This window comes from Apium graveolens, chromosome 5 (assembly GCF_009905375.1).
Source record: "Apium graveolens cultivar Ventura chromosome 5, ASM990537v1, whole genome shotgun sequence".
NCBI lineage: Eukaryota > Viridiplantae > Streptophyta > Magnoliopsida > Apiales > Apiaceae > Apium > Apium graveolens.
In genome coordinates, this window is record NC_133651.1 from 101,691,338 (window position 1) to 101,763,426 (window position 72,089).

Consider the following 72,089-nt stretch of genomic DNA (forward strand, 5'->3'; position numbering starts at 1 on the left):
CACACATTTTTGTGGAATCAATACATGTTGTGTTTGATGGTAAAAAGATTGAAGGACTTCAAGATGGAGATTTCCATGAGAGCCTAAAATTTGAAAATGTGGAGATGGTTAGTGATGACAGTGATGATGAAGTGCTCAAGAACTACACTAGGATAGTGCAGAAAAATCTACAACTATGAGAAAAACAATATCTCATCATCATCGAGTTACAAAATGCTTCATCTGTCGGGAGACAATCTGCATCATCCATCAAGAGACAATCATCTCATCCATCGGAACTCAAAGTGCTTCATCCGGGTCATTGAGAGAAGCTGAAAGTCAAGGTAGATCACTCACAGAAAGTTCCCCTTTCTCAAATCAAAGACTCACTAACTCAGGGGGAGTTTCTAATAATCAAAATTCAATCACACATCAAGATAACAATGAGGCCTCTTCATCTAGAGCTAATCTACCTCAACAAAAAAATGGACAAAGGATCACCCCTTTAAGCTCATCATTGGTGATGTATCTTCTAGAGTTTAAACAAGGAGAGCAACTCAAGAAGAATGTCTATATAGCAGCTTCCTATCTAAGGAAAAACCAAAGAAGGTAGAAGAAGCTTTGTTGGATCCTGATTGGATTTTAGCTATGCAGGAGGAGCTAAACCAATTTGAAAGGAATAAAGTATGGAAGATGGTACCCAAACCGAAAGGAAAGAATCCAATTGATACCAAATGGTATTCAGAAACAAGATGGATGAAAATGGCATAGTTATCAGGAACAAAGCTAGATTGGTTGCTAAGAGTTATTGTCAATAAGAAGGAATTGATTTTGATGAAACCTTTTCTCCTGTTGCAAGACTTGAAGCCATCAGAATTTTTAGCCTATGCAGCCCATGGCAATTTCAAGGTCTATCAAATGGATGTCAAGAGTGCTTTTCTAAACAGAGAATTGGAGGAGAAAGTCTATGTCAGTCAGTGAAAGGCATATGTCATAGCCTATTTGTTTATTCGAGGATTTAACTCAACTCAAATAAGAATGTAATAAGTAAATAGTGGTTCTATCATCAAAGAGATCTCTCAAAGTAACATATGTCGAAGGATTAAGGAACATTGTTCATCTACAGACTTGAGGAATTAATTCACTGGAAGAAGCTCAAGAAATTGATCAAGCCTCAGTGATATAAATCAAGATTGTGGATTTAATCAAGTGACAAAGATCTTGTCAGGGTATCAATTAATTACAGGGATTTAATCTGAAGAAACGTCACGGAAGTTAGTCATTCATGAACCAGACAGTACATCGAGTGTCAACATTGAAGTGGTGGAATTGATTCATAATTTTCAGTGATTTTCAGAAGATTGTCAGAAGAGTGGTTGTTGTTCAAGAATATTAATTCTCTATTAAATAATTAAGTCATATAATTTAATTTAGAAAATAAATTATATCTGTAAAGATTAATTATTGATTAATTGAATTAATTGGTTAATTAATTCTGAATTAATATTATGTATTTTCAGAATTAATTTTGAATTGATATTCAATATTAATTCAGCAAGACAAACATTTGAACTGGTATGACAATTCAATTGTCATACCGAAAGTCTTTCCAGTTCTTTTAAATTGTCATACCGAAAGTCTCTCCAGCTTAAAGAATTGTCTTGCCGATAGTCTTTCCAGTTCATTCAATAGTCTCACCGATTGTCTTGCTAGATCAAAGGATTGTCCTTGCCAGTATAATTAAATTGGATTGATTGATTACTCAAGTGGAGAGAAGCAGATCATTGTTTTTTTGGAACAACATTGAATATTCAACAACTCAAGAACACAGAAACAAAAAGGAAGCAGAGAACTTATTATCTTCAACTGCAATATTACAGGACATTAATTTCTAGTATTTATTGTTAAATCCAAACCACTAGAAATTCTTCTCTTGTTCTTGTGTAACTATCTAGCGGATCAAAATTCCTAGAACTTAATCTCAAATTGCCTTTAGCATTTGATCTTTTTATTTCAAAAATAGAAAAAGTTCATGTCGAATTTATTCTAGATTTGGAATAATATTTTTGAGATTAATCCCTTGTAAACGATACCGTTATTGTAACACCTTTCAAGTTTAATAATAATTTTATTTAACTTGAATTTCGTTTCATTTTTTTTATTCCGCATTATATCCGATTAAACGGTATAGTTTGTATTCAACCCCCCTTCTACAAACATATTGGGACCTAACAATTGGTATTAGAGCCTTCTGATTAACGAACAAATCAAGATCCTAGACTTTTGTGATTCTTCCACTCCTTGAATTTTTATTTTCTCAAAAATTCATAATGACAACACAAAAAGTTGGAACCGTTAAAATTCCACTGTTCGATAAAGAAAATTATATTATGTGGAAGAAGAAGATGCTCTTGTTTTTACAAGTTGCAAATCCCAAATATCTAGACGTGTTAAAGAAGGGTCCAAAAATTCCGATGGTTATTGAACCAGAGGTTATACAAGATGATGTTGTAATTACCAAAGCTAGAACCTATGTAAAAGATCCTGGGATTTTTCTCCTGCTGAAAAAGAAGAAGCCTCCTTGGATTCCAGCCTTCAATTAATTTTAGTTGATTCCCTTGATCCCTTGATGAATAGACATGTGATGAACTATAAAAATTCCAAACACATCTGGGAAACTATTGAGGTGATTAATGAAGGCACAGAGAAAGTTCGGGAGAACAAGTTAGAGATTCTAACCTCTGAGTATGAACATTTTAAATCCAATCCAGGAGAAGGAATTACTGAAGTGTTTGAGAGGTACAATGCATTGATCAACAACCTGAACATAAATGGAAAATATTATTCAATCAGGGAGGTCAACAAAAAGTTCCTTTTAACACTGCCAACTCATCTTGAACATAGAATCACTGCCATAAGAGAAGCGAGAGATCTGAATGAGATTTCTTTGTAAAGACTCTATGGTGTGCTAAAAACCTATGAGTTGGAGCAGATTCAGCAGAAGGAAGTCTATGGGAAAGGTAGAGTGGTCAGCACGTCTACTGCTCTAGTAGCTGAAGAACAACAATATTAACCACTAAAATAATAACAATCTCAACAGACAGAGAGAATGGTACAGTCTTCCAAGGCTGAAGAAAATGTGATAGTAGCAGAATTTGATCCTCCTACTACAAATCAATCAGGAGATGAGTTTTACTCCTTGGAAGAACTGGAGCAATTGGAAGATGAGTCAATGGCACTGATTGTCAAGAGATTCTCCAATGTCAGATTCAAGAGGAATCCCAAGTTCAAGTACAAGTCCAACTACAACAGATTCTAGAAAGGTGGATATTCATCCTCTAACACCAGCAGTGGTGGATACAAAACAGGGATGGTTGATCGGAGCACTATTTGATGCTTTAACTGCAATAAGTTGGGACACTTTGCCACAGAATACAGGAAGCCAAAGCAAGTAAGGAAGAACTCTTATGATTCTAATCAAAAGAGTAAATCTGAAAGGGCTTACCTGGCAAAGGGAGGGAGTTGGGATGATACTGACAGTGAAGATGAAGAAGTTGGGAATCTTGCTCTTATGGCTATTGATGGAAACACTTCATCGTCAAGAAAAGAGGTAAAATTTACTGATGCTGAATTAGTTTATCATCTAGGAGGCTCCTTAGATTGTGCTCGTCGTGATAATGAAATGGTAACTCAACAAATCAAAGACCTTGAGAAAGAGGTCAATGAATTAAGACTTGTGCACATTAATCAAGACAAATTAAAAAAACAAGTATCTTTCTAGAGAATAGAGTTGACTGTTATAGACAACTCGAAACTATTCTCAAAGACAAGATCACCAGTCTTGAGACTAAGGTTAAAGCTTACTTTAATTCTTGCTCTAAGGCTAAAGAGTTCTACAATAAGCAAGCTATTAATCAAACATCTGGAGTAGGTTATGATTACAATGTTGCTATTGGAGAATTAGGCATAAACTCCCCTCCTCATGTTTGTGCTAAAGGTAGGGAAGTACCACATGTGCTTAAGGGTGTTGATAAACCCCTCTATAAAGAATCAATTGTTGAACCATTTGATGAGACCTCCCTTATTATTTAAGAAGAAATACGTGCTGAAGATCTTGCTAATGAGAAGGTTATTTCCAAGTCAAGTGTGTCGAAAGTTCCAGTCAAAGTTGTGAAATTAACTAAGACTAACTCAGACACACCTGAGTTGGATAACAAAAATGCCATGTCTACCATGCATAATTTGCCTGTTGCTAATTCCTCTCATAAAGTATGTGGTGTTCCTAATTGCATGTCTTGTGCTTTTAATTTGATGTTTACTTACTTTAATGGTAAGCACGTTTCAAGTGATAAGACTACTCCTCGTCAGCATGTGAATAATAGGAAGCATAATAGGTCTAAGACTGCTAGTCCTCCTAAAGCTAGAAAGGAGACATTTGTGCCCAAGCCTAAACAGAAATTTGTCAAGGCGGTTTACAAGGTCAAATGTCCAGTCATTGAGAAAGTTGAGAACTTAAAAGTTAAGAATGTTGTTTTGCCTGATAAAGGCCAATTCTACAAGTATGCCGGACCCAACCAAGTTTGGGTTCCGAAGAAGGTCTAATTCATTTGTATTACAGGGCATTAAACAGGTGGAACCGGTAGTGTGGATTCTTGACAGCGGATCGTCAAGACATATGACTGGAGATAGAGCCCTGCTATCAAATGTGGTTGAGAAAGCTGGGCCAGTGGTTACCTTTGGAGATAACAGCAAAGGTTTAACTGAGGGATATGGTTGTTTGCAAGCTGGAAATGTTATCATTGAAAATGTGTATATTGTGCAAGGACTTGAACACAATCTGCTTAGTATCAGTCAGTTCTGTGACAAGGGCTACTATGTTTTATTCGACAAGCTAAAGTGTCAGATCCTGCACAAGAAAAGTGAAAAAACCCTCCTTGATGGGAATCCGGAAAGGAAATCTGTTCGTAGCTGACATGAACTCTGGAAGCAGTCCTGAAGTCAATTGTTTCTATGTAAAGGCATCGTCAAATGAGAGCTGGCTATAGCACAAGAGACTTTCCCATCTCAATTTCAAAGCAATGAATTCTCTTGTTAAGAGATAATTGGTCAGAGGTCTACCTCAACTGTAATTCTCCCCAGAAGGACTGTGTGAGGCATGCCAGAAAGGAAAGTCAAAGAAAGCAAGTCACAAAGGCACTGACACATCCTTCATAACTGGTATTCTTCAATTATTGCACATGGATTTGTTTGGACCAGTTAATGTTCTTTCGATGTCAAAGAAGTGTTACTGTCTTGTGATAGTTGATGACTATTCCAAGTATTCGTGGGTTTTATTCCTTCACTCTATGGATGAAACACCACAAGTTGTGATTGATCATATCAAGTTGATCGAGTTAGATTCTAATGTCCCTGTTAGAGCAATAAGGTCAGATAATGGAACAATATTCAAGAATTCACTTCTCAATGGATTTTGTACAGACAAAGGGATTACTAGAAAATATTCAGCTCCTAGAACCCCTCAGCATAATGGAGTGGTAGAAAGGAAGAATCGTACATTGACTGAAGCTGCAAGAACTATGTTGAGTGAATCAGGTCTTCCAATGTACTTTTGGGCTGAAGCTGTCAATACTGCATGTTATACTCAGAATCGAAATCTAATCAACAAGGACCTCATGAAGACTCCTTATGAGATTATGAATGAATAGAAACCTTCTATCAAATACTTTCATGTATTTGGTGCCAGATGCTTCGTGCTCAAGGATGGAGATGATCATCGTGGTAAATTCGAGGTAAAGGCATATGAGGGTATTTTTGCTAGTTTTGGAAGAAGATCATACAGGGTGTATATCATTGATCAACACAAAGTAACTGAGAGTTTCAATGTTACATTTGATGACACTAAACTCCCTAGTATCCAAACTGAAGATCCTTCTGAGAAACTGAAGTTTGATGATATGTCAGATTCAGAATCAGAAAATGATCAAGAACCTGAGGTTGTTTCTGGTGAAGAACCTATTAATCATGATGATACTCAAGGTAATGGTGATGGAAATATTGGCAACAATGGAGATACCACTGCTACTGACGAAGAATCATCAAGTCAACCTGGCAACAACTCAGGGGGAGATGCTGAAGGATCAACTAGTAGGACACAACATCCCAATGTATTTCAAGGCGAATCATCAAGATCAAATCTTTCAAGACAGACTATCTGGAATAAAGCTCATCCTTTTGAGTTGATTATTGGTGATCCAGATGTTGGAGTCAGAACTAGATGTGCTACTCAAAATGAATGTCTGTTCTCAGGATTTCTTTCTGAGATGGAACCTAAGAAGATTGAGGAAGCACTGACTGATCCAGATTGGGTGATTGTTATGCAAGATGAACTCAATCAGTTTGAACATCAACAAGTCTGGAAACTGGTACCTAGACCTACACACAAGAAAGCTGTTGGTACTCGGTGGGTATTCAGGAATAAACTAGATGAAGATGGTGTGGTTACAAGAAACAAAGCAAGACTGGTAGCTAAAGGGTTTTCTCAAGCTGAAGGCATTGATTATGATGAAACCTATGCTCCAGTGGTTAGACTAGAGGCCATCAGGATATTTCTGGCATTCGCAGCATTCTCGAACTTTAAAGTTTATCAAATGGATATCAAGAGTGCATTTCTGAATGGAAAGCTGGATGAAGAAGTGTATATAGAGCAACCTCCTGGTTTTGAAGATCCAGATCATTTGGACTATGTCTACTTTCTTTTCAAAGCTATTTATGGTCTCAAACAGTCTCCGAGAAAATGGTATGACACTCTTTCTGAATTTATTATTGAAAATAGTTTTATTAGAGGTGTCATAGACAAAACTCTCTTTTATAAAAAGCATAAGAATGATACTTTATTAGTCCAAGTCTATGTGGATGATATAATATTTGGGTCTACTAATGATAGTCTCTATAAGAGATTTGCTAAGTTAATGCATAGCAAATTTGAAATGAGCATAATGGGAGAGCTGAAGTTCTTTCTTGGATTACAAGTAAATCAAAGGTTAGATGGTATATTTATTTGTCAATCCAAGTATCTCAAGGAACTCCTCAAAAAGTACAATATAGAGGATTCTGCATCAGCAAGGACTCCGTCATCTACAGCTGTCAAGCTTGGACCATGTGAAAACTCCATTAAGGTAGATATCACAAGCTATAGAGGTATGATTGGCTCGTTACTCTATCTTACTGCAAGTAGACCGGATATTATGTATGCTACATGCTTATGTGCAAGGTTCCAAGCGGATCCTAGAGATATTCATCTCGTTGCTGTTAAACGAATCTTGAGATATCTTAAGGGAACACCAAAATTAGGTATTTGGTACCCTAAATAATCTGGTTTTAACTTTGTTGGATATACAGATTCAGATTACGCAGGAAGTGTTGTTGATAGGAAAAGCACCTCAGGGAGTTGCCAATTCCTAGGTAGCAGGCTAGTCTCATGGTACAGCAAGAAACAGCAAACAGTTTCCAACTCAACGGCCGAGGCTGAATATATTGCTGCTGGAAGATGCTGTGCTCAGATCTTGTGGATTAGGAACCAGCTACGGGACTATGGCTCTGTATTGAACAAAATCCCTATTTTATGTGACAATACAAGTGTAATAGCCACACCAACAACCCTGTGCAGCACACAAGGACCAAGCACATTGACATCAGGTATCATTTTATTAGAGAGCACGCCATGAATGGTACTGTTGAACTATTTTTTGTTCCAACAGAAGAACAAATAGCAGATATTTTCACTAAACCACTTGATGAATCCACATTTACCATATTAGTTGGTAAATTGGGTATGTTGAATAGTTTTAGTGATTAAACTAGTTAATATCTGAGATATATTCTTGAATGAATTTACAAATAAATTTTTCATCCATGAAAAATTCATTTGCAAATTTCTTTTATCATGTTTACCATTTTTCTTGCTTATTCCTATGTAATTTTTATTATCTTATCTTATTTATTTATTCAACTTGTTAATTTTAATATCTCTGAATATTTTATTTTCTCTAAAAAAATATTTTTCTATGAATTTTATTTGCTAAAATTCAACAGAAATCTATTTTTGGACTAAAATATAATTATTTCTGAATATTTTAACTTTTTAAATATTTTATGTATTTGTAAATTCTGTTTATATTTATTTTATAACTGCTATGACAATCGGCAAGACTTTTGCAATTGTCTTGCTGAAAGTCATTTCAGTGTAACTGTGTTTATTTTGATTATTCAGTACAGTTTTAAACTGGCATGACAATCAGTATGACAATCAATTGTCATACCAGTTATAAAACTTATATTATATTTTTCTCTATTTATTTTTTTGTACTAGAATGACAATCGGTATGATAATCCGATTGTCTTTCTGGTTTATTTGTTTTATATTCCTAGTTTTGCCCAGTATAACTATCGATATGACAATCGGTATGACAATCCCGGATTGTCATACCAGTTATACTACTTAATATTTTGTTGGTTTGTTAAGTCTTGTTTATTTATATATCTCTCCTGTTTTTTTTCTTTCTTCAAACTGTTGTCTCTCTCTCTTCTGTTCAAACAAATCAACCGCCATTGTTATTTCTTCCTTGCTCGAGTTTTTACTTAGCACACTTCACTCCTGTTACATATGCATACGTGTGTATTCATACAGAAGTGCTGCCCATTTTTTTTTCTCCTTATTATTTTTTTCCAGATCTGTCAATTGCAATTGGGTGTTTCTTTTTCACTTTGTTTTTATGTTCTAAAACCCAATTCAGTTTTTTTTCGGGTATTGTGTTTAGTGTTTGCTTCCTCTGTTATTACAGTGTGTTTGTGGGACTAAAAATCAACAAGACACAATTTTTTAAATTTTTTGGATTTAATTGAATTAATTCGAATTATTAATTAATTTTTAAATCGAATTTTCTTAATTTCATTCTTAAAATTCTGAAAGTGCGTGTTTTATTGAACCTTTTTAATGGCTCTCAATTTACAAATTGTCTCGCATAATTATGTTGGTTATTTTAATCTAGAAAAGTGTGATGTGGAAAAATTTAAGCCGTGGATTAGATTTTTAAATGACCATTCGATTGTTAGCTCTGCTATTAAATCAAATGTGCTATTAAATGTCGATCTGCTTAGACTGATTTGCACAACCTCTACTGTGGCCGCTGATTCTAAATCTTTTTCATTCACCGTGGCAAACACACAGTATGTAGTTGATGAAACAGTCATCAATCGGGCGTTAAATTTTCCAATGGACAATTTCTGTAATTTACCCTCTGAAAATGAGATTTCAAACTTTTTTCATGCCATTCACTATCAGGGGGTGATTAATTTAACCAAGCTGTCTAAATCCAATTTGGTTTCTGAATGGGATATTTTCTTTGATACACTTTCCAAAGTGTTTGCCAACTGCACTAAATCCAACTTTCACAACATCACTTCCACTCTGCAGTATATTGGTCTTGCGGTTATTTTCAATCAAAGGATCAATTTTTGCAAACTACTTTTACCCATTCTTCTGAGACGTCTCACTGCAGCTTTGCGTGATCATTCTACGAATCGTAGGGTTTCGTGCTACTACGCTCGTTTTCTTATGCTTATAGCAGAACATCTTCTCTCACCTGAGCATAAGGCTCTTTTTGCTAACTCATCTATAGCTAAACCCCCTCCGGTAAGCAAAAAGATCTGCACACGCCAAGACACTACCTTCAAATTCATGCAAGTTCCAGTACTTGTATCTGCTTTCATGGCCACTTTCATTCCTTTACCAATTTTCAATCTTCCCGGTCATGAACAGCAAGCTCAACCTCCAGTGGTTCAAGCCATCCAGGCACAAACATCTGATGCTCTTCCACTGCAGGTAATAATTCCTCACTCTCAAACTATTCCTACTTCTATTGAAAGACCCCCAGTGGTTGATAGGGCTGACCATAAAGTTGTAGAACCGCAGCTTCAATCCTAGGTCATAGAGCCAAACACAGAGTCACAACCTGTCTCAAACTCTCCCCCACTGTCAAAAATGTTACCGAGAAGGTTAGTAGGAAGTGGTGTGTTTTTGGATGTGATTGAACCCTCAGCTCTGCCTCCTCCCAAGAAAAGAAGAACATTTACTGAGGCATCTGAAAGCCCATCCTTGTTCTCCCAACATGACATGGACTTTGAAATGGCCAATGAACAGTTACTAGAGACATTCTCTCAACAGGATGAATCTATTGAAATTCGCCATAGGGCCATGGCATCTTGTACTGAGTCAAGCACACTTCCATTACTCACAATGGAAGCTTACATACCAATAGATGATACTCAGGACACACAGAGAGGAGTGCACATTGAGTCGGTTACAGTGCCTGCCATAGTTACGGCAGAAGAGCAGTCACATGCTTCAGAGGGAAAATCTGACTCTCAGCCACCTCTAATAGAATCATTTTCTCCCCTCCCAGATCCAACACCTCTGGCTCCCTCACGGGATTCTCCACTCGCATATTTATCTGGAGAAAGTGGAGGGCAACTCGGTCAATCTATCCCTGAAGCAATTCAGACATCTATTTCACATGAAAAGATAGATTTGATTGAGGATCGGGACTCGCGAATTCCCATTGCACCACCACTGACCTCTCTTGAAGAGGCTAGGGTGATTTCAATTACAGGTACAGAAGACCAGCAACAGGATGGCTCCTCACAAGCAATTATATTGAGAGAAACACAAGCACGTGAGTTCAGTGAACCAAACACGAGAGATATTCAGGTGAGCGCACACACAGACACAAACACTGAAAACCTGTTAGCTCAGATTGCTACTCTGAAAGAACAACTTGCTAAAAGTCAGGCTGAGGCTCAAACATTCAAAGCACAAGTGGTTGAACGGTCTTCTTCTTCCACCTCTGTTAACAATCAGCTGGCATTCATCAGGAATGATATCTCATATTTGAAGACCACTGTGATACCAAAGCTTAACTCCATTCAAGAATCTCCAACTTTATCAACCAAAGATATTGCAAACTTCTGCTCTCTCCATACTAGAATGAATTCTCTTGAAGACCTGGTTGAAATGAATCATTCACTGGACTCTTCCAGATTCGTGAAGATAGAAAAAGGCATGGAACATCTCAGTGAAGGGATGAATCACTTGTATTTCATGATAAAAAATTCTCACTGCCCTAATGAAGAGCAAAGGACTTTCTTTGAAGGGCCTTCTGGTGGAGGCTCGGGCTCTGGAGGTAATGGAGGTCATGAAGGGTCTAAAGGAAAATCTGTAGAGGAATCCTCAACTAAGGGGGAGAAGCAGGGGAGAAGTGCAAAAGGAAAAGAAAAAGATTCTTCTGCTGGAGAGACAAGGAAGGCTGATGATGTCTACTATAGTGGAGAACAAGATGACTTCGATATTTTTGATGTTCCCACTGAACCAGTCTTGGAAGATAAAGCTGGTTTCTTTGAAGCTGAGGAGGAAAGTAACTATGAAGAATGGGAAGAGGAAGCTCAAGTGGATCCTGTTTTTGAGAAAGAGTTCCAGCAACAGTAGTCAGAGTTAAAGAGAAAAGAAGCTGAACTTAAAAAGATATCTTAGATCATTGACAGGAGGAAAAACATCCAAGGTATCACTTCATCTGTTTGAGAATCGTTCTTTATCAGAGATTTGGGTTCTTCTCAACAAAGTCAAAAGAAGCTCAGAATTGAATGAAGTCCTTCGTGAAAGGCTAAAAGAGTTTGCTAATAGGGCTAGTCCTCAAGTGGTCAACTTGCCCTTTCAAGTAAGATTCTTTAAGTCGGACTGTCTTCAAATCTGCCAGCTCGATTCACAATCTCTTAAAGACTACTCTGCTAACCATCTTGTCTGGATGGAACATCACTTAAGAACTGCTGGATACTCATCTGAGTTGAAATCTAAAGATGCTGATCTGATTCAAGTTTACTGTGAAAAGAACATTAAAAGGTACAATCAGTTGAAGAATAAGCTAAAGTCAGTTGGAGTTCAACCAGTTAGACCAGACAATTTCACTTCAGAAAGGGATCGTGTCTTTGACAAGGAGTTGCTGCAAGAATTGGAAGAAGGTGAATTCGGAAGGGAAGACAACTGAATTCAATTAGCTCAAAACTTAATGTAATATGCTTAGAGCTTTATGAATCAAGATAGACAAATGTAGTCATATGTTCAGTCTAGAGGAACATCTATCTTGTATTCACTTGTAAATTTCTTTTGGAATCTGGAAAATGTAAAATATAATCCAGAACTTTTCTGCTATTTACTTTGCATTACTGTTTATACCTTTTTCTTATTTGTTAGTTGAGTTATCCTCTAGGTATTTGTTGTTATTGTCTAACAAACAAATAGGGGGAGATTGAAAGGCATATGTCATAGCCTATTTGTTTATTCGAGGATTTAACTCAACTCAAATAAGAATGTAACAAGTAAATAGTGGTTCTATCGTCAAAGAGATCTCTCAAAGTAACATATGTCAAAGGATTAAGGAACATTGTTCATCTACAGACTTGAGGAATTAATTCACTGGAAGAAGCTCAAGAAATTGATCAAGCCTAGGTGATATAAATCAAGATTGTAGATTTAATCAAGTGACAGAGATCTTGTCAGGGTATCAATTAATTACAGGGATTTAATCTGAAGAAAATCATGTTATCAAAGTCAAGACATGAAGAAACGTCACGGAAGTTAGTCATTCATGAACCAGACAGTACATCGAGTGTCAACATTGAAGTGGTGGAATTGATTCATAATTTTCAGTGATTTTCAGAAGATTGTCAGAAGAGTGGTTGTTGTTCAAGAATAGTATTAATTCTCTTTTAATAAATTAAGTCATATAATTTAATTAAGAAAATAAATTATATATGCAAAGATTAATTTATTGATTAATTGAATTAATTGGTTAATTAATTCTGAATTAATATTATGTATTTTCAGAATTAATTTTGAATTAATATTCAATATTAATTCAGCAAGACAAATATTTGAACTGGTATGACAATTCAATTGTCATACCGAAAGTCTTTCTAGTTCTTTTAAATTGTCATACCGAAAGTCTCTCCAGCTTAAAGAATTGTCTTGCCGATAGTCTTGTCAGTTCATTCAATAGTCTCACCGATTGTCTTGCTAGATCAAAGGATTGTCTTGCCAGTATAATTAAATTGGATTGGTTGATAACTTAAGTGGAGAGAATAAGATCATTGTTTTTTTGGAAGAACATTGAATATTCAACAACTCAAGAACACAGAAACAAAAAGGAAGCAGAGAACTTATTATCTTCAACTGCAATATTACAGGACATTAATTTCTAATATTTATTGTTAAATCCAAACCACTAGAAATCCTTCTCTTGTTCTTGTGTAACTATCTAGCAGATCAAAATCCCTAGAACTTAATCTCAAATTGCCTTTAACATTTGATCTTTTTATTTCAAAAATAGAAAAAGTTCATGTCAAATTTATTCTAGATTTGGAATAATTTATTTGAGATTAATCCCTTGTAAACGATACCGTTGTTGTAACACCTTTCAAGTTTAATAATAGTTTTATTTAACTTGAATTTTGTTTCACTTTTTTTATTCCGCATTATATGCAATTAAACGGTATAGTTTGTATTCAATACCCCCTTCTACAAATATATTGGGACCTAACAAATTTATATCACTATATTAATATATTATTAATGTATGAAAAGATTAAAAAATTATTAATTTATCGATTAATTAATATTTCGATAAATTACTAATTTTCTCTCATCCTGATAGTAATAATTTAAAAAGGTTTACCTGTAATATACATGTTTCATCTCTTTGTTCACAAATACAAAGTTTCAAATATATAATTTATTACAATAAGTCCAAAATATAGTAAAATAAGATATTTTTATGATAATATTTTATCTATTATTTCTTATATTTTAATATAATATTTTTCTTTTAAAAAGAATACCCCAAATATATATTATACAAAAATAAAGCTCACTTTAAATTTAAATTCGAAATAATATATCTTTTAAAAAAATATTATAAAAGTAATGCAATACCAACGTATACATGTTATCACATCTAAATGTAAACTAATCAAACAAGTTCGATAAAAAAAGTAACAAACAACTTCGAGTAAAGCGTAACAAACTTAACACGTTACACTCTTACTTTAATACGAGATAAAATAATTTTTTTTGATATGCTAACATTCATAAAACAAAATTTTAAAAATAAATAATCTTTACATATTTATAAAAATTATTTTGCGCGCGATACATGTTATTGACTAAATTCGGGCTTTTTTGCGAGTGAATAGTTATTGCCAATTTTTTTCAAGTATGCACGATACATGTTTTACATGATATTGTATAAGTAAAATATGGTATTAGGAATAAGTTTATATCAACTATTTGTGTTGAAGAAAGAAATAAAATTATGTATTAATTTTGGATACATTTTTAAATTAAAATAATTTTAAATGTGACGCAAAATTAGTACTTATATTTAATAATTCCAAACGATAAACATGTATCCAATTAGAATATAAATGCCTATATATGTATAAATCATCAATAAAATAATATAAATATATACAAATTAATATATTTATAGTTTTTTCCTCCAGACAAGAAAAATATATTAAACAAGAAAGATGACACGTTCACAGAGTTTTGTCCAAGACAAGTGCACGGTATAGTTGATAAGTGGATTTTATATCCACTTGGAATGCTTTATTACAAGCTTAAATTGGTGTTTTGGACTCAAGTTGTTGGTATTTTGATGTGTTTTTGTGTTATTGCATTTCAGGTATTAGTTAAATGAAGAAAAGAGCTTTTAAAGGAAATATGATGAAAAGTGATCATAATTGGAATCCAAGGCCATTGTCAAGTTGTAGAGAATCTCAATAGCTTCGCGTGGGCAGTTGAATCGCCTAATTCTGACGAGTAGAACTCAAGTTATGGTCAAAACAAGATTCATCAGAATATTTTTCCAGTCAGTAGCTGAGCGCCCGCTCAGCAGAGCTGAGCGCCCGCTCAGAGAGCTGAGCGCCCGCTCAGAGAGCTGAGCGCCCGCTCAGGAGAGCTGAGCGGCCGCTCAGGGCGCGGCTGGTCGCTGATTTCGCTGAAAAAGCTTTTTTTGAGTAGAATTTGACGATTTTAAGGGTCCAGGTCCACTAGGGGCGTATATATACTTAAAAAAAAGGGTTTTCATCATCCGGGAAGATTGGGATACCAAGGAGAAGACCTAGAAGCACAGAATAACTCCGAAAAAGAAGATCTTGTTTTCAACTTGTGATTCTTTGAATTAGTTGTAACTTTGGATGCTCGTTTTCGTTCTTGTTGAACCTAGATCTCGTTTATTCGTACTTTGATTATTATTTAGTTTATTAAGACCTTGTTTATACCATGCTTTCATTGGAACCCATGGTAACGATGAGTTCAATTATGGGCTAATCGTTGTCATGGGATTCTAGCGGATTTACTTATGGATTTCAATAGTTAATTATTTCGATATCTTGGTGTGTGGTGATTGATTGATATCCTAGTATGGTTGTGCTTATTCGTCTTATGTGCGTAGCTAACATATAAGATAGCGTGTTAATCTCTATTGAAGCGACAGTGAATATAGAGGTTTAGAACTTGCCATGCTAGCATAGGTTCATGTACGTGTATGCATGATTCGTAGGTAACTCTAACCGTTTTACTTGCCCTATGTAATCAAGATAGATAACTTGTTCTTAAACCGTTATGTTGTCAAATTCTATAGACATATAGGGTCTCAATATAATTGGTGCCTATTCAGCTTCTATCTCTTTTGTGGATGTCTGGTAGAATGGTACTCGTGCAATGAAAGTTGGCGTTTATCAGTTTCGTGTTATCTGATTAGTGTCATCACCATCACATGCTAAGGTTAAAAATAATAAGGCTATTGAATGAAGTATTTAATGAAGTTAGGATCTCATGTTTGTCATATATAGTAATTTAACTTCAATTCTCTTAGTTAATGTTATTTAGTATAATCTCTTAGTTTAATAAAAACCCAATTTGTTATTTGTCTTAGCATTGAGCAATAACCATACATTGTTGCATAGGTGCATAAATTGAACTTAACCTAAACCAGTCTCTGTGGGAACGAATCTGATTTATATCTTATACTACTTGCGAACGCGTATACTTGCGTGAATATTAGCGCGTATTTTCGCCCTAACAAGTTTTTGGCGCCGCTGCCGGGGACTCGGTGTTAATTTTTAGTTTATGTGCTTGTCATCAGTGGTCGTTAAAGTTCACTGACTCGGATTCTTTTACTTTCACGGTTTATTTGTTTGTGTTTCAGGTACTCATTACAATGGGAGATCCAGCAGCACGAACGAAAGCCTTGATGGATTTTTCTCAACCCAAGATCAATGACATTCAATCTAGCATTGTCCGGCCAGCTATCGCAGCTAATACCTTTGAGATCAAGCCTGGCATAATTCAATGGGTACAGACTTCAGTCCAGTTTGGGGGTTCTCCAACGGAAGATCCCAATACACACATTAGGGATTTCATTGAAATATGCGACACCTTCAAGTTCAACGGTGTTTCTGAAGATGCTGTGAAGCTGAGACGGTTCCCATTCTCTCTGAAGGGCAAGGCTAAGAGCTGGTTACACTCTCTACCAGCTGGTTCAATTACTACTTGGGAAGATCTTGCTCAGAAGTTTCTTACTAAATTCTTCCCTATGGCGAAGACAGCTGCACTCAGGAATGCTATTACTCAATTTGCGCAGCAAACGGGAGAATCGCTAAGTGAAGCTTGGGAGCGCTACAAGGAGATGCTTAGGAAGTGTCCTCATCATGGAATTCCTGATTGGATGATCATCACTTGTTTTTACAATGGGTTGGGAGCACAGTCCAGACCCATGCTCGATGCAGCATTAGGCGGAGCATTATGGGCAAAGAGCTATAAGGAAGCTTATGATCTAATTGAACTGATGGCTGCTAATGAATATCAGTATCCAACCCAGAGATATCCACAGTGCAAGGTAGCAGGAGTTCTTGAAGTGGATACAGCTACGGCTATCACTGCTCAACTAAAGGCGTTGTCTATGAAGATCGATTCTCTGGCTAACTATGGTGTTAAGCAGATAATTAGTGTTTGTGAGCTGTGTGCAGGTCCGCATGCGACAGAACAATGCGCTATATCTAGCGACTCAGCTCAGTTTGTGAGCAACTTTCAGAGATTGCAGCAACCAGTTCCAGACACTTATCATCCTGACAACTGGAATCATCCTAACTTCAGCTTGAGCAACAATCAGAATGTGATGCAACAGCCATTCCAGCAGTTTGCAAATAAGCTATTTAACCCTCCTGGTTTTTAGCAACAATTTACACCAAGACAACAACTCCAACTTCAACAACAAACTAATGATGCAGGTCTATCTTCGAATGAAAAATCTGAATTGGAGGAGTTGAGGCTTATGTGCAAAAACCAGGCTCTTATATGCCAAAGCCAGGCTGTTTCTATCCAGAATCTGGAGAACCAATTAGGGCAAATTGCTAATGCCTTATTGAATCGACCACCAGGAACGGTTCCTAGTGATACAGAAACAAATCCAGGCAAGAGGGAAGTTGAAGAACAGGTGAACGCCATCACCTTAAGGTCTGGAAAGGTCGCAAGCCCCCAAGTTCAGCAAGACGAAGAGCCAGAAAAATCTCAAGATTCAGAAAATGCAGTTGTGGCTGAAGAAGATGTGCAGAAGGAAGTAGAGGTGGAACCAAGGAAGACTACTGTGGAACACACTCCTCCTGAGGGTAATACAGGGGAGAAACAGATTTATCCTCCACCTCCTTTTCCTAAAAGGCTGCAGAAGAAAAAGCTGGATAAGCAGTTTGAGAAGTTTCTGGAGGTGTTCAAGAAACTTCATATCAACATACCTTTCGCTGAAGCTCTTGAACAGATGCCTAGCTATGCGAGGTTTATGAAAGGTATTCTCTCTCGGAAAGTGAAGCTCGATGACTTAGAGACCGTTGCTCTAACGGAGGAATGCAGTGCTGTGCTGCAACAGAAGTTGCCTCCGAAGCTTAAATATCCTGGAAGCTTCACTATTCCTTGCACCATCGGAAACTTGTCGTTCGACAAGTGTTTATGTGATTTAGGAGCTAGCATCAATCTGATGCCCTTATCTATCTTCAAGAAGCTTGGTCTGCCTGAGCCGAAACCAACATACATGTCATTGCAACTAGCTGGCCGTTCCATCGCTTATCCACGAGGTATAGTGGAGGATGTCTTGGTCAAGGTGGATAAACTCTTCTTCCCTGCTGACTTTGTAATTCTTGATTTCGAGGAAGATAAGAAGATTCCCATTATCTTGGGAAGACCATTCTTGGCTACAGGCCGAACTATGATCGATGTGCAAAAAGGAGAGCTTACGATGAAGGTTCATGATCAGAAGGTCACTTTCAATGTGTTCAAGGAAATAAAATTACCCACAGCTAAAGAGGAGTGCTTTAAAGTAGAGCAAATTCAGGTTTTGAATGCACCTCTGTGGAAGAGGAAGTTGGATGTGCCATTCGATTCTCTTGGGTTAGCAGAGCTGAAAATTTCTCAGGATCGTCTCGAGTCGTCTATTGAAGATGCTCCTACACTTGAGCTCAACCCACTACCAAATCACTTGAGTTATTCATTCTTAGGTGCACCCCCTGACAAGGGGTTGGGATATATCTTTGATGATGTAGAGGGTAGCCGAATGGATCCTCCAGTGCCTATAGAGGGTTCTTCTCATGTGCAACAGGTAGTTGATAGGACTGGTGTTGGTGATGAGCAGTACAGGCGAGTAATTAGGCGTATGGAGGCCATGCACGACATTCACCGTCATTTTGCTGAAGATTTGACACACGCTTTCGGTACTATTTTCCGAGACACTAGTGGCGAGATTGATTAGCCACCTGATCCTCCACCCGACGAGGGTGAATCTCCCGCTAATTAGGTATGCCTGAAATCCTTATTATTGCCTTCAATGAGGACATTGAAAATTTTAAGTTTGGGGGTGATAATGTAAGGATTAGTAGTGTGTGTCCATATAGATTCATATAGATTCATGTTGCATGTTTAGTTGTAGTTCATTCATATTTTTGTATGATTGTTCATTTAGGACATATTTGTTTATTTTTATGTAATTTCATATAGTTGCATTTGCATGCATATTTAGCATGATCCCTTAAGATGAACTATGATATTTGATAAGTTGATGTTGATTTCAGTGTGGTGATGACGAATAGAGGGATGTTTAAGTCCTAATGAATTGATTTGCATGCCAGAAACAAATATTTTCACAAAGTCTTATAGGGTTGCTTTTGATCTAGATCATGATCATACTTGTTTGTTGTTGAGATTTAATCACTTGGTTATATTTAGAATTTGTGATATTCTCGTAGTGACGTAAAAACACTGATTCTTTTTATCTGGAGAAAAACTTGGATTTCATTGCTAGTTGTTGTAAGGCTAGGTGTCAAATGGCTAGTAGCCGGCTCATATTTTTATGAGTAGTCTAGGGTTGAATGAGATGGAGCGAAACGCACTCATTCAGAAATTGTTGAAAAAAAAAGAGAGAAAAAAAAAAGAAAGAAAAAAAGTATGTGTTTATGCATAATTGATCAAGAGTGAGCTCTTTAATACTCGAGTTATTAAGTTCTAGGGGACTTTGTGCCTAGTGACCTAAGACTTTTATAGTCTGGGATCCGCTAACCTAACGCTCGCTACATGGGTATTATTGTATAAGTCTTTTGGGACCTCATTCATTGCACGATCAAATAAGCATCTTTGTTATGTGTTCAATAATAGTGTGAATCCATGTATAACTCTAGTCGAAAGGAGGTGTTGTGAGTCATAATGTGTTTATTGTCTATTCTGTTTATAAACTTTTGATTGTTTCGATGATAGATAAGTTATGGTTATTGATCTAGTATCGAGAGTATATCTGTTAAGCATCCACACCTGCACGTTTCTGGTTTGTGAGTTGGTTTGTGGGATTTATTTGAACTCTGTTTCAAGTTATTGCATTCTTAGAGGCATTGGTTTATTCACTTGGTTATGGTTATTCTGAGGGGATCGATTGCATTATCATTTAGTTGCATTCACGTAGTTGCATTCATGCATTAGGTTTATTTTCTAGTTTTGAGTCTGTTTATGCTTGAGGACAAGCATCGATTCAAGTTTGGGGGTGTGATAAGTGGATTTTATATCCACTTGGAATGCTTTATTACAAGCTTAAATTGGTGTTTTGGACTCAAGTTGTTGGTATTTTGATGTGTTTTTGTGTTATTGTATTTCAGGTATTAGTTAAATGAAGAAAAGAGCTTTTAAAGAAAATATGATGAAAAGTGATCATAATTGGAATCCAAGGCCATTGTCAAGTTGTAGAGAATCTCAATAGCTTCGCGTGGGCAGTTGAATCGCCTAATTCTGACGAGTAGAACTCAAGTTATGGTCAAAACAAGATTCATCAGAATATTTTTCCAGTCAGTAGCTGAGCGCCCGCTCAGCCCGCTCAGAGAGGTGAGCGCCCTCTCAGGAGAGCTGAGCGGCCGCTCAGGGCGCGGCTGGTCGCTGATTTGGCTGAAAAAGCTTTTTTTGAGTAGAATTTGACGATTTTAAGGGTCCAGGTCCACTAGGGGCGTATATATACTTAAAAAAAGGGTTTTCATCATCCGGGAAGATTGGGATACCAAGAAGAAGACCTAGAAGCACAGAATAACTCCGAAAAAGAAGATCTTGTTTTCAACTTGTGATTCTTTGAATTAGTTGTAACTTTGGATGCTCGTTTTCGTTCTTGTTGAACCTAGATCTCGTTTATTCATACTTTGATTATTATTTAGTTTATTAAGACCTTGTTTATACCATGCTTTCATTGGAACCCATGGTGACGATGAGTTCAATTATGGGCTAATCGTTGTCATGGGATTCTAGCGGATTTACTTATGGATTTCAATAGTTAATTATTTCGATATCTTGGTGTGTGGTGATTGATTGATATCCTAGTATGGTTGTGCTTATTCGTCTTATGTGCGTAGCTAACATATAAGATAGCGTGTTAATCTCTATTGAAGCGACAGTGAATATAGAGGTTTAGAACTTGCCATGCTAGCATAGGTTCATGTACGTGTATGCATGATTCGTAGGTAACTCTAACCGTTTTACTTGCCCTATATAATCAAGATAGATAACTTGTTCTTAAACCGTTATGTTGTCAAATTCTATAGACATATAGGGTCTCAATATAATTGGTGCCTATTCAGCTTATATCTCTTTTGTAAATGTCTGGTAGAATGGTACTCGTGCAATGAAAGTTGGCGTTTATCAGTTTCGTGTTATCTGATTAGTGTCATCACCATCACATGCTAAGGTTAAAAATAATAAGGCTATTGAATGAAGTATTTAATGAAGTTAGGATCTCATGTTTGTCATATATAGTAATTTAACTTCAATTCTCTTAGTTAATGTTATTTAGTATAATCTCTTAGTTTAATAAAAACCCAATTTGTTATTTGTCTTAGCATTGAGCAATAACCATACATTGTTGCATAGGTGCATAAATTGAACTTAACCTAAACCAGTCTCTGTGGGAACGAATCTGATTTATATCTTATACTACTTGCGAACGCGTATACTTGCGTGAATATTAGCGCGTATTTTTGCCCTAACAATAGTTTTCCATTAAATCTTTACGTATTCCCTTTCTTGAAATCTCAAAAGTACCAAGTGAACTCCATTTTTCACCGAAGTTTTCTCCGATTGGAAAATCAAACTGTTTTCAATGTTTCACTAGAGTTGATCATGCTTATTTTTTCTCACCTTATATTTCAGACAAAAAGCTTCAGTTTATTTGTGAAGCTTTTGTTAGTATGGGAGCGTAAACAACCAAAGAAACATTTCAAGTATGTCCTTGAATCTCTTAACTAGGATAAGCTATATTGTGACGGCCTCAACCCCGGGGTCAGGAGTTGACGTCATCAACAACAACCATAAGATAAACAATTCACTAATAGAATATAACTACGACCCATTTACCAAGATCTTTGCCAGGTTTAAGTATGATTTAGGTTACAACTAATATAACTCAACTTACAACAATCATTCTGACGCAGCTAGCCTAAAATAGCAACTCAACAACCACCCTTGATCCAATACAACCACCTCAGAGGAGCTTGACGCGAAAGGAACTGGAACTCTGCCCTGACTACCGTGCAAGAATCTCCTAAGCATCTGTAATACATATAAAATATTCTGCAAGGGTGAGCAATTGCTTGCTCAGCAGCACCACTATATGAATAACAAATAAAACAGTTTAAAGTAAAACAATTATAGGAACAAAATTCATACTTGCCAGAAACATGTGAAACAGATATAAACTGGATATCAAAACTAGCATGCTTTGTAAAACAAGATTAACAGTCGTGTGTTGTGCATAAATAAAACCATAGTTCAATTTTTAGCATACTATTTCCATTTTCAAACCTTTCGTTTCATTACAGGAACCATAAAAAACATCTGTCCCGTTACGGGGACCCAAAATCATTTGTTCCGTTACGGGAACCATAAAACTTGTCCCATCACAGGACCTATAAAACTTGTTCCTCTCCGGGAACCTCAAAATCACTTTGATTTATTAAACAATTTCAAAACTGAATCAATCAAATCTATTGAACGTTTAACGGGTGAAGATAGCTGATCAGTCTACCCTCACCGGAAAGCGACTAGCGGTCGTCCAGAAATAGAATGTGTTCCGAAACTTGGGAAAAGACTAGCTAGGTCTTTCCCCCACGCTGGACTAATCGGTTAAACAGAATGCACAACCCAATTAGCCACTTACGCAACCTCATGTTGGGCCGTTACTAAATAACGGGCCTCTTACGCAACTCCAATAGATCAACTGAATTCCCTTTTTGCCTTTTTCCAAAATTCCACGACATAGGTCGATCAAAACATTCTCTTTATCCAGTTTTCAAAATCACTGTCACCTATCTTTTTTCCAAAATCAATTCTGCCACAGCACAATATTCAAAACTCTTTTCATTTAAATCACGCTTAGAGATAGGTGTTTTCAGAAGTTACTTTTCCCCAAAAACATAATTTTTAAACAACATTTTCAAATACAGGGGATACGTAACTTAAAACATTTATGTTCCATTATGAGATTAAAACATTAGTTATTCACATATACTGAACCATAACAAGAATGGTCAGGGGTACTTTCCTTGCAGAGCTTTACCACTATTACTGATTGACCTTGGACTAACTTGGACACTCGGCTTTATCGCCTTACTATCAGACTATCCTGGATCCGATTTTAACGTTCAGGTCCTTCGTTTGGAACCTCGTTGCGCTCGTCGACAGATTACTAGGTTATCTTTAGTTCAATACCAATTTCCTGAGTCCTTCGACTAGAACCTACAGAGCCGAAATTCCCTACGTTAGACGTCTAGGTATGCTTGACATATCCTCGCTATAACCTACCCATTCGGTATCAAGTCCCGACTCGTAATTATACATATTAATTCGATACACATAGCAATCAAGTTTCACGTACTTAAACTTGGCTCGATATTTATTTTCAGAAATCACATATACTTGTCACTTTAGGAAATAGGGTTGTCAGCTATAACTTATAAAATATATTCTTACAACAACACGCAGATATGCTTCGTAAAAACAAGGTTATTAATCCTTAGTACAATATGCAGATAGGCACGTACAACATTTATTTATAGGTATATAACTATACACACTCAACGAATATCCCCCGATAATTTACAGGATATGCTCCCGAAATTTGGGCAGTGTCTCCTTTGTTTATCGGACTACCCGTCGAAACAATTCGACATCTCAACAATCAACAAATCCAACAATCCAATCATTACAACTTACCATCCAACATTTGAAATCCCAAACACCAATACAACTTATATCCCATTTCCATTTCAAATAAATTTTATAATGATTTTACGCTCGTAAAAAGTCATCGCGGACGGCGGCAAAATCTATTGGTGCCCGAAATCACTCGGGTGTCCAAATAAATTTCACCGATTAATTTGTAACTTTCGGAATATAATCCAAATAATTATGGAAATTTATTCGAAATGTTATACCAAATAGTTCGAGTAAATACTTTATGTATCTACTTCGAATTTTCAGAAATTAATCGAATAAATCACCAAAATAACACTCGAATTTCATCAGAGAACAGGAAAATAAAAAAAAATAAAAAAAATCTGCCATCACAAATGACACACGCACGCGCGTGCATCAGTAGCACAGGAAACCCAACAAGAACAGAAAGGAAATGAAGCAGCCGGCTGGAGGATAATCAAATCCGGAAACACAGGGCATCGCCGGAAAGATTAACAAGCAGCCACGACCCAGAGAATCATACACACATATAGATACATCAATATGTATATACAATCGAAGGAAACCACCAGCCTCACCGGGGTTTAGACGGCGGCGGCGGCCTCGAAACGCAGAGAAACAGCAGAGCAACAAGCGAGAAGCACAGGGGAGCAGAGAATAGGCGAGAGAAATGGATAGCCAAGAGAGAGTAGCACAATAAAGGGGAAAACAAGCTGCTTCATTTATTTACTTATTAAATTTTTTTACAACCATTGAACCATCAACACGTGTTACACAAAATTATAAGAGGATGACACGTATCAATTAACTAAATATTATCATCTAAGTGGCCCGGTTTCACCTCGCGGTTAGAGAGTAATCGAACAACTTATAGATATATATTAATCCAAAAATTCCCAAATTAGTTTTAAAATTTTATAAATATTCCGAAATTAATAAAACATAAATTTCAAAATTTTTAAAATAATTTTCAAGGTGCACTTTATACCCGCTTTTTAACAAATAACGAAACGACGCGCGGGTGAAACTAACTCCGAAAATTTCCAAAATAATTTTAAAATTCTCAAAATAATACAAACTTAATAATATATAAGTTTCATGATTTTTGAAGATTTCCATAATTAAATATGGATTTTACTATTGAACACACTCAGAAAATCATTTAAAAATAAATAATTAATGAAATATTGATTTCTAAATTTTATAAAGTCCCAAAAATAATTATTGTAATTATAAGATTATAAAACCAATTTTAGAGATCATCCAAATATTTATGAAAATAAATCTGCAATTAAATCCATTTTTTAAAGTGGAACATAACAATACCACTCACTATTTATTACACAAATAATCCCCATACAACCACAGTCACACATAAAAATAGTAACACACAATACACTGCTGACACTACCAATACACATATTTTATTTATTAATTATTTAACAATTACACATTTAAATAAAAAATATACGAGTCGTTATATATATGACGTTCATCAACATCAAATGTAAGTTACTCGTGACAAGTTCTATGCTTCATTTCTTATTGTGTTAGACACAATGTTCATCAGGCAAGTTTTTTTTAACTCATCTTTCAGACCGTTGCTGAGGGATAATGTGCAATTCAATCTTGACGTTTTATCAAATCTATCTTCTACATATTTCTCATCCAGATTTGCTTACATTTATCTTTAAGGCCTTATATAGACCAGCTGAAATAGATAGCACCGCTAATGAAATATATATGATGGTGACCAATACCGATACGAGAGGAAGAGTGAAAGAGATGATTACTCTGCTCCCAAACATGTACGATAACATTTCTGGAAATGAACTTCTGATCTCAGCCAAAAAAATTTGTCCAAATGCACGGAGTAATAGACCATTAGACTTGCTAGATGGACCTCCGTTTGAGGTATACATGTGGAATTCCCTTTGCACTAGAGCTGTTCAGGGAAATTATCAGGAAGAAGGTGAATTATGACTAGAGGGTTTGAAGATGTCACATCTTTGGAACTTAAAATGTCATAATACACTCTTTAACTGATATTTTTCAAGATTTTAGTTGCTACTATGAATTTATTAATCTATGCAATTGTATTATCTTCAATTAAACTTATGTATCTCGAATAGATATCTATCTATATTCCATGTTTTGTAACATGTTTTGGGTTTACGATAAAGTTAAATAACTTTAAACAATGCACATTCTTAGCTTATAGTGTTTGATGAAATCTTATAAATCTTTCACAAATGAATTTTTTTTAGGGAAACTAATGATTATGCTTTCTATCCGGGTGGTTATGCTATCGATGTGCACATTTTTAAAACTATATCACTTTCATCAATCTCAAATACAAGTTACGCGTGACCAGTTATATTGTTTTGTTCGTTACTGTTTTAGACACAATATTCATCAGGCAAGTTTTTTAAACTAATCTCTGCGATTGTTGATGAAGTACAATGTGCAATTCCATCTTCACATTTTATCAAATCTATCTAATAAGAAGAAATTTATAAAACATAGCATATTTATGGTCTTCATTCTCACTACCTATAGTCTGTTTGGGCTCTTTATAGACCAGTTGTTTCTTTCTCATACTGTACATTTGCTTAAATTTTCTTTAAGGCAATATATACACCAACTGAAATAGGTAGCACCACCAATGAAATGTATAGTATGGTCACCAATACTGATATAAGAGGAAGAGCGGAAGAGATGATTTATCTGCTTCCAAACATGTATGGTAATATTTGTGGAAATGATCTGCTACTACTAGCAAACAGAGTTTGTCCAAATTCAGGGAGTAAAAGACCATTACGCCTGGTATATGGACCTCCGTTTGAAGTAGACATGTGTATCTCCCTTTGCGCTGGAGCAAACCATGGAAATTAGCAGGAAAATGGTGAATTATGGCAGTTTTGATCCTGGCACATCTTTGGAACTCAGAGTGTCACAATTGCACTGTTCGACATACATTTTTGAAGATTTTACACCAATATTATGAATTATTAAGTTACGCGATGAAGTTATATAATCTTAGGTAGAACCTATGTATCTCAAGTATCTATCTATCTGTATGTATGTTTTATAAACTTCTACTTATTAGAAGATTCTTGACATGTATATTGCGCATAACATGTTTTTAGTTTACGGCAAAGTTAAAAACTTTAAAGAGTGCACATTCTTAGCTTATAGTGGTAGATTAAATCTTCTAAATCTTTCCAAAATGTAATTTTTTTTAGAAAACCGATGGATATGCTTCTTATCCGGGTGGTTATGCTATCGATGCGCGATAGTTTAATGTCAATGTTTGTGCATAATTTTAAAAATCTTTGAGATCTTAGTTAAAAGTCAATGGATGTGCTTTATAAATGCATACTACAATTACATGCTATTATTCGTATAACATAGTGTGATTTTATATTGTCACCAAGTCTTTGTTATAGACTATGTACAATAACTTATCCAATTCTTGACAATGTGTGCTACAATAGCCACGATAGTATTTTCAAATCTTCTATACCGGCTTAGAAACTCACCGGTCACAAATAATTGAAGAATTCATAGCGGTATGATATTTCTTTTAAATGAACGTAATATATATAGTCTCTGCTGCAACGTAGTAATTATTTCATTTTCACCTTTGTCGTGATTTTGATTTTTTTCTTTAATAAGTTTACTATTGGATTTCTTATTTGATATTTCAGTTTCATTCTAATGTTAAAGAGCGGATAACCATCCTCTTGATCACAGGTTTGAATCCCACGGGAGGAGAATTTATGATTATGCCTCGTGAGACAGATCATGTTGCTTAAATACGGTTTACCTTGGTTCACGTGGTTTGCAGGCTATTACGTGCCTAGTGCGCACCCGAAGGGTAGCGGCTTCGGGTTCCCTATGAAAAAAATTATGGTTGTGCTTTTTATGAATTTTTAATATTCTAAACTTGCAGTACATTTCCAATATGTATTGTATATAACGAGAAGTATTTATGATAAATCAAAAATCCCATACAATATGAACCAAAATGATAAATAGAATGTCAAAATAAGCACCCAAAGAAAGGTTAAATATAATGTCAGAATATTTAATCAAGGTCCATATTTTCTCAATATTAAAAAATATGTTCGTTATCCTTAACAATCAGCAAAATTTATAATATTTTTTATACTTTATTTTATTGTCCTTTGCAAATGCGTTCCACCCGACAGAAAATCTAGGCCTATCGTATGATGTCGCAATACTAACTGTCCATTCTCCAAGTTTTGTTCTCAAGGTGTGCAGCTCATTTGCATGCCATTGTCATTCATCAGGTGTCATGTCATCAGAAATACATTGCACATTCATAAAAGTAGAGAGACAAAATAAACAACTAGGGTTTTATTATAATACTTGATAATCAGGATACATGTCTCAATGTTTATATAATAAACCGTTACAAGCTAAATTACGAAAACACCCTTAATATAATATATCACTAATAATATATAATAAATATATATTCTAACATCCCCCCTCAAATTCACGATGTTGCACCATTAAGCATTGAGAGTCAGACAAGAACCGGAAGCGCGAAATCGAATGAGCTTTGGTAAAAATATCTGCAATCTGAAGTGAAGAAGAGACATAAGGTAAGGTGATAGTACCCTGCTGCAAGTGATGACGGGTAACATGAAAATCAATCTCAATATGTTTAGTGTGTTCATGAAAAACAGAATAACGAGTAATATAAAATGCACTCTTACTATCGCAATATAGCGAAGTATGATGAGTAAGCTTAATACCTATATCTGCAAGCAACCAACGTAACCAAACAACCTCACAAGTATTAGAAGTCATTGCATGATACTCAGCTTCCGAAGATGATCGAGAAACAACATCTTGTTTCTTACTTTTCCATGAAATTAGAGAATCACCAAGAAAAATACAAAAACCAGTAGTATACTTGCGATCCTCGGGATCTACAGCCCAATCAGCATCACTATAAGCACGCAACTCTAAAGATGAAGTAGAAGGAAATAATAGACTCTGAAACTGAGTCCATCGAAGGTATCTGAGAATATGAAGAACAGCTCCCCAATACACAGTAGTATGAAAAGTGACGAACTGACTAACAACATGAACATCATGCACAATATCTGGACGAGTAACAGTGAGATAAACAAGACTACCCACAATAGTACGATATAAAGTAGGATCCGCCAAAGGAAGACCATCAGATGACGAATATCGAACATTCATCTCAAGATGAGTATCCACAATCTTATTATTAGTAAGGTGAGCACGATCAAATAAATCAGCAATATATTTAGACTGTGATAAAAGATAACCCTGTGGTGAAGTAGCAATCTCAATCCCCAAAAAATAGCGAAGCAAACCTAAGTATTTCATAGCGAAATAACGAGCCAACTCCTGTTTTAATGACTCAACACCAGCACAATCATCACCAGTAATAATCATATCATCAACATACAAATCCAAGAGAATGCAACCTGCACTTGTACAACGAACAAATAAAGCTGAATCATGATGACTAGAATGAAAATTGAGTGAAATAAGTACCGTGGCAAATTTCTCAAACCAACAACGAGATGACTGTGGTAGACCATATAGTGACTTACGAAGTCGATAAACATAACCAGGCCGATGAGGAAAACCAGGAGGAGGTGTCATATAAGCTTCCTCATGTAAATCACCATACAAGAAAGCATTTTTAAAATCTAACTGAAATATGTTCCATTTAGAAACTGAAGCAACTGCAATTAGAGTACGAACCGTCGTCATCTTTGCAACAGGTGCAAAGGTCTCCTCATAATCCAAACCATACTCCTGAGAGTAGCCTTTAGCAACAAGCCGAGCTTTATAACGCTCAACAGAACCATCAGATTTGGTCTTAATTTTATAGACCCAACGACAACTAATAGAATGTTTTCCTGACGGTAAGGGAACCAAGTCCCACATATGTTTCTAATGTAAAGCAGTAAGTTCCTCAGCCATAGCTGCCTGCCAAAGAGGATCACGAACAACATCTCTATAGGAAACATGCTTAGATAAACCGTGAATAGATGTAACAAATGAGGCAAATGAAGGAGAATAAGATGAATAAGAAAAATTAGGAAGTCGAGTGGACTTACGAATACGAGTAGATCGACGAGTGGGAGGAGGAGGATCCAAAATCTCTAGAGAGGATTGAGTAGTCGTAGACGGGGGCGGAGATGGGGGAGTCTGAGATGTCTCAAGAGCTGAAGTACTAGAAGCCGTACGTAAAGTTTCCTCAACATCTGATTCAAAAGGATCAATAGGAATGAGATCTGCCTGTGTCATATTATGGGAACTAGCATGGACAGAAAAATATGGAATATGCTCAAGAAACATAACATGACGAGAAACATATAACTTTTGTCTAGCAGGATCAAAATAACGATATCCTTTCTGACTGATACCATAACCCAAGAAAACACACAAAGCAGATTTAAGAGTTAATTTTGTACGCTCTACATGTGGGAGAAGGACAAAATAAGTGGAACCAAAAATACGCAACGAAGGAGCGAGTGCACATCTTCATATAATTTCTGAAAGGGAGACAAACCTGAATTATGAGAAATAGGAATCATGTTAATCACATAGGTTGCAGTAAGAACTGTTTCCCCCCAAAACACACTAGGAACCTGACCGGACAACGAGAAGGAGCGAGTTGTTTCTACAATATGACAATGTTTTCTTTCAGCAATTCCATTTTGCTGAGGCGTGTCTATACAAGAGGTTTGACGTATAGTACCATCAGAAACAAGATACTGGCAAAATTCATTAGAAGTGTATTCACCCCCAAGTCACAACGAAAACATTTAATAATAGCAGAATGTTGAGTTTGTACAAGAGCACGAAATTCCTCATATATATCAAGAAAATTAGACTTACGTTTCATCATATAAACCCATGTTAAACGAGTATAATCACCAATAAAGGACACATAATATCTAGAATCCCCCTTTGTGGGTACAGGTGAAAGTCCCCACACATCAGAATGAAATATCAAAAGGTGCAACGGTAAAAGAAACACTTTTATAGAATGACAAAACAGCAAATTTAGCCAATTTACAGGCACTACAATCAGAAATATCATGAGTTTTTAAATGTCCCAAAATTCCTGTAGAAACCATATACTGTAAACGAGGGGCAGACACATGGCCCAAACGAGAATGCCAAAGATAAAAATCTAACGAAGAATTACTCAAAACAAAAAGATGATAAATCAACAGTAGAAGCTCCAACATTCGAGACTTTCAGTTCATCCAAAACATAGAGTTCCCCTTGCCTACGACATATCCCAATCACTTTCTGAGATTTTGGGTCTTGAACACAACAAGTGGAAGAAAAGAATGAGAGTAAGTATCCAGATGCATATAACTAACTCACAAAAATCAAATTCATCTTAAGACTGAGAACATAATATACATCAGATAGGGACACATTAGGTATGGCAATAGAACCAACACCTTCCAATAACATGGAAGAACCATCAGCAGTCATAATGGACAAATATGCGGCAAAATCAAAGATATAAAAGATGATAAAGTTGGAGACATATGATGAGAAGCACCTGAATCCAAAATCCATATGGAAGAAGATATACCTGATGAAGTGGAAGATGACAAACCTAATGAAGGAGATTCAGATATAGCAAAATTCAGCTGAACACTAATCGATTGAAAAGAATCATCTTTACCGAAAGTAATGACAATAAAACAAACAACCTCAAATAAAATAGAGCAATCAACTTTTTCCATAACCTAACTCTGATGCCATGTTAAAAGTAGAGAGACAAAATAAACAACTAGGATTTTATTATAATACTTAATAATCAGGATATATGTCTCAATATTTATATAATAAATTGTTACAAGCTAAATTACAAAAACACCCTTAATATAATATATCACTAATAATATATAATAAATATATATTCTAACACACATTACATGATTTAATTACATATTCCCTAAAAATAAATTCTTGCAATATATGTAAAAAAATATATTCGAGTAAAAACTTAAATTACATGTTGTAAGTGATTGTTATGAACCGAATAAAATGAACAATATAAGATGAAACAGGAAAACAAAATCAACACCTCTCTCGATATTTGAATAAAATTTAATAATTTAAATTATTTTTAAAAAATAAAAATAGTGAACACGTGTAACACGGGGAAAACTGTCTAGTTTATATAAATATATTAAAATAATATATGATTGGATAGATAAAATTGGCTGAAAGATTGAAATAGCCGATTTTGTAGAGAAGAATAACGAAAATAGACATGTTTAGTCGATTGGTTACGCATTTAACACTAATGTATAGGGGAATACGCATTCACCATCTATGTAACTTGTTTTTTTTAAAATTTATTAATTTGGTTACGCATTAAAAGTAGGAGTATTTTCATTTCCATTTTTTTTATTTTCTAAAATAAGTTACGTAGCTGGGTGGAGTATTCTAACAAATAATCATACTTAATATGCATTAGTCATTGATGTAACATGTAATTTTTTTAATTATATATTTTATTATAATTAAGGTCAATATATAAATTGTTATTCACATAAAATTCTAAATTGTTGTGTCTTCTATCAAATTTTGTAAAATTTCTAAAATTTAAAAGGGGATTATTGTATTCTAAAAAAATTAAACACTACTAAATATCGATCAAATATTTAAATTAGAGTTTGGTTACTAGGGTTTAGGCTCTCAGATTTACCTAAACCCTAAATCAGTGTATCTTTTATTCATTTATTTTTAAATATTTCTAAAACCCAAATGGAATTGGTGAACCCTAAAATGTTAAAAATTGTTAAATTAATTATATTTTTTATTCAACTTTTTAATATTACTAAAATTTAAAAAAATTTATTGAACCCTAAAAAATTTAAATTACAAATTAATACTAAATTCTAGTTAAGGATACACATTCTAAGATGGGGTAGTATAACAAAATAAAATTGAACACGTAATTTGCTAATGCATAACAACTAACGTGCAGCAGTATGGTCCCCGTTATATTGTATTAAACACTCAAATTTTTTCCTTCCAAGTTGGTGTGGGTTGACTAGCATATAAGCCAAGTTAGTATTAATTCGGCCATATTTGGCCAAGTTTTGTAGAGCAGCTAATTTAGTCAAAAAAAAATATATTCATTTTTATAATTATTTTGATAAAATTTAAAAATTATTTAAATATTAACGAAACCGAAATTTAAGGTATTTTAAAGTAAGAAGTCAATTGATAATAATATAGTTAAGTAAAAAAAATATTGTAAGAACTTAAATGAGACTGCTCACCTCACCACTTGTTAATCCTTGGAAATAAACAGTGGGGGGTTTAAGGACCAGAGACAGTCTAGAATTAAAACCCTAATAAAGAAATGGCAAGCTCAAGGTTGCTGCTCTCGAAAAACATATTAAAATCACTTGTTCAACCTCTTTGTCCATTCAATTCCTCACGTATAATCACAACAAGTATTCTCAATTCACAACCTCACACTCGGAGGCGCTTTACTTCTTCTGTTCCTGATTACGATTCCAGTGCGGCTGCGTTAAACCTCGATACTCGTGTCCCTGCTACTGTCATTACCGGCTTTCTCGGTTCCGGAAAGGTCTATCTCCTTCTCTATTTTTTTATATTTGTTTGTTTTATATGCTCGCATTTAGGTGAGAACAGTTTTAACGGATGACTGAACAAGTGTTGGCCATTTCTCGTAGAGATCGATCCTTTTAATTACCATAATTTCATTACTATGTCGAATCCTTTCGAAATGAAATTTGCAAAAATTGAGTTACACAAAAGGAGTCATATCAGAACCCTGTATCATAACTATTATTCAAAGTAGAACATAATCCCCTCTATATCTATATTTACACGACAATCACATATACCTTATTCTTCTACGGATTCTGCTTACTTGTCTCCTATATATATATTTTGTTTAATTGGATTATTTGCATCTTTTTCTTTCTTAGGTTTTTAATTATATATATGGTATTATGCTTGCAGACTACACTGTTGAATCATATCCTCACTGCTCAACATGGAAAACGGATTGCTGTCATTGAAAATGAGGTAACATGGTCTATCAATTGCACAATATATTGTTTTATGTTATACGTATTATTAAAATTCAAAGTTAGAATGCATGTTGAATTTTGCAGTCATTTTTTGATATGCCAGACTAAATATTTAATGTTTCAGGATGGATATATAACTGTAGGTGGTTATCCTGATTTCAATATATTTACTTTTACTTTAACGAATCATCATATTTTCAAGGTGTGATTGTAGAGATAAAATAATAATTCCGAGTGTTATCCCTGAAGGGAGAATTGTGTATCTTTTATCTATGCACCGTTCACATAAAAACAAGTCTGTAGGTATTAAAAATTTAAAGTGTGCCTATTTATTGCTTAAGCCCAAATTCCCCCTAAAACAGCAATGGATTTCCGCTTAGCATAAAATTACACAGTTGAAAAAGGTGGTGCTTAATAGCTCTTTTTGAGGGCGGTGGGCTTTATTCATGCCTATCTGAACTTTTAGAAATTAAATGTAATCTTATTATTCAATATAGGGTTTGACTCCTATTCAAGGATATTTAATCAATTTATATTCATCGGAGTTGAATATATGAAGTGATGAATATATGATAAATTTGAGGATAAATTTTTGTGTCTACCAATTCTTTGTGGAGATAGGGATTCTCCTCTATTTTCAACCCTTATCTGAACTTGTTCTGCATCAGTTGACTACTTGATTACTGTCCCTAAGCTTAAGTTTATATTTCATGTTCTTGTTTTAGTTGTTTGTACCTTTTGTTGGTTAATGGGAATTTCCTTCAATATAATGTATGCACTAAATCCCTAATGTAATTGTTGTATATAATGAAGAAGGATAAGAAAACACAGTAGGGAGAAGGAGAAGAAAATAAAGGAATAAAAGGATTACAGAGAAGAAAAAAAGGAAAAGATGGAAAGAAAGAATGGCTTAAAATATTTACCTTCCTGTTTAAAAATAAAGTTACCAATTATGCAGTTTAGCTAGTAGTTAGGACTTGGAATTCTGTTAAATGGCCGAAATAAAGTAACTTCTATAGATATTGTTGTGCACTAATATATTATGTAAAAACGTTTACATGTGATGATTGGAGCGAAGGTATGTCGTGTGTGTATTAGTTGAGTTTCTTAGTTGAAAACAATAAAACATACCCTTGTAACTATAGAATTTCACACACTCTTTACATGGATGGAAAAACAATATATTGAGAAGATAAGAGGACTGCTTAGAGCCTTAAAAGTGAAGATGAAGATACTTAAATCCGCTTTTTTTGTTCTTTTTCCTTAGAAGTGGGGGAATGCATTCTCTCTTTTCCTTCCCATTCATCTCAAGTAAAACTAGGTAACTGGACAGCACAAAAGTGAAACAAATTCTCACTTTTGTTTCCTTTCTGTCCTAAAATTAACTGAAAATTACAAATCAGGCAGTGATACCGTTGAGAGAAACATGTTAATTGATTTAGATCGGCAAAATCTTGCGGGTTAAATTTTCCCTCGAGCAGTAGGACTTTCTGTTTAGTTGGAAGAATAGATAGTAGGGCATGAACAAAACTTAGTCAATTGCTTGTCAGATAAAGGTGTTAGTTTAATACATAGTAAATCTCCTTGCTATATTTGCATTTATTTTCTTTTACTAATATATTTAGTTATCTTTTCTTGCAGTTCGGTGAGGTGGATATCGATAGTTCATTAGTTGCCAGTCATTCCTCTTCTAACGAGGACATCCTCATGGTTAATAATGGTTGTCTCTGTTGCACTGTTCGCGGGGATCTTGTTAAAATGCTTTTGGAATTGGTTAAGACCAGGAGAGACAAATTTGATCATATTGTTATAGAAACGACTGGTATGTAGCTTGATCGAGTTGAAAGAGTCTATTTTTTTATTCCATTTTGATGGGTACTTGCAACACTAAGGTATCTTTTTATTTCACATTTGGCACCATCTCAAACACCTAAATGAACTACCTTAGCATATGCAGTACGATCAAAATTGGAGCTGGTATAAATGATTATATTGTAGGGCTAGGAGTCTTAGAACTGCTCATTTTCTCATATATGTTTGTGAGTTCCTGTTAATTGGCTATAAATATATTAGGTGCCTTATGTATATGTCGTCATCTTTAAAAGACAGCATTTTCTTTTCTTTCCTGTACCAGAAACACTAGTGATAGTTAATTTAGATGGCATTTTCCTTTCTTTCCTGTACCAGAAACACTAGTGATAGTTAATTTCATCAGTTGGGGAAGTAGACACTTAGAAGTTGTATCATTCATCATGAGCATTTAGTTATCCAAGCCATGGAAGCCTGAGCCACTGATAAATGTAAGGCTTTTCTTTTTCTAGGTCTCGCAAAGCCTGGCCCGGTTATTGAAACGTTTTGTACTGATGACTTAGTTTCACGTCATGTGAAGCTTGATGGAGTTGTTACTTTGGTAGACTCTAAGCATGTACTGAAGCATTTGAATGAGGTAAAACCAAGATTTGTGGTAAATGAAGCTGAGGAGCAAATTGCCTATGCTGATCGCATTATAGTGAACAAGGTTAAATTTATTTACCTCTAAAGAAAAACAAAGCCCTTTTCTTTGTCTACTCTTTAGCTGTATTTCTTGTGTAAACTTTGACCTCTGTGTGCTGTTTTCCCTGGCTCCTCTTTATTATCTTCACAGACAGACTTGGTAACAGATAGTGAATTGGAAGTATTGACCAAGAGAATTAAGGTAAAGCCTCTTATATGTTCTTTTTTCTTCATGTTATAGTTTGTTTGTTGCTGTTACATGGGAAACTTCTTATCATATTAAATGTTAGAGAACAGCTCTTTATTGAGTATCAGTTCCCATCAGTGTTTAGTTACACACGGAGAATAAGTTAATGATTTTAATTTCTGTCAGATATATATCTGATTATTTGGAGCATTTAGTTTTTCCTTTTCTCCATTTGTACGTGTTTGACGTGTAATATAAGTTCCAGCCTGATTTTGATTTAATTAGGGGATAACGGTATCGGGTTGAGTTAAGCTTTGTCTTTGAAATACGGAAATTGTTTGCTTTCTCTAAAATCTAACAACAGTCAGAGATTAATATAGTACTTTATTGTTGCTTATCAGTAATAAATATACACAACCAAATTATTTTCTGCATTTTACGCCCTTCCAAAGAACATGTACTGTTTTGTTTTAGCAATAATTTGTCTGGGACAATATTTTAGCACTCAAACTCTAGATGAATTTATGCCAGCTTAATAACGACCCAAACTGGTATCAGTGTAGCTCCTTTCCATATCTGAACTTTAATTATTCATTTCTAAACTCTCTAACTGTTTGAAGTTGGTGTTTTTATTTCTACTGTAAGGAGGATACTGGATATACCAACTCAGGTTCATGTGCAATGTTTTGCAAACAAATCTAGAGGTGTAAAGTGTAACTTGACAAATCTATTTAAAAATATATAACCATTGTATTCGTTTAAACTATATGTAAATGTTTGATGTTTTACACATTATGATTGTATACCTGATAATGTAGTCTACTGTATATGCTATAATATTGGGTATTTCATAATAGGCTAGAAGTTATGGATTCAGGTTTCTGTCTACACATTATTTCCTACGTAAATGAGAAGGCATACTATTGGTACATGGTAAATTGTATAAGAATATCACCTTTTTTAGTACAAAATGAAACAGGTGATTATATTAAAGGAAAATTAGTAATCTAATGCTGGCATTCTAAAACAGATATTAACAAATAGAAATGCCCATAATTTATATCCGATTTCCATGGCTACTAATATGAATGGTAACCATTTTTATCAAAAATGAGGTAATACTTCTTGTAGTAAGATATTCTCGACTCCATACTAAAAAAAAAGTTTGAAGACATTGAAGTGTTGGAAATTTAAATTGACAGATAAGACACTGTGTGCAGTATAATTAAATTTTCTATAGTGATAGTTCCTGCATCACTTATTAGTTTCTGTGCTGTTTATGTCGACTGATTTCTTTTGATCTTCTTCTAATTTGTAAAGCACATCAATGGGATGGCAGAGATAAAGCTAGCTAAGTTCGGGTGTGTTGATATGGACTTTGTTCTTGGAGTCGGTGGTTATGATCTTGACAGGTGACATAAACTATATTTGTAAATTCTATGTAGAGATATTTGTATCACTATTTTGCTTTTGTCTAGAAAAGCTTAATTAAGTTGCATATGCATTTCCTAGCTTATAGATTTAATATTTAGTTCAGTTCTAAATCACAAATAATTTCTTGGTTTTTACTTTCGTGGAGCCAATGTTATGTTGAAACCGTTCTGAAGGTACCCCTTATTATATTACTGTTTCTTGGCTAGTAAGATTAATATGCACCTTGAAAATTGACAAAAATACTGTAAGGGCACCTTATATAGCCAGAAGGTTTGAATTTAGTGGTATAGTAAAAGCAACAGGTATGGGTCGTATGTCTTCATCCGTAATTTCTAATATCATAAACACTAGAGTTCAGCCATCAGGGGGACACATTTAAATGATGAGTGTGTTTATAAATATATATATATATATATATGATATTATATAATGTTTGTATTATGTGTGTTTTTACAGAATTAATTCTTTGGTTCAAGGAGATGATCATGCAACCCATCGACATGAAGCAGGTCATGGTAGTGTAACTAATTCTATTTCTCTTGTCATTCATTTGGTATCTTTTAAGAGTAAAAATAATTTATTTCAAATGAAAGCCAATTCAATTTTAATACAATTTAATTTTTTTTGTTATTAGTGTTAATCTTGCCCACAAGTTATTCAAATTTTCTTAGCGCACTGGGATCTTTTTAAATACATTACTTCTTTTTATATTCCTCCTCAAACGATTTTAAATACTCTATTCTGATTATTAAATTTTTCGATCGTCATGAAATTATTTGATTTTAAAAGTGAATGTCCAAGAGAAATGCTGCTATTGCTAACCTGAAGTTTGATCATTCCTAAACTGTATACAGTATACTTAATTGCCCTTATCTTGGATAATTAATGCTGTTCAGTGTATGAAACGAAAATATGTTTAAGATATCTTCTCTTTGCTGTCTGATATTTAGATAACATTGACTTCTTTAAAATTAATCTTGCAATTTTGTTATAGAACTTCAGAGCAACTTCATATTACATTTTGTTAATAAAATATAATAAAATAAATTGTATTCCACAGAGAGCCACTTGTATTCCACAGAGAGCCACGATGGACATCATCATCATCACCACCATGATCATGTCCATGATTCTACAGTATCCAGCGTTAGTATTGTATGCGAGGGAAACCTAGACCTTGACGAGGTATGTTATTTATTTTTCTACATGGTTCTATGTTGTCATCATTATTCCAGTAATAGTTACCAGGTGTTTCCATGTCGACAAAGAATAGCCATAGTGTTCCATTGGCTTGGATACATGTACAAGGCTTGCAATTTGGGTTAGACCCAAACCAAGCGCTCTTCTGTCCGAGCCAAAATATAGGGGGTAAAAGAAAACAAAATGTGATATCTTATTCTACGGGCCTGCCGTGATGAACCCCCCCCCCCCCCCACCTAATTTATATGGTCTTTGTCAAACAATAGGTAAGGGAGAGACTTGGAGCGAAGAGAAGAGAAGAGAGTGTCTGACATAGTTAATAGTCATAACGTTCTTTAATTTGTTAGTCTACTTCATATAGCTTTTTTAACTTTATGTAATGGTAGCAATAGAAAAATAACGTGGTTTATTGCGAATGACTTGTAGCGATATAGATGCCTCTGCAAGAGCCTTGTGGTCGTAGTATCGTAACAGTCTGCCAGAGTCTTGAGTCGTTGAGATACTAAAATCTTTTTCGAAGAAAATGGTCATAATCTCTTGCTTGGTTCAATCTCTGCCGCGTGTAGTAATTTGATTAATTAGTAATTACCCGTTCCTTGCCTTATTGAACCATATAATTAATAAACTCAGTTTTGCATGGCTTTTTCCGTAAACTCAGTTTTCCATGGCTTTTTCCGTAGTGTATAAGCGAGGCAGGCACATAATAAATATATTAAATATCTTATTGGGCTTTATAGGCAGAGGGGTTGAAGAGTGCCGACATTGCCTTAATTCTTCAGCATACCCATTAGCCATCCAGTAGCCATTATACATGATTGATTAAACACTAAATTTCAAATATTCTGATGCACAAAAGTCTTACTCCGCTGTCATGTATGATGTAGTTGGATGATTGGCTTGAGAGGCTGATTGAAGAGAAAGGAGAGGACTTGTACAGAATGAAGGGTGTCTTGTCGGTGAATGGCTCCTCGGAACGATATGTTTTTCAGGTATTGCCTTTTCTACAAGTTCTTCTTTTGCGATCTTTTTGTTTGCTTTCCTCCACCATAATGAATCTGTCACCATTCTTTAGGGGGTGCACTCGACTTTGGATGGCTGCCCAGGCAAAACATGGGAACCAGAAGAGAAGCGAGTAAACAAGATTGTTTTTATAGGAAGGCACTTGGATGAAACTGCTCTTAGGAAAGGATTCAAAGGTTGTTTAGTATGAGTTTCAGGATAGGTGTTCTCTTATGGGAAGTGCATAAATGTGGAACCTAGAAAAACGCCTGCAGGATAGTACATGTAGTACTTACATCTGTCTATATCCAAGACTTGAAGGGACATTATATCTATAACTATACACTTTATCTGCTTCATTTTTAAAGTAAAGAAATGATCTGCCCTTAATTAGCATGTTGTTCACAACTGTCTGGAAAACTAAATTGATGCAGCCAAGTGAAGTTTTGTCTACAAAACTTCCTATCGTTTCTATTCAGTTTCATGAAAAATCCAAAGGAAGGGTAAATTCGTAATCAGAATATCAGAATGTGTGTGAAAGGGCTCATTTGACTGGAACCGTACACATGTATATTTTTTTTTTTTTTTTTTTTTTTGAGAAACTTCGTAAATTCATTAAATCAAATCTCTTTCAAGTACATAAGAAATAAAATCCGGGGGGGCATTAACCCATTCCCCTACGCCTGACATAGAATAGGAAGCTTTTGCTAACGCATGTGCCACACTATTCGCAGAACGATACACAAACTTAACTAGCACCGGATTTATGTGCTTCAATAACTGATTACAATCATCAACTATTGTACCGAATATAGCTACTCCTGGCTTACCATTACACGCAGCCACAAGCACCTGAGCATCTGACTCAATAATACAGTGATGGTTCCTTCTTGCAATAACCCACGACAAAGCCTCCTTCATGCCAATCGCCTCAGCTTCCCTTGGAGACCATGCTCCCTGTAATCTGCAACACCTTGCCCCCAGAAACAGTCCTTGAGAATCACGCATGACACATCCCACTCCAATACTCCCATTTTGAAATACAGCAGCATCAGTATTCACTTTAACCCATCCATCCATTGGTTATATTTATTCTTTTAAATTCTTATCATCACCCAATTTGGATTTTTTCTACTAGAAAAGTAAATTTAAAATAGGATTTATAATTCTAATATACAGAATAGTTAGTTTTTAAATGTTTCGACTATAAATAGATTATTGTTCTTAACTATATTTTTACATATATTTAGCAATGCGATGCCTTTTTTCTAGTTATATGTGAACAAGGTTTAATATTAATCCAACATAATACAACTCTCACCATTTTCTTTATATTAAAGAAAATAAAAATAAGATAAAGCTCACTTCGAAAGAAAAAAGATATTTTACAACAGTATTTGAATGATAAACAATGTCTCACAAAAACAAATTTTAGTTAAAATATAAAAACTTAATATGAAGAAAACCATTTAAATATTTTCTTTAAGTACAGAAAAAAAGAAAATCAATATGCACAGTGTTTCCACATAATGTACTCTTAAAAAAGTGTGTATATTCACATGTGGCTTCAAAATGGTGTTATCTACTACAACTCCAACTGCTGCTTCCAGGTTTCCAGTGATGGCACTACCCTCCTCCTTCAAATTTCCTAAGGTACCCAACTAATTCCAACCCATTTTATATAATCATGGACTTATTTGGTTACTCACTTTAGATTGATTGAGATGCAGGGTTTTAACTTAAGAAGCTTTGAGACAGATCAAAATGTGAAGTATTTTCATGAAAAAGAGGCAACTCAAAGGAGTTTAAGAAAGATGGTTTCATGTTCTGTTTCTAAGGATAGTGGTGCCTCAGTTGACAAATATGATGTCCCATTTCCTAGTGACTATGATCAACTTCTTCAACAAGTGAGCTTCTACTCTGGTATCATCCACATTTGACTTCTACTTCTTTTTACCTGTATTCAATTTTTTGTTCATGATACTTATATGTTAATTTATAGCGGGTTATTATATTTGTCGAGGTTCTGCTGTAGGTAAAGCAGGTTATTCATATGGCTTCCATGGCTGTTATAATTAAGTAGGTTTCACCACATTTACCTTTTTAGCTATAGCCTAGTAACTGCCCTGGATAGTTTATTCAGCGATCAACAATGTTCGCTCAACAGCCAAGATGTTCAATTGGGTAATTCTCGTCAATTAAACGTGATGTTTAGAGGGTCTTTGTTTAAGTATAAATCTTAACAAAGCCGGGTTGGGTGAAAATCATGAAATGCAAGGTGAGAGGCTAAATTGTTTGGATGTACTGGCAGAGGCAGGTCAGAGTCTAAACTCCAAGATTTTACCACCATTAACCCTATGCTAGCCTTCTTTCTTTTGAAAGAGAACCGCCAAGTATTGCAAATTAATTTGGTACATTAATCAAAGGGCACTTGCTCCATCACCCCCTTTTATAGGAGGTTGAGGATAATAATTGAAAAAGAAATTGCATTCCCAACTACTCTGATAACTGACTAGGGTTGAGCAACATCTTTTTACTGATCAAACTAAATTTGCTTATACTCCAGACTGGGTTCTTCCATTTCCTTAACCTGAAGGCTTCAAACTAAATTTGCTTTGACGGTGTTCAGTTGTCAAGTCATTCGTTTTCTTCCTTTAGTGCTGATATTTTCTGAACTATGCAAGACCAAGACCTTTAGTTTTCATATCTCTCTTCTTCCTTGATTGGTATTGCTCTGCTAACTCAAGATTTTGTCCCGTATCGGCTTGCAGGCTAGAGAAGCAAGCGAATTGGCTTTGAAGGATAAAATACAATTGATGGTTTGTCTTCTTTGAATTCTTGATCTTATTTGAGAAGAAAGTTATAAATAGAAGAAGAATGTTCTATCTATAGTGTTGGTAAAACCTCGTGACGACAATAATCTGCAACAGGAGATTGAATTTCCTACAGCTGGACTGGATTCTGTACCAGGTTATATTACTACCAAGTATTCCAATTTCCCTCAACCTTTCTATTATCACTTCCTCTCTTTGTTGCAATTTTTATCTTTCTTGTTGCACACATGATTCTTTTACTAGTATTTACTACTATTATTTCTTCACTATCAGGTGACGGGGAAGGTGGTATAGAAATGACAGGAAGCATGCAATTAATTCGTGAGTTTTGTGACCTCTTCATAAAATCCGAGAAAGTTACACGCACCAGAATAGTATGTCCATGAATTTTTTAAACTTACTTAAGTTTATTTCTATGTAATTGAACTGTAAAAGGTGCTTCTAGGTTTGTCTTACTAATATTATATGATCCAATTGTGGGTTCAGAACCTTAAGATTTGGAAGATGTGGTATTTAACATGGTTCAAACCCTCCTATCCCTGATATATTTTAATCCAGTTTTTTTTTTGTTTCTAACTGTAACATCATGATCAAGCCGAAAAAACAAATGTCTACATGACTAAGCGCCCACCTCCATAGCCTGTAAATGTATTTTTTTTACCTCCCTTGTATCATCTGTTATGTCACTACGATATGATTCACTTGGATTTCAAAACACACTTTAGCAGTATTTGTGTCGACCACATACTAATACAACTTCTATATATACCTACAGTTTTTTCCAGAGGCTAATGAAGTGATTTTTGCAAGAGGCTCAGTATTCGAAGGAGCTTCTTTCAAATTAGACTATCTGACCAAGCCATCATTTTTTGAAGATTTTGGTTTCACCGAAAAAGTTAAGATGACAGATCGCGTGAAGGCAGAAGATGAGCTATTTGTAGTGGCGTATCCATATTTTAATGTCAATGGTAATCTCAGAATCCACCTCAGATTTCCTATACATGCGGTGAAGTGTAATTTATATTATTTAATGTTTAAACTTAGAAATGCTTGTGGTGGAAGAGTTGTACAGAGAAGCTGTGATGAACACTGATCGCCAGATGATCATATTTAATGGTGAACTTGATCGTATTAGATCTGGCTGTATCCTTGGTCTATCTAATATAAAATAAACATATGGCGTGAGTTTATTTTTTAAATATGTATGTTATTCTAAAGTTCAACTGAAACTACTAGGTACTCAATACAATTAGAATCTAAGCTAGTTCAAATAAGTATTCTTCTCGGTCTTATCCTTGTGACGTGCTATTGCATTGTGTACTAATAGCTCCCTCAGTGTTTGATAAGATGTAATTTTCAGGGTTGTTTGTACTGTTCTATGAGAATTAATACACTGACTGTAGAATTTTAGAAGTTAAATGTAAGGATTATGCAACAGTGTCATAAGCTTTGGTCCATTAAATAAATTTTTGGATTTAGTACCGTGGTGTTCTGGTTAGTAGGTAGAAAAAATAAGGTTTCTCTTTGTAAATAACCTGTACTGACTAATTAATGAGAAAATAGTTCATCCTTGATTGGTATAGATTATCCGGCATTCTTTTATCCAAAGCTTGCAGCACTCACAAAGACGCTGTTTCCGAAGATGGAAACTGTATATTATATCCACAATTTCAAAGGCCGCAATGGTGGAACCCTTTTCAGGTGTGCTATTGAGACACTTGGTAGATTCTTGATATATATAAATCAGTTTGTAATATAAGTGTAATATAAGTGCTATTTGCTTTCACTTTGAGGTAGAAATTTGGGTGTTAATAAACATCCAACTAAACAGATTCAACATAAATGTGGTTTTGTAATGGTTTGGTGTTGTGAAATTGGATCAGGTGTTACCCTGGTCCTTGGAAGGTGCTCAGAAGAGTTGGTAACAAATTTATAAGCTTGCATGAACAAGACAGCATGCCGTCCTTAAAGGAAGTTGCGTTGGATATTCTTCCATCAGCTTAAATTTTCAAAGGAGCTTTCACATTTTGTACAAATTCAGATAGAAAGGTCAGTAATCACTTGCAGCAGTTATTTGTATGTATCACAGTAAATATTCAGTACACTATATTCTGTTGTTCAACAACTCTGTATAGTGAGATACATTTTTCCTTTTAGTTTGTAAATTCGTCCATCCCAGTGAGAGATTTATGGCAAAGTTGAGGTCAGCTGGTTGAGATGAACTTTTGAGGCTTACGGTTCAATTTCGCGCTCAGTAGTCTGTCAGTCACTGCCTGGCTGTGGTGGCTAATCTATGCTATGTTGTGCTAACACTCTGGTAAATTACCAAGTCACTAAAGTGGAATGCTTTGCTAACCCTTCAACAAACAAAAAAGAATCTACACCTACACCTTAGGTATTATTATAAATACTAATATTTTTATATTTTTATTTAATATATATATATACATATTTATATAATTTAAACGAAAATCTAATGTAAATAATTAAATACATTTGGTTTTAATTTAATATAATTTCAAGTTAATCTTATTACTCCCTCCGTCCCACTAAATTGTTTACGTTATTTTTCGACCCGCTTTTTAATGCTCGTTTAAAGTATACTTCCATAATATAATTTTTTTTTAAAAAAAATTTGAAAAAAAGTTTATGTTTAAACTTTTATTCAAAAAAAAATTTAAGAAAAAATATTATGTAACTATACTTTATTGAAATCTCAAAATACGTGCAAACAGTGTAAGCGGGACGGAGGGAGTATAAAATACTAAATAATTGACATATTTAATCCATAACTTTATTTGTAACTTTATAAATAATAATTTTTTTTGTTATTGACGGGATTTGAAAGAATACCCATAATACATCACTTTTGGACTTCAACCTCCCAAAATACTCAGGTGCGCGAGTACCGCCCCAAGTACCCCCGAATACGCATTTAAGGAATAAATACACATTTAAACCGCTACCCTTCAAATACGCACCGGGTAAATCTCACAATCTCCTGCAGTAGCCTGTAAACTACGTGAATCAAGGTAAACCGCATTTAAGCAACATGTTCTTACTCACGAGGTATAATCATAAATTATCCTTTTATAGAATTAAAACATGTGATGAAGAATATAATTATTTCGTATTTAATCAAGTGAGCCAAGGACCACACAAACTAAATTTGAAGTCTTAATCACGACCATCTTATATGAGGTTACAAAAAATATCATGAGAGGCTCATTTTTACACAATCAGATTTCCGTCCGTCGTGATAAAATGACATTGCATTATAAAATGACAATAAAGCCAAGACTGCAGTCAACTTATGATAATTTTCTTTTCAACATTTAATTTAATTCTATAGGATGATAGCGAGATATTGAACATAATTAATTTATTTTATTATGTATGCGGCTGTTTTTGTGTCAAAAGTGCTCGAAATGGCATAAATATACTTTCTATATTAAAACATATGAAGTTTTTAATGGTTTCAATATGCCTCAAAAAATGTAATGATCTTTTATTTCTATAATCAATTGTGCCCGCTACGCTTTGACATCATTAAAATGAATTAATATTTAAAATATATAAATGAAATTTTAATATATGTATAAACATTAATTGTATAATTGTTATGAAGTTATATAAATAATTGGCATTAGTAATTAAAAATTTATGTGAAGCTGAAAAATCAAATTCTCCGTGTATCGTAATATATTGTTTTAAGAACTATTTTTCTGTAAATAAACTTATAATTACCTAATGAAATTACTTTTGTACGAAAGTTTTGGGCAAAGAAGCCAATTATGTTTTAATTAATTGGATGAGAGAATAATTTGTATATTACATTTTATTACATAATAAAAATAGAGAGATATGGGTAAGGCTGTTCACGAACCGAGTTGTTCGTGAACAAGCTCGATCTCGGCTCGTTAAGAGCTCATTCGGCTCGACTCGTTAACGAACTCGAGCTCGAATTCGAACAGAAAAATGTGTTCGTTAAGCAAATCCGAACAACCCAAAGCTCGGCTCGAGATCGGCTCGGCTCGGCTCGGCTCGAACTCGCTCGTTAAAATTCAAAAAAATTCTAATATATCATAAATATTTTTATATAGGTATGATTTTTTTTAAAAAAAAAACGACTTCACTGTATTTTTTTTTATCTTCCAACGATCATTTTGCATACCATATGTGATATATTTTGACGTGATTTAGAAATTTTATATTTTAGTTTCTAATTTTAAAAAAGTGGCTTCATAATTATATTTTAGTTAAGATTTTTTAAAAAATATTTTTTATCGATCCAACCGTATAGATGTCATAAAATGTATATTTTAATGATATAACCAAAGTTTCACATTAAAAACAATTTTATTTGATTTTCTATTTTATGGTCAAACATTAGTTTGACTATTAACGCTAACTAGTGTTTAGTCCGGATTTGTTGTTTCGATTATTTTAAAAATGCTTTATATCGATCCAACCGTATGGATGTCATAAAATATATATTTTATTGATATAACCAAAGTTTTAGATAAAAATAATTTTATTTGATTTGCTATTTTAATAGTCAAACATTAGTTTGACTAGTCTTGGTAACTAATGTTTAGTCTTGTATTGGTATCTCAATTTATTTAAAATTATTTTTAATTGATCCCACCGTATGGATGTCATAAAATATATATTTATTGATATTACCAAAGTTTTAGATCAAAATAATTTTATTTGGTTTGCTATTTTAATAGTCAAACATTAGTTTAGTCTTGGTAACTAATGTTTAGCCTTGTATTGGTGTCTCGATTTATTTAAAATTATTTCTAATTGATCCAACCGTATGGATGTCAAAATAAATATATTTTAATGATATAACCAAAGTTTCAAATCAAAATAATTTTATTTGATTTGTTATGTTAACAGTCAAGTATTAGTTTGACTATTACCGCTAACTAGTGTTTAGTCCTGATTTGTTGTTTTGATTATTTTAAAAATACTTTATATTGGTCCAACCGTATGGATGTCATAATATATATATATTTTATTAATATAACCAAAGTTACTGATCAAAATAATTTTATTTGGTTTGCTATTTTAACATTCAAACATTAGTTTGACTAGTACCGGTAACTAGTGTTTAGTCCTGTATTAGTATCTCGACTTGTTTAAAATTATTTCTAATTAATCCAACCATATGAATGTCAAAATAAATATATTTTAATGATATAACCAAATTTTCAGATCAAAATAATTTTATTTGGTTTGTTATTTTAACAGTCAAGTATTAGTTTAACTATTACCGTTAACTAGTGGTTAGTCCTGATTCGTTGTTTTGATTATTTTAAAAATACTTTATATTGATCCAACTGTATGGATGTCATAATATATACATTTTATTGATATAACCAAAGTTACAGATCAAAATAATTTTATTTGGTTTGCTATTTTAACAGTCAAATATTAGTTTGACTAGTACTAGTAACTAATGTTTAGTCCTGTATTAGTATCTCGACTTGTTTAAAATTATTTCTAATTAATCCAACCGTATGGATGTCAAAATAAATATATTTTAATGATATAACCAAATTTTCAGACCAAAATAATATTATTTGGTTTGTTATTTTAACAGTCAAGTAGTAGTTTGACTATTACCACTAACTAGTGTTTAGTCATTAATTGGTGTTTCGATTTTTTTTAAAAATATTTTCCCTCGATCCAACCGTATGGATGTCAAGATATATATATTTTAGTGAAATAACCAAATTTTCAAAAAAAATAAATGTTAGGTCACACTTTCACTGTAGAGGGGGTGAATACAGTGTTTATTACAATCAAATCAAACTTCAAGAACTTATGTAACAGAAAACAAACTTTATTTAAACAATAAACTCTGTTACAATCTGGAACTGTTATCTCTCAGTGATGAACAAAATATCACGAGAGCTGCTAGGGTTATAGTAAATAATATTCTCGATAATGATAACACTTATAGTGTAAACCCTATGTCTGTGTTTATATACTACACAGTTACAAGATAATCGCTAATTGATATGGAATATAATTCTGCTTCCTAAAATATATCAATCAGATATCTTCTATTCCAAGTATTCCATTCTTTACGGAATTCCTTCTTCATGCATATCTCTTCTTATGTTTATCTTGATCTTCTTAACTTTAATCAGCTACTTTCCTTATCTGATCGTCCTTCAGCACTTAAGTTCCGATATCTATCTCCTGATGCTTATCTCCTGATAACATAAGTACTGATATCCCTTAAGTTCTGACTTCCAGTATAAGTACTGATCAGTTAAGTACTGATTTGTCCTGTTCAAATAAGATCTGAAATCTAAACATAAAACATATTAGCCATGACATTATCAAATATATCTAACAATCTCCACCAACTTGTAAATTAGCAAAATATACAAGTTTAACAGATATTTGATGATGTCAAAAACATTAAGTACAAATGCATGAGAAATAGACAAGATAACTACAACTTACAGTCCTTAAAGCTTTTACCAATTCAACTTCTGATAACAACTTTGGTCTGTATACACATCAGAATTTAAGTAGTTGTAGATCTTTGACTTGGCTTCATCATTTTCTGATCTCTCTGATGTCAGGAGTTATTCTGAGATAATTCTTCAACAAACATTTCTCAGCATATCTGAGTTCATCAATCATTCTCCGTTTGACATCTTTAAGCTCTGCAGTATCTTCACCAGTTTGAAATATTGCAGCTCTGAGATCATTAATCTTTGCTTTTCTCAACTCCCGATCTAGTCTTATGACATAAGCTTTGTTAGACTCTAGATTGAATTCAAGCCCCTTAATACCAAGATATATTCTGATCTGTGCAGTATTAGGCTTCATATCAACAATATCACCATTGTGATTTTTGTACTTTGGAACATATCTGCTGTCAGACTTAACAGAATAAAGTCTTTTCTGTCTCTGAATCTGTTCCTTTAAGTAGTTTGCAGCAGTCTCTGTTATTCTGTCATCCACTTGAAGTAAGAAAAGTACATGCTCCAATTCTTCAAAATACTTCAAAGGAATGACATTTTGTCTTATATGATAAACCCTACCATCTTTCATGAAATACAACATGATGTATTCTTTCAAGTAGGTATGGTAAACCATCTGTACAGATTCTAGTTGATTCAATCTCTCAGGAGTTGCTCCAATACCTGGTTCACTCAAGGAAGTTGGATCATCAGTAGTGTTGTGTACTCTTCTTTCATCAGCACTTCCCAATCCAGTTTTATCTCTAGCTTCCTTTCCAGTAACTACTCTTGCTTCAAAACCACTTGGAGTAGTCTTCAAAGATTGAATCAGTTTTGCTTTAGTGAATCCTGGTAGGAGTGTTTTAGATTTATTTTCTGATATCAAGTTAACTTGAGCACTGTCAGAGGTTACTTGCTTCTTCTGAATATCAGAACTTACGATTTCTTGACTCTGAACAACTTGAGCCATGTCAGAGGTTGTTTTAAGAACTTTTCTTGAAGTCATAGCAAGATTATCTTTTCCATCAGTAATTTCTTCTTCCTCAGGAGGTACATAAGGCTTGATAGGTTCACCAACCTTTTCTTTACCCTTGGATCTTGGATCTTGGATCTATCTGTGGTTGTGATCTAGCCAAAGTTTCTTCAGTATGTATCCTTTCTTTGATCACAATGCCTTTAGGTTTTGGAAGTAACTTTTTACCAGAAGCTTCAGATTTAGATGTGACTTTCTCTGATTTAAGTCTGGCTTCTTCTTCCTTTAAACTTTCCAAGTCCATCCCTGGATTTTCTTGAAGAAATAACTGTCTTGACATTTCCTCATCAAGATCTAGAAGTTCATCAGAACTTATCCTTTTACCAGCAGCAGAACTTATTCTTTTCCCAGTATCAGAACTTGTTCTGTGACTAGCTTGTCTTGATGTAAACCTTCTACCTTGACTATGACCACTACCCATTCCAGAGTTTCCTTGGTCATCTTTTCCATCATCCTTTCCTTGCAGTGACTTGTTGGTTTTGCATTTGGACTTAATTACATTCTCCCCCTTTTTGGCATCAGCAGGTAATAAAAGAGAGATAAGTAGTTCCACTGAGGTCTGGATTTCAGTAAGTTACGATTGCTGAGAAGCTTGATTTGTCAGAATTTGATCAATCTGAGCTTGTTGCTTCTCTTGAGTTTTCTCAATATAAGCAACCCTGTCAATGGTAGGTTGGAAGAACTTTTTCTTATCAAGTTTCCAAACTTGTTCCTGTTTGATAAAGTTCTCCTGAATCTTGTGTAGCTCTGCATGAGTGTTGGAATGAAGACCTTGTAGATGTTTAGTACTCAATGCAGTGACTCTAAGCTGGGTTTTAAAATCATCAGAATGTAACATTTCATCAGCTTTAGTCAAGTGCTCAGCAAGATGTAAAGCATTAGGAACACATGAAACTGAGTTCCATTCCTTAGTCCACTCCTGACCTGCAGGAGTTTCACTCCAAGGTACTGGTGCATCCCTGATAACAAACTCCTTTACCAGTTCAGACTTAGGAAGAGTCAGTGGAGGAGTATGTCCTGAAGGACCTGCTTCATCAGCATCGACAGTTGTAGCAGCCTCACCAGTATCTCCAACATTTACAGCATCAGAACTTAGAGAATCAGTATCTTCTGATAAGACAACTGTGTGAGTAGCAATGGAGGCTTCAACATCCTCTAATTGCTGATCTGATACTAAGTTCTGATCAACAGCCATATCCTGATGCTCACCTAAAATCTGATCATCAACATCTTGATGCAAAGAAGGTGTTAGTGATAACTCAGGAGTTTGAACAGCATCAGTAACAGGTGTTGTGGAAGGATTATTTGCTGTTGGAGCTTCTAAGAAAAGTATTTCAGGCACAACCAGGTTCTGAATATCAATTTCAGCACTTGTGCCTGGATCAACAAGAGACATAGAAGGTGAATTAGCCTTGTCAGATACAGGTTCCTGAGATGGAGTTGATGGAGAAGAAGTGACTGGAGCAAATTCCTTGTCTTGTGAGATCAGAGATTCCTGATCCCCTTCCTTAGCTGCTTCCTCCTCATCATCTGAAACTGGCCTCTGTGCCCTCTGTTTCTTGTACTTCCTTGTTGATTTGGATTCCTTGGGAGTTTCAGGAACTGTCATACGTCTAAGCCTCTTGAGAAGCCTAGAACCCCCAATTGCAGAATCCTTCTGAGAAGTTACCTTCTCAGCTTCATTTACCACAGGTTCTGAAGAGGGAATCTGATCCTCAGAATCTGATTCATCTCTCAAAGTAATCCTCCTTTTCTTCTGAGATGTTTGAGGAACAGTCTTTGTTCTCTTTGGCTTAGAGGATGTAGGCTTCACAGTAGGTGCTGAAGAAGAAGGTTGAGCAGTCTGTGAAGTGGAGAGATAGGATTTGAGATAAGTTCTGAGGGTAGGTTGAGTAGAATGAGAGGTAGGGACTGAGGTTGATGGATTTTGGTTATGGTGAGTTGGTTGAACATTTGAGTAAACAGATTTGTAAGTAGCAGGATCAGCATTTACCAGAATCTGTTTCACAGACTGAGGAATCTGTAATTGTCTCACCATTGATTTCTTTGTGTCAGCATTTATCAGGTCGTTAAAGTACCTTTTTGTAACCTTAAAAGGTGGGGTTTGAGTGCTGACTAACTGGGGTTCAGCAGTACAATACGTATAAATAAGTTGAAAGAATCTAGCAAAATAAATAACATCTCGATCCTCTGTCATCCTATCCCCAATAAAACCAATTATTCCAGTTGCAAAATCAAAATGAGTTTGATGGATAATAGCATACCCGATGTGCTGACTCAGAATTGGGATGGCATCAAAATTTGAACACTTGTTGCCAAAGGCCTTGGTGATGCAATCGAAGAAGAAACTCCATTCTCTTCTGATATTAGCCCGTTTCAACTGTCCAAGTTTCGTCAGACTCTTGTCATATCCCAAATCAGTCATTAACCCCCGAAGTTCTGATTCCTCTGGTATAGAGAAGGTACAATCTTCTGGAAGATGTAATGCTCTTCGTACTGTACCAGGAGTGACTACATAGGATGAATCACCCACTTGGAAGATAATACTGGGAGTTCCTCGTTTACCACCATCATCAAAAACTCCGGTCCTCCAGAACCGCAGAACTTGTTGACTTGAAAATAATTCAGGCTGAGTTAAGGCGTACCCAACCTCACTATGTGCAAGAAGATCTTGCACAAAATGCAATTCAGATGGAGCTTCAGCATGATCAAGAATTGCAGCATAGTTGTTTGGAACAAACTTTGCTCCATCAATGATTAAATCCTTTGGTGCCATGTGAAAAAATATTGAAATTCAAGTATGCCTGTTAGGTGTTTGAGATAATGTCTGTATGAAAAACCAACGTGAGAAAGAATGAGAAAGAGAGTAAAAGTAAGAAGAGAGATAAAGTATAAAGAAAATAAAAGATTAAAGAAATCTTCTCTCTGTTGTTCTTATACTCTGAAAAAAAAAATGTTACCGTTGGACACCTGTCAGACATGCAGTAATAACGGATAGTTACTGGGCTCGAGAAAACAGGAATGATTACTTACCCAGTTGCCTTGTTTCAAGGAAAAACCATTTCAGTTATCAAGAGACACAGTTTTAATTCAAAATTAAAACCGTTAGCACTGATTGAATTATTTTTCACTGCAACATTAATATTCTGAAAATGAATCATGTTAAAAATGACCGAGATAATTTCGATGAATAAGTGCTGACAAAGAATCAGAACTTAAATAAAGACAAAATTTAAATGGTCATCAGAATATCAAGCAGGATTTAACAACACAAGATAAAATAACTCAGAGACAAAATCTTGAAGTAAAAACAGTTTTCATTAATATATCAAGTCAATACATATATGAAATAGAAATTACATCAATACAAGATTTTCCCTAAGCTTCTAATCCTAACGTCAACAGCTTTAGTCCTAGCTAAGAAGCCTGACAAAGCTGAGGATGAAGAAGAACAGGAAGAAGACGAGATTAAGTCATCTTCCTCTTCCTATCTTCGACAAACAAGATAGCGAGTCGAATGATTCGCTCTTGCTGACGGATAGCTTCCCGCCTTTCCTCCTCCAGGCGCTCCAGATGGCGATGGTAATCCATCTCGAAGAATAGAAGGTGAGCCAGCACCTCCTGTGGGACAGAGTCCTAGATCTCCTCAGGAATGGCTGTTATATGCCACTCCTGCTGCCACTCGGCACAACTGAGCTCCATTGTGAAGGTTTGTGTGTTCAAAAACATGTTGTATCGAACCATTGTGTTTTTGACAGAAGAAGGAGGATAAGTGTGTGTGATGGAAAGACTAATGTGAAGTGGCTGTGTATATAGGCAAGAGAATGCCAAGAGACGCAAAGATATTTAATGCTGACAGGTAGAATTAATTCTACCTCGTCTCCCTAGACTTTGAAAAAGAATAACAGTCATTGGAAAGAGAATGTGCACATGTAACAAGAGTGAACTGTTCAAGGACGAGTGCCATTATGTTTTAACCATAGACTATTAATCTTCCACTTCAACATTTCGAAATTAATCTGAGACTGTTACCAAATTTTACTCACAGATAAGTCAAGTAAAGGGTTAGACTGAAAAATCAGAACTTAGACCTATACCAGAACTTAACAGTCATCAGAACATAATGTCTTAACTCGAACAAGGAATATCTATCTTAGTAAATACTCATACAAGTTCTTAGGTATAAACGTCAGAACTTAATCATCAGAACGTGTAACTAGAACTTGTCCTCAGAATTTGTGCAAAAGTGACACAATGACTGTTTATCTAAAATAACATAGACCACCACAGAAATTTCATCATTCATATAGAGTGATGTGTGTGTGCATTAAGCTAAATAACAGACAAAGAGTAAAGTCTGATCTACTTCAGTACATCTTAGAAATAAGTCATAATTAAAATTTTGCTAAAGAGCTGTCATTATCCTGAAACCTACTGATAAATGAGTTCATGCATGAGTCCACCTCAACTGTTTTTGTGCTAATTTTATGCATCTTTTGAAATTCTATTTTACAGAGGCTTCTCAGTGTAAGTGAGTCACGACTGTTTATCAGAATTTATGCTATTATCAGAGTATTTCTCCAGTAATCATAGAGTGTGAACAGTCACCAAGAAAAAATATTTTGCTTTTCTAATGCATATTTACTTAATACCAGCAATGCACTTGGGTCGTCCCATTCACATTTTTACTCTAGATCTCAAAGGAGTACCTGATATTATTCTTTGACTCTTTTCTTTTTCTTTTGATAAGTGAGGTTTATCAGCACTTAGTACATTCAGCAGTTTTACTAGAATCAGAACTTAAACAGATGAGTAGCATTATTCTAATTTGGGACTTAGTAATAAGATGAATAAAGTAAACTAAACTAAGCTCAAGTATCAGAATTTGCTTGTGTCATAAGATTTCCACAGAAATAATTACTTCTTTCATGGGATCATTTGTTTATTGAAGACTAGTAGATCAGTATCTAGCACAGTTATCCTCATAGGATTGAATAGTTACTGAAACAGACATATCACTTATGAGAGTTAAGAGATATGTATCAGACAACAGTCAGTACTTAAAAACATTTATCAATTAATGCACAGAATATACAAAGAGATTAATTCTGTAAATACTGGTCATAAAGTCTGATAACATAGAACAAGTTTAAGCAGATTTAGAGAGAGAACCTGAAATCATTCCAAGTTCATTTACCAATTTTGTAAAGGTAGCTTCACACAGTGGTTTTGTGAAGATATCTGCTACTTGTTGATCTGTGGGAACAAAATGCAATTCCACTGTACCTTCATCCACATGTTCCCTGATGAAATGGTACCTGATGCTGATGTGCTTTGTCATAGAGTGTTGAACTGGATTACCTGTCATAGCAATAGCACTTTGATTATCACAGTAAATAGGGATTTTGAAATATGTTAACCCATAATCCAGTAACTGATTCTTCATCCAGAGAATCTGTGCACAGCAGCTTCCTGCAGCAATATACTCTGCTTCTGCAGTTGATGTGGAAATTGACTTTTGTTTTTTGCTATACCAAGAAACCAACCTGCCTCCAAGAAATTGGCAGCTACCACTTGTGCTTTTCCTGTCAATCTTGCAACCTGCAAAATCTGCATCTGAGTAACCTATTAATTTAAAATCTGATTCTCTAGGATACCATAATCCTAGATCAGCTGTTCCTTTAAGATACTTAAAGATTCTTTTTACAGCTGTTAAGTGAGGTTCTCTTGGATCTGCTTGAAATCTTGCACAAAGACAGGTAGCAAACATGATATCTGGTCTACTAGCAGTTAGATAGAGAAGTGAGCCAATCATACCTCTGTAATCAGTAATATCTACTGAATTACCAGTATCCTTATCCAGTTTTGTTGCAGTGGCCATGGGAGTGGATGCACTTGAACAGTCTTGCATTCCAAATTTCTTCAGCAAGTTTCTGGTGTACTTAGATTGACAAATAAAAGTTCCTTCTTCACTCTGCTTGACTTGAAGGCCCAGAAAGTAACTGAGTTCTCCCATCATACTCATCTGATATCTTGACTGCATTAGTTTGGCAAACTTTTTGCAAAGTTTGTCATTTGGAGACCCAAAAATAATATCATCAACATAAATCTGGATCAAAAGTAAGTCCTTGCCATGGTTGAGATAGAACAGTGTTTTGTCAATAGTTCCTCTGTTGAATCCACTTTCCAGAAGAAACTGAGCTAAAGTCTCATACCATGCTCTAGGAGCTTGCTTAAGTCCATAAAGTGCTTTATCAAGCCTGTAGACATAATCTGGATGTTTGGAATCTACAAAGCCTGGAGGTTGTTCAACATATACTTCCTCTTCCAATTCTCCATTGAGAAAAGCACTTTTCACATCCATTTGAAAGACAGTAAACTTTTTGTGAGCAACATAAGCCATGAATATCCTTATGGCTTCTAACCTAGCAACTGGAGCAAATGTTTCATCATAGTCAATTCCCTCATGTTGAGAATATCCTTTTGCAACCAGCCTTGCTTTGTTCCTTACAATTATGCCATCACTGTCAGTTTTGTTTCTGAATACCCACTTTGTACCAACAACCGATCTATTCTTAGGTCTTGGCACTAAGGTCCAGACTTTGTTTCTTTCAAATTCATTCAACTCTTCCTGCATTGCTTGCACCCAATCAGCATCTTGAAGAGCTTCTTCCACTTTCTTTGGCTCAGACTGAGAGAGAAAAGAATTGTAAAGACATTCATTCGAAGTACCTGTTCTAGTTCTGACACCTGCCTCAGGATTTCCAATTATCAAATCAGGTGTATGTGATTTTGTCCACTTCCTTGCAGATGGAAGATTTTCTCTAGAACTGGATGCTCCCCCATGATTCATGCTGTCTTCGGTTTCATTTTCTGATGCTCCCCCTGAAACTATGCTCTCTGAGTTGGATCCTTCAGTATTTAGATTTTCAGTACTGTCAGTACTTGGCTTATCAGAACTTGACGAATCAGAATTTGAAGAGCCAGATGTATGTTCTGATGCTTCTTGAGATGTGATAATATCTTGAGTATGCTCCCCCTGCATTGGTGCATCTTCCTTTGACGTAGTCACCACAGTTTCAATAACATCAGAGTTTAATCCATCAGAATTTACAGTATCAGGACTTAGACTGTCAGGACTTGAGGTATCAGAATATGAATCTTCATTTTTAAATCTCAGCTGATCATGATCAATGCAATCTTCAAGTCCAGTGATCTTCTTGTCATCAAAAGAGACATTGATAGATTCCATGACCACTTTTGTTCTCAAATTATAGACTCTGAAGGCTTTTGTAGAAAGTGGATATCCCACAAAGATTCCCTCATCAGCTTTTAGATCAAACTTGGATAGCTGTTCAGGATGAGTCTTGAGAACAAAACACTTACATCCAAATACATGAAAGTATTTGAGATTTGGCTTCTTGTTCTTCACCATCTCATATGGTGTTTTTCCATGCTTGTTAATGAGTGTTGCATTTTGAGTAAAACAAGCAGTCTGCACAGCTTCAGCCCAGAAATAGGTTGGAAGCTTTGCTTCTTCAAGCATTGTTCGTGCAGCTTCAATGAGAGTTCTATTCTTCCTTTCAACAACTCCATTTTGCTGTGGAGTTCCAGGAGCAGAAAATTCCTGCTTTATTCCATGATTTTTGCAGAACTCTTCCATTATCAGATTCTTGAATTCAGTGCCATTATCACTCCTCAAAATTTTCACAGAATCTTTGATCAATTTATCCAGATGTTTGACATGATCAATCAGGATAGATGCAGTTTCACTTTTTGTGTGCAAGAAATACACCCATGTGTATCTGGTGAACTCATCTACTATGACCAACGCATATTTCTTCTTTGCAATAGACATGACATTCACTGGACCAAATAGATCAACATGAAGTAGATAATAAGGCTCAAGAATTGATGATTCAGTCTTGCTCTTGAACGAAGATTTTCTTTGTTTAGCCTTCTGACATGAGTCACAAAGACCATCAGGAACAAACACTGATTTTGGCAGTCCTCTCACAAGATCTTTCTTGATCAGTTCATTTATCTTGTTGAAGTTTAAATGGGAGAGTTTCTTGTGCCAATTCCAGCTTTCTTCAGTTGAGGCTCTACTCACTAAACAGATTGCAGAACCATCAGAACTTGTTGAAAGCTTAGCTTCATCAATGTTACCACGCCTGAATCCCTTCAGAACAATTTTTTCTTTAGATTTACTAACTATTTCACAATGTTCTGCAAAGAAATCAACATGATAACCTCTGTCACAGATTTGACTTATACTCAGTAAGTTGTGTTTAAGTCCTGAGACCAGAGCTACATCTTTAATGATGACATTCCCAAGATTGATATTGCCATATCCCAAAGTTTTTCCAATGTTGCCATCTCCATAAGAAACACTTGGGCCAGCTTTCTCCACAAAGTCTGATAGCAGGGCCTTATTTCCAGTCATATGTCCTGAACATCCACTGTCCAGAACTAAAATATTTTTCCTGTTGCCCTGCAATCAAAAAGACCACTAATTATTAGTTTTAAGGACCCAAACTTGCTTGGATCCTTTGGCCTTTTTAGGTTTGTTAACATTTGCAGCGGATTTAGCATCAGATTTTATGTTAACAATTTTCTTATCAGAACTTATACTACCAGACTTTGAATCAGAACTTACACTAGAAGGAACAACAGAAACTTTCTTTAAAGAAGGTTTTATTTGATAATAATCATAGTACAAACTATGATATTCCTTACAAGTATAAATGGAATGCCATAAACTACCACAATGAAAACAAGGATTTTGTGGTTTGTATCTAACAGACTGACTCTTAACTCCTGACTTTGTAGATAAGGAGTTAATATTCTTATTCTTCCTGCAAAAAGAAGCCAGATGGTTAGAACTTCCACAGTTATGACATGCTTTCCTAGGAGCATTAGGAACAGATTTATAGTTATTGCTTTTATTCACACCTTCCTTTCCATTCCTGTTTTTCCTAGGTGATTTTACCTTGTTTGCATTCTTAACATCTTTCAGCTTATGCTTAAGCTGCTTCTTCGTCATTAAGCCTATGTTAACTTCAGCTGTCTTTTCCTGTTTTAGTTTGTCAGAAGCTAATTCCTTTTTAACTTCTGATTTCTCATTTTCAGATTTTTCAGTTACAAACTTAACAGGTTTTAACTTCGGCTTTTGCTTATCAACAGGCTTAATTTCTACAGTTCCTTTTTCATTTTTATTTTCTCCATAGCCTAAGCCCTCTTTCCAGTTTCCACTGCTTAGCAAATTTTGAGTTGTTTTGCCAGAGTTAGTCCAAGTTCTGATAATCTCTCTCTCCTTTTCTAACTCAGTTTTTAGAGATTCATTCATTTTTAGCACTTCATCCCTAACATAAAAAGCATCATCTCTATCCTGCTGAGTTTGATGGAACATGACTAACTCTTTTTCTAAGAAATCATTTCTTTTCCTAAAAGCAAGATTTTCAGAAGTTAATCTTTCACATGTTAAAGTTTGATCTCTATAACTAACAAACATGGTTTTAAGATATCTTCTCAACTCATTAATATCATCAGTATGAAAAGCATAAGTAGTCTGAGGTACCTTTGGTTCAGCAGCTTCAGAACTGCTCTCAGAACTTGATTTATCAGCATTTGCCATCAATGCATAGTTCTCCTCACTTTCAGAGTCTGAGGTGTCTGTCCAGCTTTTCTGCTTTGTGACAAGAGCTTTGCCTTTGTCACTCTTGGTCTTCTTGCAATCAGGAGATATGTGGCCTTTCTCACCACAATTATAACATTTAACATTAGCGTAATCTCCTCTGTCAGACTTTCCTCCTCTTCCTTCAGATCTTCTGAAATTCTTCTTATCAGAACTTATGCCTTTCCTGGAAAACTTCTTTCCCTTCCTGAACTTCCTGTATGCAATCTTTGTGATTCCTTTCACCATAAGAGCACACAGCTTATCATCTCCTCATCAGCATCAGTTTCAGGCAAGCTTTCAGAATCTGAGTCATCATCACTCTCAGAACTTGATGACTCAGTATCAGACTTTATGATAAGAGCTTTACCCTTGTCTTTCTTTGAGGAAGGTGGTTTGGGGGATTCCTCTTCAGCCTTGAGAGCAACTGTCCTTGACTTTCCTCCTTTCCTCTTGCTTCTTTGTTCCATCTCAAGTTCATGAGTCTTGAGCATTCCATAGATTTCATCAAGAGTTGTCTCATCAAGATTGTAGTTGTCTCTTATTGTTGTTGCCTTCAAATCCCAACATTCAGGAAGAGCTAACAGGAATTTAAGGTTTGTATCTTCAAGATCATACTCCTTATTAACCAACGACAAGTCATTCAAGAGTTTGACAAATCTATCATATACATCAGTCAATGACTCATTAGTCCTAGAGTCAAAGTGTTCATACTCTTGAGTGAGTATTGTCTTCCTGTTCTTCTTAACTGTTTCAGTTCCTTGACACCTTGTCTCCAGTGCATCCCATATCTCCTTAGCAGTCTTGCAGTTGATTACCCTGTTTGACATTACATTATCAATGGCACTATACAATAAGTGTCGTACCTTGGCATCCTTAGCAATAGATGCTATATCTTCAGCAGTGTAATCACTCTTTTCCTTTGGTACAGTCATTGCTGCTTCACCTGCAACTACAACAGCGAGCTTGGTAGGTTTGTGAGGCCCTTCCTTGATTCTATCAAGGTATTCTGGATCTGTTGCTTCCAGAAACATGGTCATCCTTACCTTCCATATGGGATATTCAGATGGTCTCAATATGGGAACTCTGATAGTCTCATATCGACTCTGAGTTGATGTCTTTGATGATTCCTCAGTTTTGGTAGGCTTAGTTGGAGTTTCTGTGTCAGACATGATTGTGTTTGGATCTTTAACTGTATGTGTGTTAACAGAAGGCTCTGATACCACTTGTTAGGTCACACTTTCACTGTAGAGGGGGTGAATACAGTATTTATTACAATCAAATCAAACTTCAAGAACTTATGTAACAGAAAACAAACTTTATTTAAACAATAAACTCTGTTACAATCTGGAACTGTTATCTCTCAGTGATGAACAAAATATCACGAGAGCTGCTAGGGTTATAGTAAATAATATTCTCGATAATGATAACACTTATAGTGTAAACCCTATGTCTGTGTTTATATACTACACAGTTACAAGATAATCGCTAATTGATATGGAATATAATTCTGCTTCCTAAAATATATCAATCAGATATCTTCTATTCCAAGTATTCCATTCTTTACGGAATTCCTTCTTCATGCATATCTCTTCTTATGTTTATCTTGATCTTCTTAACTTTAATCAGCTACTTTCCTTATCTGATCGTCCTTCAGCACTTAAGTTCCGATATCTATCTCCTGATGCTTATCTCCTGATAACATAAGTACTGATATCCCTTAAGTTCTGACTTCCAGTATAAGTACTGATCAGTTAAGTACTGATTTGTCCTGTTCAAATAAGATCTGAAATCTAAACATAAAACATATTAGCCATGACATTATCAAATATATCTAACAATAAATTTATTTGATAAGTTATTTTTACAGTCAAACATCGGTTGACAAGAATTTTTTCTGGCTCGGCTCGTTTATGTTCGCGAACAAGCTCGTGTTCGGCTCGTTAGTTAACGAGCTCGAACTCGAATACGATTTTTGTTTGATAAGAAAGCTCGGCTCGGCTCGGCTCGGTTCGTTAGAAAAAAAATTAAAACTCGGCTCTGTTCGATCAAAACTCGGCTCAGCTCGGTTCGTGAACAGCCCTAGACATGGGGTTACTCTAGTAGTAAAGTATAATTATTTTTGGACAAAAAGGTAATTATATTTCAGTGAAGTGAATGATAGAATATTTTTTATACTACATTTCATTACATGATAAAAATAAAGAGACATTTTGCTTAAATTTTTTTATTATTAAATAATGGTACGATATCTCAGTGTAAAATGTGTCAACTACTTTTCTCGTTCATGTGGCTGGTCTTAAAGACACAGTTACTGCCTTTTAACAATTGCAATTAGTTTTTATTTTCCCTAAACTATCATCATTTCTACTAATGTAGAACAATATAACTGCCCTGCAAATTGAGATCATATCTGCCTTTTCGTTATATTTTGGTATAAATGGTTTCCCCCAAATTGGTCATCAATTTTTATGTGGAGACACTTCTACAGGTTTCACAAATGGAAAAATTGTAAGTGTTTCATTTAATCTGTACTCTTACATAGTATTATATAGTATGTATGTAGTGACATCTATGTCATTTCTTTATGATTAAATGCATCCCTAAAATTTTCAGCATCTTCCTAAACGATTTTGTAATGCATGTGGTGATGAAGTAATAGATCGGGTAATCTTGCATGCACCCAATAGTACTGTTTGGAATGGTCTGTTTTCTATGGAAGAGAAATGCATCTTTCAGTTAGAGTCGTTGATTATTTCGTATGGGTTGAAACCATACTATATGATATTGTTATCGTATATTGGAGAATCATAATTTAGATTCCAAATTTTTAACTCTTATGGGTTGGAAATACCTTATTCCTTATCAAGATATGATATTAATTATGATAATATTACAATAGTTTAGATTGCTTCCTCGTATAAATTCAATGTGATTGAAAATTTCACTTGCCTCCATAATCTCGTGGTGGAAAGAAAACATTTGAAGCAGGAGGACTGGCCAGAGGTTAGTTATTTAAAGTAAACTTTTGTTTAAAAAATTTATTGTTGAGCTGACATTTATAACTTCATTTAGGTTCTATGTGAGTTTGCATGTTACCAACTAAATGTGAAGGTAGGATGTGAGATGATTACCTTGGGCTATAAAGATCATTTCTGGACTATTGGATTGAAGTGGGTAAATGGTCGTGCTTGTTTTGATCTTCAATGGAAAGAATTTGTTTCCAGTTCAGGCATCACTGTAGGTGAAACACTGACATTTCGTCAGAGTGATACATTAGACGATCCTCATTCAATGAAGTTTAAAGTTGCTATATTTCCTCCATCACTTATGAAAAAAGACGATATTTTTAACGGTATCTTGAATTATTTTTAAGTAGTTTCTACTATATTTTCAGAATTTAATATATAATTTTTTGTATAGTGGCAGATGGTAATGCATCATACCAGAGATTTTACAAAGTTGTAACCTTAAATGCTCTGAACTTTGAACACCTGGTAAATCTCTCCTATTAATATATATTTCTGGGTTTGAGTACCGAGTGATAATTTCTTATGTAAAACAAATATTGTTTTCAGGAAATTCCTCGTTGTTTTATTGCAAAGTACGGTGATCATCTTTCAAATCCAATTGAAATTTTAATTGGTGATGGGTTGAAAACTACTTTCATGTATTCTTATGTTGATAGGAAAATACATGGGCTAAATTCATTCTTTGAGCATTATAAAATACATGAGAATTATGTCATGATTTTCGATTACTTGGGACGTTCAAATTTTAGGCTCGAGGTTTATGATTCAGAATACATGAATCACTTTTGTACCATAAATGGTAATTACCGATTTGGATATTTTAATAACATTTTTTGTAATGAGGACAATGTGAAAGACTTGCACAATGAAGTTGGGCATAACAGTAATACTGACGAAGGTATGGAAAAAAATATTATTAGAGTTAGTCATGTTAGTTAAATGGGGTTCTCATATATTTTCCTACATGTTACAGATTCAGATTCTGAATCATTTTCGGAGGAGTTGGAAATTGCACCAGGCAACAATGACAATGATGAAGGTATAAAAATATTTATTTAGAAAAGAAAAAATCTGTGAGGGGAGAGCTCTAATTTGTTCTATGTTGGAAATGCAGATGCTTTTGTAGTACTTGATAAAGATCCATTGTCATTTCTTGTGGTACTGTCTAAATGTCATGTTGACGGAAGATGTCACGGAGTGGTAAGGGTGCATATTTGCATAATTCATGTAAATAACCATTATTAAGAATGGTTTGTATTATGTAATTGTACTGGTAAGGACATTAGTATGTTGAATTATGGTGCCAAATATTACCTTCATTATTTATGTTTTATTATGTATTAGGACATTGGAAGAGATTTATTCCCTATCTATTCCCAATTGAGCAGAAAAAGCAATATTACATTGATCTATGGTGGGAGACAGTGGATTGTTCAAGCGCTGAAAGATGGTAGACGCTGCAGAATTAAGAGATGAAATGGGCACACCTATGCAAAACAAAAATAAAATATTACACAAATTCCCTGATATATCATACTTGTGCTATTATATTAATGAGGCAAATGTAAAATACTTGTTTAAGCACATATCATACCAATTGTAGGACTTGGTGTAAAATATTGTGACGACTGAGAATTTTGCGACGTAATTAAGTGAATAAAGTGTGATTTATGTGCCGTGATTATAAATTATGTGATTAAGTGATGATTAATTGTCTTTATTGTATATTAGTATCTGGGAGCGTAAATAGAAGCGTTCCAATTTAAAGAGTCGGCTTAGGAGTTAAGTTGTGTTGTCGGGCCGTCAGGTAGAACGGAACCCGTCTTAAAAAGGGATTAAAGTATTTAAAATGTGAAATATGTGTTATTATGTGAAATGAAATGTTTAAGTAAAGTATTGTGTTCTAGTGACGTGTCAGTTGATAAAGGTAATTGTGAAGCGTAATTGAAACGTTGAGCGTCGGGCCATCAGGCAGAACGTGACCCGGTACGCGTAAAGAGGAATAATAATAAAAAAAGGGAAAATTTTTATGATCAGACATGAGTTGTGATGTGTGAGTATATGTGCTTACTTGTTTGTATGCGTGATTACGTGATCTGTTAATATTTTTACGGATTTAAGGGAATTATTTGATTTAAATAAGGTTTATTTAACATTTGCACATTTTTATAAAATTATTTGAGTAAGGTAAAGGCATAGAATTTGTTTTATTATCTTCGAAATAGTCCTAGAGACTTTCTAAAAATGATAGACGGGTTTATTTTATGACCGTTGCGTTTTAAAATAATTTTTATATGTTAAAATGCTATTTTTAGTATAAACTTGTAAAAATCATATAAAATCAACCGTACGCTCAAAAGTTTATTATGAGTAATGGTTGGAAAGCTAATTTCGATATCTACGTCTTAAAATTATCATTCGCAATAATTTTCAACTTTCTGAGAGAGATATATTTAATATTCAATTTTTATTTTATTGAAGTAAAAAGAGAAAGGAAATCAAATCAAAAGGGGATTAGTAATTTACTAAACTATCCTTGCCCCCTATTATATATAACTCATTTCTTGCCCCCTTTTCTTTTCTTCTCTTCCCGTGGCACTTCTTTCTCTCTCTCTCTCTCTCTCTCTCTCTCTCTCTCTCTCCCCCTCTCTCTCTCGATCACTCTTCTCTCTCTCTCGGCTCTCTCTCCATCTCCCTTCTCTCTCTTGCATACAACAACAAAAACTCATCCAAATTCAAAGATTTTATCATCCTTAGTCTTCATTTTCGATATACTACTCAAACACCGCTTGCATGTAAGTGTTTATGTAAGTTTCATAGTTCCATCTCCATGGTTGTGTTCAAGGAAATGTGATTTCTTGATATATGATCATAAGAGAAGTTTAAAATGATTTTATGATTTAAAACTCAAGAGGAGACCCGTTATCGGCACTCTTAAGTTCGACCACCACCGGCCATGATCCAAGGAGAGCCGGTGGGATTTTAAGAAAATGATGTGCTAGTTGAAATAATGTGATTTTTGAGCTTTATGCGCTTTAAAACTTGTATGTAGCCTTTGCATGTCTTGGTTTCTTGAAAAGTTCAAATAGGGTTTTGTATTTCTTTTGAAATTCTAGTGTACTGATTGATAAAATGATTTTTTATGATTGTTTTAAAAGTATTTGGACTAGTGTAGTTGATTGGATGCTTGAGAAATCAAAATTTGAGGGTTGCATGTTGAGGTGTTGGTTCGACTTTTGTACTAATAAAAAGGAAATTGAATTTTGTGACTTGATCTTGGTGTAAACTAAGTTAATTAGTAAGAAATGAGATTTGCATGTTGGTTTAAAAGAGGAATTAGTGATGCATGTCATTGTTTGGTTCTTGAGTTGTGATTTATGGTTATAGACGAATAAAAAATGGGTCTAAAATAGATTGGTTTGATGCTAAGTGAATGCATGCATGATTTAATTGGAAAATTTGATTAGGGTTTGAGTCACTAAGTGATGTTTTGATGTATAATTCAAAAAATATGAATAAAATGAGTGTTTGATTTAGTTAAGAGATGAACTTGAATCGCATGTAAGCATATATGTATGATTTGGTTCGAATTTTGTTAATAAAGAAAAGGGTGTTAGTTTAAATGTTGGATTATGCTAGAAGTAAAGTTGCATGGTGTAATTTTTGAGAAATTTGATTGTATATATATGGTTATGGTTCGAATTTTGATGATTAAAAGAAAGGACAATGATTCTTTAAAGGTTTTTGAATGAGTTATGTGTTTATGCGAACTAAGTGAGTATTTGATTGATTTTGTGGTTGGTATTTGCAATAAGGCCGAATAGGCCATATGAACTTAGAATCAAAACTTGATTTATGGTAATCAAAGAATGATGGAGTGTATATAGGTAAATATCTTTGGATTTGTTTATTTGATTGTGGTATGTGGTTCGAATTAAGGAATAAAAGAAAAGGGAACTAAGTTGATTGATTTCAAAAGCTATAAGTGATAGTTATGGTCGTAAAGATTTAGTTGTGAATGAATCGTGTACTCGTATGAGTTATACTAGTTTGATTTGAAGAATAGTCGAGATTAAAGCGAGTATAAGTCGATTATTTAGTATATAAAGATATAAAGGCTATGAGAAAAGAATGTGTTATGTGTTATGTGCATGTGTGTATAAACTATACTCGTATAGTTCGAGTCAAGAGTACAATCGAGTTATCGTATTGAGTGAACATTCCGGGAACGTGAGTTGAGAAACTAATTAAGGTTTTGGTTTTGGATTGTAGATTCGGAGCGTGAGGGCATTCAGGCTAGGAAAGGGAAATGTATACTAGATGGTAGTAGTTCAACCTTCGTGAAACAGGAAAGCGAATTCAGGCAAGTAACTCTATTTACTTGTGTAAATGGCCATAGAGAGGATATTGTTCATGCCATGTAGAGTATTGAACTGTTAGAGTAATGTACCCCTGTTACTGATTTTGAAATACCCTGTCATCGATCTTATGAATTTGTTATTGATAAGCTTATTGATCCAACCCTTTGGTAACCCCTTTTTCCTATTCTGCTTATTTGTTATACCATGAACTGTTATAAACCCTATAAGTACATTTACGAACCCCTTGTAATGATGCTTTGTTCCTTGTTTACCTTATACTCTATTGATCCTTGAAACGTTTTGATTTCCCTAACTTGAGTACCATGTTATCATTGATCAAGATCCCTAGAATTGAACTTTGCTTATTCTTGATTCATTTCCTTAACCTTGAATTCTTGAAATTGAACTTAAGAATGAGTTTCGACTTGAAAGAGTCTGAATGATTTCATATTCTTGGTAATGATAAAATGAATTTAGTAAACCTACCTTTTTCCAACTCAAGGTTTTCCAAACGAATTCCTGATAGATTGGATTGAGACGTAAGAGGCTAGTGGGACTAGTCCAGTCATAGTAAGAGGCTAGCGGGGCTAGTCCAGTTTAAGGCTGAAATTATGCCATTGGTACCTTAAAGACCGGATGGAGGTCGGTACGGGCCGATCACCCGTATTATTATTATGAAATGAAAGATAAAGTGGTCTAATCAAGGGTTCTATAATTATTTAAAAAGGAATTGAAATTTTCCTACTTAGTAATTGATTCTTTGAAAATGAAAAAGGTTTATATTGCTTTGGAAAGATTTGTTGTGATATTGTGATGTTTATAGCTTGTGAACCCTGATTTTGATTCTGTTGATCATATAATTGATTCCTTATAATGAAAAGATTGTCGCTTTCCATTTGAAAGATCATTTGTGATCCTGTTAATGATTTGTGATGAATGTCGGCTTCCACCCTACCTTGAGCCTTGTTCTTTGAAAGCCCAAAGTTTTCTTCATAACCCCTTTCATAGCCTAAAAAGATAGAAATCTGCCACCTAGAATTGATAAAGTAGAATGCCCTGAGATCAGTAAAGTATATTGTGAATTTTATATCGTAGAACTGCTTTTTAGTTACTTGCTGAGTTTTATACTCATATGTTTTGTTTTAATCTAACCATGACAGTTAAGCAAGAAGATGGTCAGGCTTAGGCGCACTGCTCGTAAGAGCGTACCTGGTGGTCCCTATCGTGTTGAGGGCTTCCGGTTGCCAGAGCAGGTAGTAAAGTTTTTGAGTGAGCAAGCACTTAGCCAAATAGTTGTAAAGATACAATAGGTTATCTGTCGGTTCCAAGCCGAGATCGACTATGTATATTTCGTTTTATTTCGGGTTGTAAGTTATATTCTATGATTGGTAGTTGTAATCTTGTCTCATACTTTATCCTGTTTGATCCTGCTAGTAGCTAATCGGGGTTTATGCTTATTTAATTAGTAGATTAAAGGTGTGTGGGTCCTCATTTCCTAACCCCGAGATTGAGGGCGTCACAAATATGACTTCTTCGTTTGTGCCATATGTGATGTATTAGAATTTATAATATTATTTGAACTTGCTCGATTTTTGGGAGTTGAAACGGGCAACCCTGTGCAAAGATTAACAAATTTAGTAAAATAAATTAAGAATAGATGAACCTGAAAAAGTTAATGCATATATGGATTTTTAATTTCATATTTTTTTTGTAATTTGGTTAGTAAACCACAAATATATAAACTTGCTTAACGAAACCATATACCCCGGGCAGGAGTTTTGTTTTTTTGCAGGGTGGATAATTCAGATAAAGGCAATGGAACAGGACTTGGTGTTGAAGAAGCCCTATTACTTTGTCGGTAATGTGGTATAGTGGATTGTTGAGACTGTGATGAACTTGTGGTTGTAAAATTAAGAGATGAAAATGGCACACCTATGCAAAATAAAAATAAAATCTTACACAAATTCCCTGATATATTATACTTGTGCTATTATATATATAGATGAGGCAAATGTAAAATACTTGTTTAAGCACATATCATACCAATTGTAGGACTTGGTGTAAAATATGCCTTTTTCGCTTGTGCCATATGTGATGTATTAGAATTTGGAATATTATTTGAACTTGCTTGATTTTTGGAGTTGAAAAGGGCAACCCTGTGCAAAGATTAACAAATTTACAATATGTTGTGCTCATACGATTGGAGAATAACTGATGATACAACTGAAGAACATAAAAAATAATAAGTTCAGATTGTAGTATTACCCAAGTTTGAGATATCTGAGAATGGAAATATAATAGGACTCGGAGTTAAATTGGAATTGTATAATAGTGGACTCCTTTCTTCACCGAATTCCTGACAGCTATTCGAACATGTTGTGCTGATACGATTGGAGAATAACTCATATATTAAACAACATTAAATAGTTGTAACATACACATTATTATTTGAACAATTGTGAAAGGCCTTACCATTTTGGAGATTTAAAGACGCCTGAACCTGATGTGGTGCCCTTTCTAATACAGGGTTATGTCCTGATATATTAAGAGACAATGAAATATCACCTCAAAAATTAAAATTAAACAACAAAAATTTATTCTAACATTGACACGATATTTGGAACAATTGTGAAAGGCCTTACGAAGACAGTGACTTAAAGTTTCCATAACTTGATGTTGTGCCATTTCTGAAACAGGTTTATGTCCTCCATTTGGAATATTACTATCCAAAATTGAAAGAGGAGATTCTGCAAGGTCAAATACAACACAATTGTTAACAAATAATTATTCGCAAAAGATTCTGAAAAATTAAGAGACAATGAATGATTACCTCGAACAATAAGATTAAACACCTTAGCTGATGGTAGACGGTTACAGTTCTCTTTGTTGCCTAAACTATTCTTCCGATATTTTCGTGTGTGGGAAGCTAGTTCATGAAATTGATTAACCAATCAGTGCTATACATAAAATTTAACATCTATATTACATACACATAGATATGAAGCAATACCTCCTTCAGATTAAAGAGTAGGAAAATTCTTTAGAGACAAATGGTCGTAGCTTGCCTTAAAATTGAAAAGATATCAGGAAAAGATGATTAATGATCTTAAAGGTAAAACAAATAGAATTAAATTATACCTCTTTCATTTTCGGAGAGAGGCAGCAGAAGAAGATGGAGACGAAGACGGAGGGAAAAATTGATTTGATATATGAAGATGTTCTTGCAGATTTAAATTGGGGATGAAAATTATGTTGTCCGAACAATTCTTATCCGAACTAACTTTAATTCAAATTTGACAATTGGTAAAGAATGGAAAAACTAAGACGCAGCAGAGCAGTTGGTATACAATGTCCTGTTGGACCAACTTTTAAATAAGAGAGTGTAACACAATTACTTAGGTGAAGAGTGGTTTGATGGCCCCTTTTGAAAAAAAGGCCTCAAATGTCACTTTTTTGGGGCAAATGGCCCTTAATGTCACTTTCTGAATAATTGGCCCCAAATATCACTACAAAACGGAGTTTCGGGTGTAGTTTTTGTTATTAATAAAAAACGGAGTTGTGTGTTCCGTTTTGATTTTTTTTTCAAAAAAAATTTTGAAAACGCAATTTCAATTCGTGTTTATGGGGGCAAAACACAATCTCAGAATGAGTTTTTCATATTAACTCATTTTGGATCTGCGTTTTGAAATTTTTTTTTGCATCCTGGGAAAAACTCGGTTAGAAACTGCGTTTTTGTGAAAAACTCGGTTTGAAACGCCGTTTTTATATTCATAAACTCAAGATGAGACTGCGTTTTTGACCGAAACAATTTCTGAATTTGCGTTTTCATCAAAAACTCAGTTTGAAACCGCGTTTTTACACAAAAATACGAAACGAAACTGCGTTTTCCTTTTATTTCAAAAAAATAAATAAATAATTGTTATAGAAAAACTCGACACGAGACTGCGGTTTTCCGTCTATTTTTAAAAATTTCACTCGAAACGCCATTTTCAAGTGACATTTGGGGCCAATTTTTCAAAAAATGACATTGAGGGTCATTTGACCCCAAATAGTGATATTTGGGGCCAACACCCACTTTTTTTGGTGTGAAGTAGCAAAATATCACGTGAAAAGTAAATTAAAGTATTGGGTTTTAATGGCATTAGTAGTAAATATTTCTGAAGTTTTAAGGTATTGGGCGTAAAAAGTCATGAATTTCGTGGATTCAGAATTTATTATATATATATATATATTATACTTATATTTTTTTTTGACGTAATGTACTTATATTTTGTACAGTCTAAAGTGAAATTAGTTGTTTCAAAGTGTTCGAGTAGATTATATAGCTGTCAAAAAAAATTAATTAAAATTTTTAACTTCTGTAGAATCTCAAGTGAA

At 34.6% G+C, this 72,089-nt stretch overlaps 3 protein-coding genes and 1 non-coding gene across 9 annotated transcripts; 3 read left to right on the top strand and 1 right to left on the bottom strand.

Annotated features, from left to right (window-relative positions):
• Positions 1-16,697: 16,697 nt before the first annotated feature.
• LOC141662317 (small nucleolar RNA R71) lies at positions 16,698-16,804 on the bottom strand. The gene has a single exon (XR_012550438.1). It is a non-coding gene; the product is annotated as a small nucleolar RNA R71 (small nucleolar RNA).
• A 16,385-nt stretch (positions 16,805-33,189) lies between these two features.
• On the top strand, positions 33,190-40,679 carry LOC141724325 (uncharacterized). 2 transcript variants are annotated; one of them, XM_074526424.1, is made up of 10 exons: positions 33,190-33,503; positions 33,902-33,967; positions 35,614-35,794; positions 36,294-36,490; positions 36,617-36,667; positions 37,973-38,064; positions 38,543-38,601; positions 39,147-39,271; positions 40,171-40,275; positions 40,359-40,679. In XM_074526424.1, the coding sequence occupies exons 1-10, from the start codon at positions 33,273-33,275 to the stop codon at positions 40,494-40,496; spliced, it is 1,245 nt and encodes a 414-aa protein (XP_074382525.1). In that variant the 5' UTR covers positions 33,190-33,272; the 3' UTR covers positions 40,497-40,679. The 2 variants fall into 2 exon arrangements, with proteins under 2 accessions (XP_074382525.1, XP_074382527.1); XM_074526426.1 differs by having other exon boundaries at positions 38,543-38,595.
• A 1,125-nt stretch (positions 40,680-41,804) lies between these two features.
• Positions 41,805-45,591, top strand: LOC141724326 (uncharacterized). Of its 5 annotated transcripts, XM_074526428.1 has the most exons (10): positions 41,805-41,938; positions 42,016-42,192; positions 43,057-43,104; positions 43,216-43,255; positions 43,393-43,493; positions 43,895-44,087; positions 44,164-44,262; positions 44,703-44,820; positions 45,003-45,168; positions 45,277-45,591. In XM_074526428.1, exons 1-9 carry the CDS (start codon positions 41,858-41,860, stop codon positions 45,121-45,123), a joined length of 978 nt encoding a protein of 325 aa, XP_074382529.1. In that variant the 5' UTR covers positions 41,805-41,857; the 3' UTR covers positions 45,124-45,168; positions 45,277-45,591. The 5 variants fall into 5 exon arrangements, 4 of the variants coding, with proteins under 4 accessions (XP_074382529.1, XP_074382528.1, XP_074382530.1 ...); XR_012576593.1 differs by lacking the exon at positions 44,164-44,262 and having other exon boundaries at positions 43,895-44,064; XM_074526427.1 differs by having other exon boundaries at positions 45,003-45,591.
• A 16,344-nt stretch (positions 45,592-61,935) lies between these two features.
• LOC141661461 (uncharacterized) lies at positions 61,936-64,988 on the top strand. The gene is made up of 7 exons (XM_074468475.1): positions 61,936-63,325; positions 63,395-63,674; positions 63,743-63,816; positions 63,898-64,249; positions 64,325-64,390; positions 64,466-64,551; positions 64,696-64,988. Exons 2-7 carry the CDS (start codon positions 63,446-63,448, stop codon positions 64,825-64,827), a joined length of 939 nt encoding a protein of 312 aa, XP_074324576.1. The 5' UTR covers positions 61,936-63,325; positions 63,395-63,445; the 3' UTR covers positions 64,828-64,988.
• The last annotated feature ends 7,101 nt before the right edge of the window (positions 64,989-72,089 follow it).

Excerpts from the sequence above, each read along its gene's own strand:
- LOC141661461 (XM_074468475.1), top strand. The coding sequence starts at position 63,446 with ATGATTACCTTGGGCTATAAAGATCATTTCTGGACTATTGGATTGAAG. Across the intron at positions 63,675-63,742 it reads AAAAGACGATATTTTTAACG|TGGCAGATGGTAATGCATCA; the intron begins GTATCTTGAATT and ends TTTTTTGTATAG. Across the intron at positions 64,552-64,695 it reads ACGGAAGATGTCACGGAGTG|GACATTGGAAGAGATTTATT; the intron begins GTAAGGGTGCAT and ends ATTATGTATTAG.
- LOC141724326 (XM_074526427.1), top strand. The coding sequence starts at position 41,858 with ATGGTGTTATCTACTACAACTCCAACTGCTGCTTCCAGGTTTCCAGTG. Across the intron at positions 43,105-43,215 it reads AGGATAAAATACAATTGATG|GAGATTGAATTTCCTACAGC; the intron begins GTTTGTCTTCTT and ends AATCTGCAACAG. Across the intron at positions 44,088-44,163 it reads TCCATATTTTAATGTCAATG|AAATGCTTGTGGTGGAAGAG; the intron begins GTAATCTCAGAA and ends GTTTAAACTTAG.
- LOC141724325 (XM_074526424.1), top strand. The coding sequence starts at position 33,273 with ATGGCAAGCTCAAGGTTGCTGCTCTCGAAAAACATATTAAAATCACTT. Across the intron at positions 36,491-36,616 it reads ATCGCATTATAGTGAACAAG|ACAGACTTGGTAACAGATAG; the intron begins GTTAAATTTATT and ends TTATCTTCACAG. Across the intron at positions 36,668-37,972 it reads TATTGACCAAGAGAATTAAG|CACATCAATGGGATGGCAGA; the intron begins GTAAAGCCTCTT and ends TAATTTGTAAAG.